Here is a 66,140-nt window from a genome sequence, read left to right on the forward strand (position 1 = left end):
AATGCTATGCTATTGTGCGCCATTGTATAGAAGCCAGCCATGGCGCACCTTCCTCCATGTGCTTTGTAGCCATAGAACACATCCAAATTTCACCAAGAGGAGGTGACATCGTACGTAAACTAAAACAATGAGAGGCATTCTGGCAGTACTCCTTAGACACTGGATCCTAAGGGGCTAAACAATGATTTTTCACTGTCCTTGTTTATATAATGTTGTTGCCTTGATTTTTTGGGGGGTCTCAGTGTCTCCAGATTCACAGACACCCAAATATCACCTATGTATATTTTGACACCCAGCTTTCTGACCACACACCTGAAGAACGTCTCCAGGATGGACGCGCTCGGCTTGCCCTTCCATTGTCACGCCCTGCATAACCAAAACAGGATGACCTCATCACCAGGCCTCCACTCATGGACACACTCACCCAGCATATCCAGCATGGCTGCTCGCAGGTGAGTTTATAGCAGGAGTCTTCAGTTCTGGTTCTGGAGCGCTACAGAGTGCAGGCTTTGAGTCAAATACCGAAATAGGATATGAATATGATATAAATAGGATATCTGCTGTTCCACAGGATTATACACAGTTTGAGTCAAACAGTTTGTCTCATTTACAACAACCACATTATGGACCATAACTAACCACCCTTCTGCTGTCTTCTGACCCATGTCTGTAGCCGGTCCCACTCCCCTAGCATGGCGGCACCCTCCTTCTCGGGCACGGTGCAGTTTAAAATGTCGTACCACTCATGTCCCCCAGAGGGCACAGCTTCCTGCCCTCTCCCAACAGCACGACCAACGAGTCTGTGCTGGTCCCAGAGATTACGCCCATGGTGCCTGATCTATGCATTGAGCAGCTGTGGAGTGAGACGGCCTCCTCCCACAGGTCAGTGTATGACATTCACCTCTGCACAGCTGGCTACAGTGGTTGTCATGGATTCTGCTCTGTGGTCTAGTTGGCTGAACCACTCAGTTACATGTTACTGTAGGCAGGTTTCCATTGACCCAGGTTTATTAGACAAAAGCAATGTCGCATTTATTTATTTATTGCGACATGTTTAATGGAAACGGCAGATATAGGCAATATTTTCTGAAGATCGACAATTTTTATGGATTTTTCTTTTGCGACAAATCATGATGGAAACGGTGTTTTTCGATTAAATGATGATTGACGAATAATGTTGAAGGTACGCGGGCACGTGATGTCATGGCCCCAGTTGCATTTGCAAATAAATTATATTTCTGTACGTTTTCTTGGGGGTGGGTTGGGTGTGATGTCACTATGTTCAGCTGTTTTTATCGACACAAGATAGTTAAATGGAAACGCACCGCAGTAGGCAATTGTCCCATTCTGTTCCCCCTCTGCTTATCTTTGCATCTGTTTTCACGATCCCTGCTAAAGACACACCATTTAAAGCCAACCAGACTAATTGCTTTAGTGATTACGTAAAAATAGATGTATAATTTGAAAGTATCACGCACGCTGAATCAATAAAAAAACACCAACGTACATTCCTCACATATCCATGTAATCCAAAATTCACAGAAGAGAAGCTGTGAATGATGTTGTTACATTGACACAGATTACGTTCTCAAATACACTTCCATACTGATCAATGAGATAGGCGTCAGTGTATATTTTTGTACATTAACTAGATTCTACTACTTCTCTCTGGACCTAATTGAGGATTTTCTATATATTTTTTATTTTTGGTACTTTTTACCCCTTTTTTCTCCCTAATTTTGTGATATCCAATTTGTAGTTTCAGTCTTGTCCCATCGCTGAAACTCCCGTACGGACTCGGGAGAGGCGAAGGTCGAGAGCATGCGTCCTTCGAAACACGACCCTGCCAAGCCACACTGCTTCTTGACGCACTGTTTCATCCCAAATCAGTTATTTTATTCTCAGGATATAGATGCCTTGCTAGTTCTGAAAGCCAATGGAAGCTTGGTTCTATACACTGGAGTGACACGGGTAACAAGAAAGGAGTGTTCACACTGTTTTTAAATATATATGTGTTTATCGGTGATGCAAGGTCAAATGGTCAAATCTATTTCTGTCCAAAGGTGAGCAAGGTGTTTGTCCCTGGCCTCCTGTCTCCGACCTTCAACCTGTCTCCGACCTTCAGCCTGTCCAACCACGTAACCCACCTGGGCACTCCCATGGAGAGTGTGAGCACTCCCGCCAAGGCCACAGGGAGACACATGAGAAGAATAGAGGAGGTACCACTGAGATGGAACGGAGGTGTATATGTATTGGGTTGGTTATTAGAACGATAAGCGTAATTGAAATGAATGCATCCAAATAATTATGCTGCCCTCATAGAAATTAAGTCAGATTTCTATGAGCGAGTATTACCACCAAACTGACAGCAGGCAGTAACTGTTAAAGGGATAGACCTATTTACCCAGTCAGATGAACTCATGGATACCATTTAAATATCTCTGCGTGCAGTTTGAAGGAAGTTGAAGATAATTTCTGGAGCCATTGTTAACTAGCGTTAGCGCAATGACTGCTCTGAGTTCATCTGACTCTGGATAAGTAGAAAATAATAGCTTAATTGCCAACATGTCGAACTATCCCTTTAATGCAAATGTTGTAATTTCAATCTGAATTACAGTGAAGAACCCCTCCATTTAAGCTGCAGTATTAGTATTAGTCTGCATTAGAGAAGCCAATGACTGATGGAGACTATTTATAGTCCTGATCAATACTCTAATTATATTTAAAGTCCAGACTGTGTTACATGTCTGTTTTTAAGGATATAGATTGGTACAAATGAATAAACTAACAGTAGGTTAATAAATTAAATACACTGAGTGGACAAAATATTAGGAACACCATCCCTTTTGCCCTCAGAACAGCCTCAATTAGTCGGGACATGAACTCTACAAGGTATTGAAAGTGTTCCACAGTTGTGTCAAGGTGTCTGGATGTCCTTTGGGTGGTGGACCATTCTTGATACACACGGGAAACTTGAGCGTGAAAAACCCATCAGCATTGCAGTTTTTGACACAGACCAGTGCGCCTGGCACCTACTATCATACCCCATTCAAAGGCACTTCAATATTTTGTCTTGCCCATTCACCCTCTTAATGGCACACATATACAATCCATGTCTCAATTGTCCCGAGGCCTACAAATCCTTCTTTTACTTGTCTCCTCCCCTTCATCTACACTGATTTGAAGTGGATTTAACTAGTGACATCAATAAGGGATCATAGCTTTCACCTGGTTAGTCTGTGTCATGGAAAGAGCAGGTGTTCCTAATGTTTTGTACAATCTGTATCTGTTTCATTCATTATGTAATTGCTGTAGAATGTAGAGCTGAAATGGATTAGTTCCCCCCAACTTGGCACTAATCATCTTGATTGTGTACATACATCCTGGGTAGGTGTGTCGCCCTGGTGTGTGTGTGTGTGTGTGTATTGATAGGAGTGAAAGTGGGAGGGTATAATGAGTGTGTGTGTGTGTGTGTGTGTCTGGCTGGTTGGGGCGTGAGTACTTGGACCTCAAGGGTTGAATGTTTCTTGAATGGATGCAAATTAATCCTTTTTATGAATTAGAGAGAGAAAAGCTCAGCCTGTGTATAGAACAGAACAGAACTGAGCAACAGAGGCCTGTCGGTATGTTTACTGGGTCCAATAAGGTTACAGCTCTCTGGGTCGACATTTCTACCTGCAAGGGGTAGTTTTGTCAAGACCGGTAAAGACGTGCCGTTCAGCCAAGGGATCTTCTCTCCCAGACCTGTCAGTCATTTCCATGCCCTTCTGAGCGAACCACTTTTGACAGATGTTTTTGAAAATATTTGTAAATGTCAAAGTCCAACTAAATAGGTTATACTGATTTAGATTTCTATCCCTTGATATCTTAATGTATGTCAAATTATTAAGCAATATGTAACTTTCAGGAGCGTTGAATGACATGTAGGATGATCCATATCTCTGATGTATTTTATTTGTAGGAGCTAAGCAACGGCACAATGCTGAGTAGAACTATCCCTGACATTTCTACCTCGGAGCTCAGTAAGGTTAACACGACAATGTGCAAAACCATTGTGTGTGACGAGATTGTACGTTGGATTCGATGTCACACAGCTGAGTCATCCAGTGTTGATGGCCTGAAAATTGGGTTTAAGTGCTGCCAACCTCCCGCTGTCACATTGACATAAACCTAAGGGGATCCCACCGTTCCTCGCTCATACCTACACACCCACCTTTCCCCTGAACACACTCAGAACCCCTCATTTTTGTAATCCACTCTGTTATTTAGCCCCCCCCCCCCTCCCCAAATGTCTATTGACATTTCCTAACCTACCCACTCTCATATCTCCTGGCTCACCACATGACACACAAAGCATCCACACACAAAGCATGCACACACACACACTCTACTCTCTCTGGATAAGCCATTATGAGGACGTCAACACAGCAGCTACTCCACGCCAGGCAGTTCTAGGTGCTGTTTGTTATTGTGGCATTTCCGTGCCTTAATTCAGCCCAAAACCTCTGATTGGGCCCTGGAGCGTGGTTATCCAGCTCGGTTGGGGGGACAGGGGATGCCCTGGAACATGATGTTGATGAGGGTGGAAAGGAGGCACTGGGGAATAGATGATGGAGAGATGATTCTGCTGTGTTTAATAATGACTGTAGTGTTGGTATATAATGGAAGTCTGTGTTCAGGTACATTATTGCTAGAACATAAGACCATTTCTGTCAGTAGGTGGTATATTAACCTTGGTTCCTTCCTGGCTGACGTCTTTACTCCATCTAGTAATGCCGTTAAATACACCCTTTTGTCACCCTTTTAGTGTATCTGAAGATGGGGCACTTTTTTTTGGTAATTAACTTTGTGTCTATGGCGACCTATACTGAAACCATGCATGGTTCACACAGTTTTCCGCTGGTGACTTCTGAGCATCTGCTGATGCAGCGTTATCCACCAGAACATGCATGTACTGTATAACATGCTATGGGTAGTCTTTCTACCCAGCTGTAGTCAAGCATAATAGCGTATCATTCTACACTGTAATTGAGGAAATGGAGCACTCGGGGTGTACTGGTATTTGCCTTACAACCCTAATTGGCTTGTTGTGCGTTTTTTAAGGTCTTTGGCTTTGTTTAGACCGTGAACCTCCTAGTCTTTGATCCCCTCATCTTTTGTGTTGTGAAACCATTACCAATTACCACATAGTGTTGTTCATTAGTGCCTAATTGATCCCAAAGCCGGGACTTCTCAGTCTAATTAAGTGGCATTTCTCCTTCTCTGCCTTGACCTTTTGGAGTTTGTTGTCCAATTAGAGATTGTGGGTGGAGTTAATTACCTGTCTGATTGGGTGGACCTGGGAGACATCACGGACCCTGATCATTGTGGGGTCTGGAGCCCTTGAATCCTATATGTGTAAATTCTGTAAGAAGTTGGCCCGAATCCTAACTTGAGATTCTCATGCTTAACTGTGCAGACTTTTGTGTAATTTGATGCCAATGGAATTTCAATTACGCACAATAAATATAGATATATTATTTTAACCACTCCACTGTTAAAAGAACCAACCAAAATAACACAATTATACAAATGTACATTTGCTGTGTGATAACCCTATTGATGTCATTGTGCACCATCTTCCATATGCTTCCTCATCCCCCTGGTGTGCTTCATCCTGCCCAAGGACACGGCCATGAAGGTGCTGGTGAAGTGGTACAACATCTACAACGCCCCCGGGGGGCCCCAGCGCACAGCTGGAGTGGAACCTTTTTGTCACCTGCTTCATGACTCTCATGGGCTACAACACGGAGTGGCTGGGCTGAACACGCAATGTGAGTCGCCACGGTAACGGTGCTATCATTCACAGGAGAGGGAGTGACACAAAGTAGACAGTGCAGAGCCTGTTAGGAGGATAAGTCTTACTGAATGTACAGTATATACCCAAGTACAGTTGAAGTCAGAAGTTTACATACACTTAGGTTGGAGTCATTAAAACTCGTTTTTCAACCACTCCACAAATTTCTTTTTAACAAACTATAGTTTTGGCAAGTCGGTTAGGACATCTACTTTGTGCATGACACAAGTAATTTTTCCAACAATTGTTTACAGACAGATTATTTCACTTATAATTCACTGTATCACAATTCCAGTTGGTCAGAAGTTTACATACACTAAGTTGACTGTGCCTTTTAAACAGCTTGGAACATTTCAGAAAATGATGTCATGGCTTTAGAAGCTTCTGATAGGCTAATTGACATTATTTGAGTAAATTGGAGGTGTACCTGTGGATGTATTTCAAGGTCTACCTTCAAACTCAGTGTCTCTTTGTTTGACATCATGGGAAAATCAAAAGAAATCAGCCAAGACCTCAGAGAAATAATTGTAGACCTCAACAAGTCTGGTTCATCCTTAGGAGCAATTTCCAAACGCCTTAAGGTACCACGTTCATCTGTACAAACAATAGTATGGAAGTATAAATAACATGGGACCACGCTGCCGTCATACTGCTCAGGAAGGAGACACGTTCTGTCTCCTAGAGATGAACATACTTTGGTGAGAAAAGTGGAAATCAATCCCAGAGCAACAGCAAAGGACCTTGTGAAGATGCTGGAGGAAACAGGTACAAAAGTATCTATATCCACAGTAAAACAAGTCCTATAACGACATAGCCTGAAAGGCCGCTCAGCAAGGAAGAAGCCACTGCTCCAAAACCGCCATTAAAAAGACAGACTACGGTTTGCAACTGCACATGGGGACCAAGATCGTACTTTTTGGAGAAATGTCTTCTGGTCAGATGAAACAAAAATAGAACTGTTTGGCCATAATGACCATCGTTATGTTTGGAGGAAAAAATGGGGGCTTGCAAGCCGAAGAACACCATCCCAACGTGAAGCACGGGGGTGGCAGCATCATGCTGTGGGGGTGCTTTGCTGCAGGAGGGACTGGTGCACTTCACAAAATAGATGGCATCATGAGGAAGGAAAATGATGTGGATATATTGAAGCAACATCTCAAGACATCAGTCAGGAAGTTAAAGCTTGGTCGCAAATGGGTCTTCCAAATGGACAATGACCCCAAGCATACTTCCAAAGTTGTGGCAAAATGGCTTAAGAACAACAAAGTCAAGGTATTGGAGTGGCCATCACAAAGCCCTGACCTCAATCCTATAGAAAATTTGTGGGCAGAACTGAAAAAGCGTGTGTGAGCAAGGAGGCCTACATACCTGACTCAGTTACACCAGCTCTGTCAGGAGGAATGGGCCAAAATGCACCCAACTTATTGTGGGAAGCTTGTGGGCGGCTACCCGAAACGTTTGACCCAAGTTAAACAATTTAAAGGCAATGCTACCAAATACTAATTGAGTGTATGTAAACTTCTGACCCACTGGGAATGTGATGAAAGAAATAAAAGCTGAAAGAAATAATTATCTCTATTATTATTCGGACATTTCACATTCTTAAAATAAAGTGGTGATCATAACTGACCTAAAACAGGGAATTTTTACTAGGATTAAATGTCAGGAATTGTGAAAAACTGAGTTTAAATGTATTTGGCTAAGGTGTATGTAAACTTCCGACTTCAACTGTACATAGAAGGGCCTCAGTCTAGGTCACACCAGTGTCACCAAAGCTGGCGCATCTCTGAAATAGATACATAGCTTATGCCACAGATGGTATGTTGCCAAGGCAACACAGGAAAGACCTATGCTGTTAATCACATGGTTAATGGGTCTGTAGCTCCACCATGCTCTTGACCTTTGTGTTCCCCCTCCACAGCTCCATTTTGAAGTGCCCCTCTCTCCTGTGATTGCACCAAAGAAGGCCCGGCCGTCTGACACGGTGTCTGATGAGGTAGGTATGGGTTACCACAAAAGCTGAGGAACATATGCACATCCAGCTACTTTATGCAGGTGATGGAGATGTAGGTGAACTCGTGAAAAATGTAAAGGAAAATGTGCCATAGGCCATGCTGTACGTGGAAGTCGTTAGATGTCACCAGTTCCTGTGACTTTCAAGCTCTGAATCCAGACGGGTTAAAAGGAGGTAGCGATGAGGGCAACTTCTGAGTGAATTTGTTTTTCTGTAATGCTTAATAGGAATACAGTAATATGTTGAGTGCATACATACAGGTAACTGACAAAATAAAGGAAACACTTCAGTAAACGAGGGATATAAAGTATATTGAAAGCAGGTGCTTCCACACAGGTGTGGTTCCTGAGTTAATTAAGCAATTAACATCCCATCATGCTTAGGGTCATGTATAAAAATGCCCAGTTGCCCATTATTTTGGCTGCCATGGCTAGAAGAAGATATCTCAGTGACTTTGAAAGAGGGCTCAAAGGAGCATAGGGGTTTTAAAGGGTGTGTCTCTCAGTCACCAGATCTCAACCCAACTGAACACTTATGGGAGATTCTGGAGCAGCGCCTGAGACAGCGTTTTCCACCACCATCAACAAAACACCAAATTATGGAATTTCTCATGGAAGAATGGTGTCCCATCTGTCCAATAGAGTTCCAGACACTTGTAGAAACTATGCCAAGGCGCATTGAAGCTGTTCTGGTGGCTCGTGGTGGCCCAACACCCTATTAAGACACTTTATGTTGGTGTTTCCTTTATTTTGGCAGTTAACTGTAGTTCACTACTTTGAAATGATTAAAACCCAAGTTGCTTAATTTTTTTTTTTAATTCTGTTCCAAGTGCAGTATAATACAGTGGGGGAAAAAAGTATTTAGTCAGCCACCAATTGTGCAAGTTCTCCCACTTAAAAAGATGAGAGAGGCCTGTAATTTTCATCATAGGTACACGTCAACTATGACAGACAAATTGAGGGAAAAAAGTCCAGAAAATCATATTGTAGGATTTTTAATGAATTTATTTGCAAATTATGGTGGAAAATAAGTATTTGGTCACCTACAAACAAGCAAGATTTCTGGCTCTCACAGACCTGTAACTTCTTCTTTAAGAGGCTCCTCTGTCCTCCACTCGTTACCTGTATTAATGGCACCTGTTTGAACTTGTTATCAGTATAAAAGACACCTGTCCACAACCTCAAACAGTCACACTCCAAACTCCACTATGGCCAAGACCAAAGAGCTGTCAAAGGACACCAGAAACACAATTGTAGACCTGCACCAGGCTGGGAAGACTGAATCTGCAATAGGTAAGCAGCTTGGTTTGAAGAAATCAACTGTGGGAGCAATTATTAGGAAATGGAAGACATACAAGACCACTGATAATCTCCCTCGATCTGGGGCTCCACGCAAGATCTCACCCCGTGGGGTCAAAATGATCACAAGAACGGTGAGCAAAAATCCCAGAACCACACGGGGGGGACCTAGTGAATGACCTGCAGAGAGCTGGGACCAAAGTAACAAAGCCTACCATCAGTAACACACTACGCCGCCAGGGACTCAAATCCTGCAGTGCCAGACGTGTCCCCCTGCTTAAGCCAGTACATGTCCAGGCCCGTCTGAAGTTTGCTAGAGTGCATTTGGATGATCCAGAAGAGGATTGGGAGAATGTCATATGGTCAGATGAAACCAAAATAGAACTTTTTGGTAAAAACTCAACTCGTCGTGTTTGGAGGACAAAGAATGCTGAGTTGCATCCAAAGAACACCATACCTACTGTGAAGCATGGGGGTGGAAACATCATGCTTTGGGGCTGTTTTTCTGCAAAGGGACCAGGACGACTGATCCGTGCAAAGGAAAGAATGAATGGGGCCATGTATCGTGAGATTTTGAGTGAAAACCTCCTTCCATCAGCAAGGGCATTGAAGATTAAACGTGGCTGGGTCTTTCAGCATGACAATGATCCCAAACACACCGCCCGGGCAACGAAGGAGTGGCTTCGTAAGAAGCATTTCAAGGTCCTGGAGTGGCCTAGCCAGTCTCCAGATCTCAGCCCCATAGAAAATCTTTGGATGGAGTTGAAAGTCTGTGTTGCCCAGCGACAGCCCCAAAACAGCACTGCTCTAGAGGAGATCTGCATGGAGGAATGGGCCAAAATACCAGCAACAGTGTGTGAAAACCTTGTGAAGACTTACAGAAAACGTTTGACCTGTGTCATTGCCAACAAAGGGTATATAACAAAGTATTGAGAAACTTTTGTTATTGACCAAATACTTATTTTCCACCATAATTTGCAAATAAATTCATAAAAAATCCTACAATGTGATTTTCTGGAGAAAAAAAATCTCATTTTGTCTGTCGTAGTTGACGTGTACCTATGATGAAAATTACAGGCCTCGCTCATCTTTTTAAGTGGGAGAACTTGCACAATTGGTGGCTGACTAAATACTTTTTTTCCCCACTGTATTTATAGATGTATAAAAAAAAAGCAAATGACGAAGTGAAGTTGACTGTAAGGTAACCTGTAGTGCATTCATGTGGAATGTGAGTGGTGTTAAGAAAGCCATGGGCTGAAGTGACGTGACGCTGCACTGTAGCATGGAATCCTGGCAGGGGTCATGGCCCAGGGTCGGGAGTGCGCAGTTGAGATCGGGAGGAGTCGTGTAGAGTTCACCCTCTGTTACTTAAGAAAGGAAGTGCATGTAGAGGTCCTCAGGAAATGGATGATTCAGACCAGGCAAAAATATTGGTCCTTAGGAATTTAATTTAACACTGGGTGTCTGTGTGTGTCTTTGGATGTGTGTCTGTGTGTGTGTGTGTGTGTGTGTCTGTGTATATACAGTGAGGGAAAAAAGTATTTGATCCCCTGCTGATTTTGTACGTTTGCCCACTGACAAAGACATGATCAGTCTATAATTTTAATGGTAGGTTTATTTGAACAGTGAGAGACAGAATATCAACAAAAAAATCCAGAAAAACGCATGTCAAAAATGTTATAAATAGATTTGCATTTTAATGAGGGAAATAAGTATTTGACCCCTCTGCAAAACATGACCTAGTACTTGTTGGCAAAACCCTTGTTGGCAATCACAGAAGTCAGACGTTTCTTGTAGTTGGCCACCAGGTTTGCACACATCTCAGGAGGGATTTTGTTCCACTCCTCTTTGCAGATCTTCTCCAAGTCATTAAGGTTTCGAGGCTGACGTTTGGCAATTCGAACCTTCAGCTCCCTCCATAGATTTTCTATGGGATTAAGGTCTGGAGACTGGCTAGGCCACACCAGGACCTTAATGTGCTTCTTCTTGAGCCACTCCTTTGTTGCCTTGGCCGTGTATTTTGGGTCATTGTCATGCTGGAATACCCATCCACAACCCATTTTCAATGCCCTGGCTAAGGGAAGGAGGTTCTCACCCAAGATTTGACGGTACATGGCCCCGTCCATCGTCCCTTTGATGCGGTGAATTGTCCTGTCCCCTTAGCAGAAAACCCCCCCCAAAGCATAATGTTTCCACCTCTATGTTTGAAGTTGGGGATGGTGTTCTTGGGGTCATAGGCAGCATTCCTCCTCCTCCAAACACGGCGAGTTGAGTTGATGCCAAAGAGCTCAATTTTGGTCTCATCTGACCACAACACTTTCACCCAGTTCTCCTCTGAATCATTCAGATGTTCATTTGAAAACTTCAGACGGGCCTGTATATGTGCTTTCTTGAGCAGGGGGACCTTGCGGGCGCTGCAGGATTTCAGTCCTTCACGGCGTAGTGTGTTACCAATTGTTTTCTTGGTGACTATGGTCCCAGCTGCCTTGAGATCATTGACAAGATCCTCCCGTGTAGTTCTGGGCTGATTCCTCACCGTTCTCATGATCATTGCAACTCCACGAGGTGAAATCTTGCATGGAGCCCCAGGCCGAGGGAGATTGACAGGTATTTTGTGTTTCTTCCATTTGCGAATAATCGCACCAACTGTTGTCACCTTCTCACCAAGCTGCTTGGCGATGGTCTTGTAGCCCATTCCAGCCTTGTGTAGGTCTACAATCTTGTCCCTGACATCCTTGGAGAGCTCTTTGGTCTTGGCCATGGTGGAGAGTTTGGAATCTGATTGATTGATTGCTTCTGTGGACAGGTGTCTTTTTATACAGGTAACAAACTGAGATTAGGAGCTCTCCCTTTAAGAGTGTGCTCCTAATCTCAGCTCGTTACATGTATAAAAGACACTTGGCAGCCATAAATCTTTCTGATTGAGAGGGGGTCAAATACTTATTTCCCTCATTAAAATGCAAATCAATTTATAACATTTTTGACATGCGTTTTTCTGGAATTCTTTGTTGTTATTCTGTCTCTCACTGTTCAAATAAACCTACCATTAAAATTATAGACTGATCATTTCTTTGTCAGTGGGCAAACTTACAAAATCAGCAGGGGATCAAATAATTTTTTCCCTCACTGTAATCCACCAGGACTGGGACTACAGTGCTCAGACTACCACAGACAGATGGTGTTAGGACATGTGTGTGGTGCTGTGAGTCTGAAGTCTACCGAAACCTCTGGTTGTGAACAGTCTCTGTCTTCCTGCCCTGCGTCTGGACCCCTCTGCCCCGCTCTTCCCCCCACATCCCAGCCCCTGTATGTGCTGCACCTGCTCTATGAGGAGCTGAAGATGGACGAGGAGCGGGGGAGCGGGGCGGCGATCACTGGTGGGCCTCCTGCAACAGCTGGCCAGGTACTGGATGTTCTGTGTCTTGACAATCGGAAACCCAGAAATCTTGCTTAATTGCGTCAGATGCTTGATTAGGTTCTGGGGGGAGATGTATGAGAAAAGCTACTAACCAGTCTAGTGAAGTCTCCACCCCCCTAAACGAAACTCTCAGTCAAAGAATGGGCCACTCTCCTTCCGGAATTCGAAAGCTGCGAAAACCTGCAAAATCGTGATTTGTCCAAATGATCAGTGACTAATAATCGGTGTTAGTCGTCGCATCCCACAGTCTGTTGACAGACGTTACGATACCATCCTATTGTTACGTGCGTCTGTCCACGAGTGATAAACTCTCAAATGACCTCTGAATGGCTGACGCAAACTAAAGCAGGTCGCAGGTGCATCTTTTTAATTAATCTATTCAATTCAGAACAAACACAACAATTTTCATGACGCTCTTAAACATTTAAATTAAAAAGTATGCCTGATGAAGCACTGCTCAATGAAACCAGATGAATATGATCTTGTAAAACGTGTATATTAACAGGATTAGAAAATGGCATTAAAAGGTTTCAAGTAAGTCAAGTGGCCTTTTCAGCAGTCCCATTGACATTTTAAAAGAAGAGCTGAAGTGGTAGAATCAACTGGCACTTGAATTGCTTAGCCGTTATTTGGGCCTTGTTTAGTGTCCAGGTCATTTAGTGTTACCAGGCTGGTAGACACAACAGTTAGTGCTTCAGCCAATAGAGTACAACAGTATGATTCATAATACCCATAACAGGGAAACAGTTCCAATCGTTTTTCCTCCATTCATTCTTCCCATAGGGGATTTTAGAAACACTTAAAATAAGGGCTGTGTTTTGTGTAGGCTTACCCTGGCGTGACGTTTTGATAACCGTGCAAACCTTTCTAAGACAAGGTGACTTATCAATATATTCACCTTTTTTTCATTGTCATTGCTATACATACTGTATAAAGAGTTACAGTAGCTAAACTAAAGCACAAACCAATCTGGCAACCCGGCTAGGCCTGTGTGGCAATGACCTCACTACAGCTAACCCAGCCTGAAACCCCCACATTACAAGCAGAAGTATTAGTGGGTCTTAAATAGGGTTGTTACGGTTACCGTATTACCGCCACACTGGCGGTCACGAGCCATGACCGCAGTCAAATTCCGCGTGACCGTTTATTCATGGTAACTAGGCTTCTCCAAGCTCTGATGCTGATCATTAGTAGCCTACCAAACATGATAACTGCCGTGTACTCAGCACTCTATTGTCCCTCTAATCACTCTGACATCAATGCAAATGTATTTGAAAATCAAATCAAGCACTTCATGAGAGCCCATGGGCTCATGTTGCGCAATATTTTTATAGGCAATGCAATTGCATGAGAAAACAGAGTTTTGATGGCCTCTATTAAAAAGAGGATCCCATCTGCTTTCTATAGGCTAGGCCTACTATATTTATTTATCAACTTTCCTAATATTAAGCACATTGCTTCACTTTACAACAGGAGTATAGCCTACCTGGCTGGTATGAAAATGAACCACGGGAAAAGCTCCTCCATTCGCTATTTAAGTGCATATATGACATATTTTTTCCCCCATGCCCCTGTTCCGAGACAGGTGCATGGTAATGGTCCATTCTAAATAAAAACGAATTTAACACATGTATTATTTAGTCTGATGGGTGAAAATATTAGCCTATCACTTGTGAATGATGTATTATCACTTGTAAATGATGCCCAGCGTGTGCAGCAAGGCAAGAAACAGCGCATGCCTTTTTTTGGCTACTTTCTCAAATCATAGTTGCACACCACACAGTGCATTCGGAAAGTAGTCAGACCCCTTGACTTTTTCCACATTTTGTTATGTTACAGCGTTATTCTAAAATGGATTAAACATTTTTTTCTCATCAATCTACACACAATACCCCATAATGACAAAGTGAAAACAGGTTTTTAGAAATGTTTGCAATTCTATAAAAAATGTAAAACAGAAATACCTTATTTACATAAGTATTCAGACCCTTTGCTATGAGTCTCAATTGAGCTCAGGTGCATCCTGTTTCCATTGATCATCCTTGAGATGTTTCTACAACTTGATTGGAGTCCACCTGTGGTAAATTCAATTGATTGGACATGATTTGGAAAGGCACACACCTGTTTATATAAGGTCCCACAGTTGACAGTGCATGTCAGAGCAAAAACCAAGCCATGATTTCAAAGGAATTGTCCGTAGAGCTCCGAGACAGGATTGTGTCGAGGCACAGATCTGGGGAAGGGTACCAAAACATTTCTGCAGCATTGAAGGTCCCCAAGAACACATTGGCCTCCATCATTCTTAAATGGAAGAAGTTTTGAACCACCAAGGCTCTTCTTAGAGCTGGCAGCCCGGACAAACTGAGCAATCAGGGGAGAAGGGCCTTTGTCAGGGAGATGACCAAGAACCCGATGGTCACTCTGACAGAGATCCAGAGTTCCTCTGTGGAGATGGGAGAACCTTCCAGAAGGACAACCATCTCTGCAGCACTCCACCAATCAGGCCTTTATGGTAGAGTGGCCAGACGGAAGCCACTCCTCAGTAAAAGGCACATGACAGCCCGCTTGGAGATTGACAAAAGGCACCTAAAGACTCTGACAATGAGAAACAAGATTCTCTGGTCTGATGAAACCAAGATTGAACTCTTTGGCCTGAATGCCAAGCGTCATGTCTGGAGGAAACCTGGCACCATCCCTAGGGTGAAGCATGGTGGTGGCAGCATCATGCTGTGGGGATGTTTTTCAGCGACAGGGACTGTGAGACTAGTCAGGATCGAGGGAAAGATGAACGGAGCAAAGTAGAGAGAGATACTTGATGAAAACCTGCTCAAGAGCTCTCAGGACCTCAGACTGGGGCGAAGGTTCACCTTCCAACAGGACAACGACCCTAAGCACACAGCCAAGACAACGAAGGAGAGGCTTCGGGACAAGTCTCTGAATGTCCTTGAGTGGCCCAGCCAGAGCACGGACTTGAACCCAATCGAACATCTCTGGAGAGACCTGAAAATAGCTATGCAGCGACGCTTCCCATCTAACCTGACAGAGTTTGAGAGGATCTGCAGAGAAGAATGAGAGAAACTCCCCAAATACAGGTGTGCCAAGCTTGTAGCGTCATACCCAAGAAGACTCAAGTCTGTAATCGCTGCCAAAGGTGTTTCAACTAAGTACTGAGCATATAGATTGCAAAATAGTTGGGAAGAGATTTTTGACGTACCGATCCCATGGCATAGTGTTTATGAACTGACACGCAAAATGACACCGGATTCAAAAATTAGAATCTTTCAATTTAAATTAATATATAAAATTCTTGCTACCAATAGAATGTTATTTATATGGGGGATACAGTCTTCCCAGCACTGCAGATTTTGCTGTGAGGAGACAGAATCATTGGATCATTTGTTTTGGTTCTGTCCATTTGTAGCTTGTTTTTGGACACAGGTCCAGGAATGGCTAAAGGATTGCAATATTTACCTGGAGCTAACCTTGCAGATAGCATTACTGGGTGATCTGAAAAGTCATAGTCAATCGATCAATTATATAATAATACTTTTAGCAAAGATGTTTATTTTCAATTCACAATCTGTAGAAGCAATGATAATAGAAAGGTTCAGAACTTTTGTAAAACATCACAGTACGGTTGAAATATATATGGCAAATAGAAATCCTATATGGATGGTGTTAAGAGATAGATGGGAGGTATTGAATGGAGTTGAAGGATGGGACTAATAACAAATAACAACAAATAATAACAAGATAACTAATAATGTAAGCATACTGTGTCCATAATAAGTATATAGGTTGTATGTTGTGAGCTTTTGGGAAAGAGCACAGTTAGAAAGATATGGCATATAGAAGCAAACCGGATGGACATCATGAAAATGATCGGAGAGGTTGAGAGTAGAAGAAGTTCAGGAGCAAAAACAAATAAAATATAATTATTGTAAAATGAACTGTGTCCATAAGATGTAGATAGTAAGTATAGGCTGGAAGTAGAGGGCATTGTTGTTCACAAATTTACCCCAAGTAGGGAAAGGATGGCGGGGTTGAAAAGGAATAAAGGGGAGTATATATATAAAAAACAAGGGGGATTGGAAGTGATGCAGAAAATTACATTGATGGAAGTTACAATCTATCTGCAATATTAAGCTGATCTACCCCCCCCAAAAAAAAATGGATTTATTGTGATGGTGTAGGCTATATTAAATAGATTTATTAGACTTTTTAAAATGTAGATGTTCCAGAGTTCTGCATCAGTGGCTTGTAGGCTATGCGTGGAAGCCAGGAGATGCTAAACGTGTTTATGTTAATTAATAGTAAATTACCGTGAGACCTGCTTTACAATCACCGGCTGACAAAATGTCATGACCGCGACAGCCCTAGTCTTAAACAAATCAGAACAGCTATCTGCTTGGCTTGCTGTGTTGTTGAGCTGGCTGTGTATAGTGGTTCATGATGAGGGTAGAGCTACTCGGGTATCAAAAGTGTTGATTAAATTACTCTTATGGCACACTGCTAATTGTTGTACTGTTTATTAATAGGGATCTGCAGCTGGAGAAGTGTATCAATCTGTACTGGCGAGATTACCCCTCATTCAACACCATGTTCAAGGGGACCTGCATCATAAATCACGGCAAGAGGCAAATCAACTCCTCTACAGGGTGTGTAGTCCCCTTTGCACACGGAGAAGAGAGGGCAAGGCTACTACTTTTGTTCTCCCTGATGGACACAGAAAAAAACCAGATTGCTCGTTGTGATTGAAATGATGGTCTGACTCCGAGTGATAAGGACAGATGTCTGTTGTCATGGTCACAGTCTGTAGTCACGGAGCCTGTTGTGACCGTTTGACTGATGGCCCCCGTGGCCCCACTCTCCTGCAGCCCAGATGATGCGTCCAAGCTTCCTGAGGGTGGAGCCTCCCTGTGTTCAGCAGGCTCAGCAGCTTTCTGAGGGGAGAGGAGGCAGCACCCTTCCCCCTTCCTGCCCAGCATCTGTGAGAGGACCAAAGTACTCGTGCTGGTATGCTATCATCATCATCGTTGTTTATTATCATACACTGTTTCTACCTTTGCCTCATGATGACAAGGGAAGGAAATATACAGAGCCATATACAGTGGGGAAAAAAAGTATTTAGTCAGCCACCAATTGTGCAAGTTCTCCCACTTAAAAAGATGAGGCCTGTAATTTTAATCATAGGTACATGTCAACTATGACAGTCAAATTGAGGAAAAAACAATCCAGAAAATCACATTGTAGGATTTTTAATGAATTTATTTGCAAATTATGGTGGAAAATAAGTATTTGGTCACCTACAAACAAGCAATATTTCTGGCTCTCACAGACCTGTAACTTCTTCTTTAAGAGGCTCCTCTGTCCTCCATTCGTTACCTGTATTAATGGCACCTGTTTGAACTTGTTATCAGTATAAAAGACACCTGTCCACAACCTCAAACAGTCACACTCCAAACTCCACTATGGCCAAGACCAAAGAGCTGTCAAAGGACACCAGAAACACAATTGTAGACCTGCACCAGGCTGGGAAGACTGAATCTGCAATAGGTAAGCAGCTTGGTTTGAAGAAATCAACTGTGGGAGCAATTATTAGGAAATGGAAGACCTACAAGACCACTGATAATCTCCCTCGATCTGGGGCTCCACGCAAGATCTCACCCCGTGGGGTCAAAATGATCACAAGAACGGTGAGCAAAAATCCCAGAACCACACAGGGGGACCTAGTGAATGACCTGCAGAGAGCTGGGACCAAAGTAACAAAGCCTACCATCAGTAACACACTACGCCGCCAGGGACTCAAATCCTGCAGTGCCAGACGTGTCCCCCTGCTTAAGCCAGTACATGTCCAGGCCCGTCTGAAGTTTGCTAGAGTGCATTTGGATGATCCAGAAGAGGATTGGGAGAATGTCATATGGTCAGATGAAACCAAAATAGAACTTTTTGGTAAAAACTCAACTCGTCGTGTTTGGAGGACAAAGAATGCTGAGTTGCATCCAAAGAACACCATACCTACTGTGAAGCATGGGGGGTGGAAACATCATGCTTTGGGGCTGTTTTTCTGCAAAGGGACCAGGACGACTGATCCGTGTAAAGGAAAGAATGAATGGGGCCATGTATCGTGAGATTTTGAGTGAAAACCTCCTTCCATCAGCAAGGGCATTGAAGATGAAACGTGGCTGGGTCTTTCAGCATGACAATGATCCCAAACACACCGCCCGGGCAACGAAGGTGTGGCTTCGTAAGAAGCATTTCAAGGTCCTGGAGTGGCCTAGCCAGTCTCCAGATCTCAACCCCATAGAAAATCTTTGGAGGGAGTTGAAAGTCTGTGTTGCCCAGCGACAGCCCCAAAACATCACTGCTCTAGAGGAGATCTGCATGTAGGAATGGCCAAAATACCAGCAACAGTGTGTGAAAACCTTGTGAAGACTTACAGAAAACGTTTGACCTGTGTCATTGCCAACAAAGGGTATATAACAAAGTATTGAGAAACTTTTGTTATTGACCAAATACTTATTTTCCACCAAAATTTGCAAATAAATTCATTAAAAATCCTACAATGTGATTTTCTGGAATTTTTTTCTCATTTTGTCTGTCGTAGTTGACGTGTACCTATGATGAAAATTACAGGCCTCTCTCATCTTTTTAAGTGGGAGAACTTGCACAATTGGTGGCTGACTAAATACTTTTTTTCCCCACTGTATATCGCTCTGGAAATATATACAATACACTTTTTTTCCCAAGAGATAATGGCCATGTATGGGGGAGTTTAGAGTTGGCTTGCGATATCAACATCTCCAGTAGGGGGTGCCACTGACAACTGAAAACCCTGCAAAGGAATTTGCATTTACAGTGAGGGGAAAAAGTATCCCCTGCTGATTTTGTATGTTTGCCCACTGACAAAGAAATGATCAGTCTATAATGTTAATGGTAGGTTTATTTGAACAGTGAGAGACAGAATAACAACAAAAAAATCCAGAAAAACGCATGTCAAAAATGTTAAATTCATTTGCATTTTAATGAGAGAAATAAGTATTTGACCCCCTCTCAATCAGAAAGATTTCTGGCTCCCAGGCGTCTTTTATACAGGTAACGAGCTGAGATTAGGAGCACACTCTTAAAGGGAGTGTCTCCTGAGTGGCGCAGTGGTCTAAGGCGCTGCATCGCAGTGCTAACTGTGCCACTAGAGATCCTGGTTCGAATCCAGGCTCTGTCGCAGCCGGCCGCGACCGGGAGACTCATGGGCGGCGCACAATTGGCCCAGCGTCGTCCAGGGTAGGGGAGGGAATGGCTGGCAGGGATGTAGCTCAGTTGATAGAACATGGCGTTTGCAACGCCAGGGTTGTGGGTTTGATTCCCACGGGGGGCCAGTATAAAAAAATATGTATTCACTAACTGTAAGTCGCTCTGGATAAGAGCGTCTGCTAAATGACTAAAATGTAAATGTATAAAAGACACCTGTCCACAGAAGCAATCAATCAATCAGATTCCAAACTCTCCACCATGGCCAAGACCAAAGAGCTCTCCAAGGATGTCAGGGACAAGATTGTAGACCTACACAAGGCTGGAATGGGCTACAAGACCATCGCGAAGCAGCTTGGTGAGAAGGTGACAACAGTTGGTGCGATTATTCGCCAAATGGAAGAAACAGAAAATAACTGTCAATCTCCCTCGGCCTGGTGCTCCATGCAAGATCTCACCTCGTGGAGTTGCAATGATCATGAGAACGGTGAGGAATCAGCCCAGAACTACACGGGAGGATCTTGTCAATGATCTCAAGGCAGCTGGGACCATAGTCACCAAGAAAACAATTGGTAACGCACTACGCCGTGAAGGACTGAAATCCTGCAGCGCCCACAAGGTACCCCTGCTCAAGAAAGCACATATACAAGGCCGTCTGAAGTTTGCCAATGAACATCTGAATGATTCAGAGGAGAACTCAGTGAAAGTGTTGTGGTCAGATGAGACCAAAATCGAGCTCTTTGGCATCAACTCAACTCGCCGTGTTTGGATGAGGAGGAATGCTGCCTATGACCCCAAGAACACCATCCTCACCTTCAAACATGGAGATGGAAACATTATGCTTTGAGGGTGTTTTTCTGCTAAGGGGACTGGACAACTTCACCGCATCAAAGGGACGATGGACGGGGCCATGTACCGTCAAATCTTGGGTGAGAACCTCCTTCCCTCAGCCAGGGCATTGAAAATGGGTCGTGGATGGGTATTCCAGCATGACAATGACCCAAAACACACGGCCAAGGCAACAAAGGAGTGGCTCAAGAAGAAGCACATTAAGGTCCTGGAGTGGCCTAGCCAGTCTCCAGACCTTAATCCCATAGAAAATCTGTGGAGGGAGCTGAAGGTTTGAGTTGCCAAACGTCAGCCTCAAAACCTTAATGACTTGGAGAAGATCTGCAAAGAGGAGTGGGACAAAATCCCTCCTGAGATGTGTGCAAACCTGGTGGCCAACTACAAGAAACGTCTGACCTCTGTGATTGCCAACAAGGGTTTTGCCACCAAGTACTAAGTCATGTTTTGCAGAGGGGTCAAATACTTATTTCCCTCATTAAAATGCAAATCAATTTATAAAATTTTTGACATGCATTTTTCTGGATTTATTTGTTGTTATTCTGTCTCTCACTGTTCAAATAAACCTACCATTAAAATTATAGACTGATCATGTCTTTGTCAGTGGGCAAACGTACAAAATCAGCAGGGGATCAAATACTTTTTTCCCTCACTGTACATCAGGGATCATCAACTAGATTCAGCTGTGGGACAAATTATTTTCTTTTTTCTTGAGCGAATGGTCAGGGGGCCAAAACATAAATGCAAATAATTTGTAGAATGCAAATTGACTCAATAAGCCCAAACAGATATATTTGACTAAAACAATCATTTCAAACCTTACTTACATTTGTATACAATCATATATCTCTGCATTATGCGTGGGAATACGTTCTAACAGATTTCCTAAATTAAAATCACTTGGAGCTGATATGCTGTTTTTTTTTAACATTCTTATTGCTGCCAGTTGGGGAACCCTGATTTCCATTGTCCTTGGTGTGAGGTAAGTAGACATAACCTTTGGCTTGGTTAGCTACAGCACAGCTAGATGACCTCACGACATGACTGACATGGTACATAAATTCTGTTTTGACAATAAATGGTTTCTGGATATTTTGAGTGACCAATGTCAACACATAGTCATCCGTGTTCTAAATAAACATGCTACTCCCTGGGTTGATTGGAAGTCCCCTAGCACCCGTGGAGCCAATGGCAGGTCGTGCTCTAATAGGATTTCCTTTTTAAAAGGGGTCATCAAGCATTAACACGCATGCTCTGTTTAAATGTCAAATAGCTATGATATAAAGCTTCATGCCAATCAGAGAGGGAGAGACGGAAGCATTTTTGCTGTGTGTAAAGACAGAGGGAATGTATGTGTGAGAGTAAGAGACTGTGTGTGTGTTTGACACAGCGAGTGTGTGTCTGTGTACTCTACTATAATTAAGCCCTGGTCGGATGTAGGGCTGAATTACAGGTGGGTGGGGTGGAGGAGGCTGTTCTGTGCTGATGACCAGGCCTTGTGCGTCTCCTCCCGTCAGGCTAAGTGAGGTGACTCATGTCACTGCTGAGAGACTGACAGCCTGTCATACAATTACAGAATCTATTTACCTCATCACTGTCTCTCTCTCGCTTACGCCTTCAATCTCTATCTCGCTTACTCTGTGTCTCTCACTCCCTCTCTCTCTCTCACTCCCTCTCTCTCTCTCACTCCCTCGCTCTCTCTCACTCCCCAACTCTCTGTCTGTCTCTCTCAACAGACCAGACGCTGACGTTTGTTTCTCTGTCTTCTTCTGCCTCTTTCGCTCCCTCCCCCTCTCAAAGCTACGCCCTGTACATCATTGGAGATGGCAATGCCACTTCAGTTGGATGTTTCAAAGTATTTGGCTAAGCTCTCTGCAGGTGGGTTTCTGTGTGTGTGTGTGTGATTAATGAACAGTATGCCCCAAGATTCCCTGTGACATGCCTTACACATGCCCACATGTCTCCGACATGCTTGTCACAGCGGTCAGTCACTGACAAGGTTGAAAGGCGTTTGTACCATGTCCATCCTGTTTTTTTTTAATGTAAAGAGTTCATTTGGCCATTGTTATGATGCAAAATGCATCATACGACGATGATTTCTGTATTTAAAAATTATAAATCTTGAAAACTTCATTGCTAACAAGCTGAACATTTTGGGACTATATCAACAATGGACTAATGAAACAATTACCAAAATATCATTTTTGGGTGGAACTTCCCTTTAAGTCTCCAAATAAATATTATTTGGCATTTTGGAAAGAAGTATGCATTCTGGTGACGATTGTGAGGCTGAAAGGCCTCTTGGCTTCTTTTGTCGTTCCCCTGTTTTCTCTGATGACCCATTTCACACTTCCTGTTCTGTGACAACTGACCTACAGCCCTCACATGGCATCTCTCATCTCTCTCTCACAGGCCAGAAAACTGTAATTGCAGCAGCTTTGAGGAGGTGAAAACCTACCTGGAACACATTTAGCCTGAATCAGTTCATTCTTACAGACTCTTGATTCCCCTATAAAGCCACAAGAAGAGTTCACTCACTTTATGTCCCTCTAGTAATAGTAACAACTACGAACTAGACTCTTGTGCTAAGGTTTTAACCATGCTTTTCCAACGTAAGACTTCATTTTCACTGTCAACTCTACACGTTTGTAATACCTGTTTCTTTTCCAGACATAGCCGTATGAAGCCTGACGCTCCAAATAAGTTTGTCTGAAAAGCTTGTTGTTTGGCTAACATCAGCAGGTAAGACTCTACATTAGGCCTAGAAACATCTCCACAGCCTGTCTAATGTTGCTTTGTTATAGAGACTTTGCTAGTGTGAGACTCTTACATTCATGTGTTGTGTTTAGGTTTCACATTGAAAGACCTGGAATCCGCGCTCTTTGGTGTGGCTCTGCTCATCAGATGCGATCTACCAGTGTCGAGAGTAACTCTGCTCTGACTGGTCAGAGGATGTCTGCCTGTTGATTGGGTGAAAGGACCTCACCAAGAAAGCACACAAAGTGACCGTGGCCAAATGCAAAGCTGTAAGTTTGAGTTTTGGGGGTTATTGGACAGTTTGGGCTTCATCCTTTACAACCTTGTGGATTTGGAGTTAATGTTTGTCTGTTTTGTGTGTGTGCGCATTCAGACGGTGGGTCCGGTGCTTATGCTGGAGGCTCCAGCCACCACAGACGCAGACAAGGAGGTTGTTATGACTGATCTGAACCAGGATGTGATTGGTCTCATCTGGAGCCAGGACCTGCATGTCCAGGAGGCCAGATGTCTCCTCCAGAGCTCCCGACCAGTCCGGCTCAGCGTGGTCCACCTGGCTGAGGTCAGCGACCACGAGGACGTAGAGGAGAAGGAGAACAAGTGAGTATCATTCAAGTGATGGCAGCTATCCTAGATTATCTCATTCAAAAGCAGACTGGCCCAGGTTATAGACAATATCCATTAATAATCTGAATAGTTTCAAGCATGTACTGTAGGTGTGCTCTGTAGTTAGCATTTGGTCTGTAGTTGTGCTGACTGTTGTTCTGATGTCCCTCCCTCCTTCCTTCCCTCCCTCCCTCCCGGCAGAGACCTGTTCACCATCTTCTCCTACCACCCTGTGTCAGCAGAGCCCCTACCAGTGTTCAAACTCAACCTTACTGGTACTGTATCCCTCAGGCTTTTCTCATACCTGTGTGTGCGTGTCAGTCTGAGAGGAGGTGTCTGTGTAGGGTGTCCAATCAAAAATGCATATTTTGACCAATGGGTAAAATAAAGTTAATTGTGTAAATAATCCTCTATGAAAACCAACGGTCCAAACCTCAAGTCTCTATCATAATCTGTTCAAAACTTATTGGAGTTTTTACCCTGTCACGCCCTGGCCGTGAGAGGCCGGTTGTCTTTAGTTGGTTTGGTCAGGGCGTGAGGATCTATGTTAGTATTTCTATGTTTAGGATCTAGATGTGTATTTCTATGTTTGGCCGGGTGTGATTCCCAATCAGAGGCAGCTGTCACTCGTTGTCTCTGATTGGGAATCATCCTTAGGTAGCCCATTGCCTACTGTGTATTGTGGGATCTTGTTCCTGTTAGGCTGGTGTGTGTTTAGCCCTTTGGACTTCACGTTACGTTGTTTCTTGTTTTGTTTATTGAGTTTAATAAACATGTACGCTTTTCATGCTGCACCTTGGTCTGACCCGTCTCTCAACGATCGTGACAGAAGATCCCACCAAACGAGGACCAAGCAGCGTGGCCAGGAGCGGACATCCTGGACATGGGAGGAGATCCTGGATGGTAAGGGATCTTGGACATGGGAGGAGATCCAGGCTGGGATGGATCGCCGTCCTTGGGAACAGACAGAGGAGGCCCGGGTTAGAGAGGAGCAACGGCAACACAGAAGGTGCCGGCCGAGGAGGAAGCCCGAGAGACAGCCCCAATAAATTTATTTTGGGTGGGGGGCTAAAAGGGTGGTCGGGGATCGATAGAGAAGAGCCCCGACCACTGCACTCGTGGGGGCTCAAGGAGGAGTCCTCACTGGAGGAGGACTGGGCGCGGAGAGTAAAAGACTGGTACAGTCAGAGATCTCTAATGACAGTTCCCAGTCCAGTACGGCCCGTCCCTGCTCCTCGCACCAAACCAGTGGTGCGTGTTCCCAGTCCAGTCCGGTACGGCCCGTGCCTGCTCCCCGCACCAAACCAGTGGTGCGTGTCGCCAGCCCGGTACGCCCCATTCCTGTTCCTCGCACCAAACCAGTGGTGCGTGTATCCAGTCCAGTACGGCCCGTACCTACTCTCGCACCAAACCGGCGGTGTTTGTCGCCAGCCCGGTACGCCCCGTACCTGCTCCCCGCACCAAGCCAGTGGTGCGTGTTCCCAGTCCGACCCGGCCCGTTCCTGCTCCTCGCACCAGACCTGTGGTGCGTGTTTCCAGTCCGGCCCGGCCTGTTCCACCGGTGCCTGGTCCAGCAACGGTCAGCGGCTTCATTCCGGAGTCAGAGCATTTCGCTCCACCGGGGTCCAGTCCAGCTCCGGTCAGCGGCTCCACTCCGGAGCCAGAGCAGTCCGCTCCACCGGTGCCCAGTCCAGCTCCGGTCAGCGGATCCATTCCGGAGACAGAGCAGTCCGCTCCACCGGTTTCTAGTCCAGCTCCGGTCAGCGGTTCCACTCCGGAGCCAGAGCAGTCCGCTCCACCGGGGTCCAGTTCAGCTCCGGTCAGCGACTCCACTTCAGACCCAGAAGTCAGCCCCTCTCCAGCGTCGGGGCCTCCCACACCAGGGTCCAGACAGGGCTTGGTGCATCGTGGGGGGGATTGCTGATCCAGGCCCAGACGTCAGCCCCTCTCCAGGGTCGGGGTCTCCCACACCAGGGTCCAGACAGGGCTTGGTGCATCGTGGGAGGAAAGAGAGTGGAAGCATCGCGCCTAGTTAGTTAGTTGGTTTGGTCAGGGCGTGAGGATCTATGTTAGTATTTCTATGTTTAGGATCTAGATGTGTATTTCTATGTTTGGCCGGGTGTGATTCCCAATCAGAGGCAGCTGTCGCTCGTTGTCTCTGATTGGGAATCATACTTAGGTAGCCTGTTTGCCTACCTTAGTTGTGGGATCTTGTTCCTGTTAGGCTGGTGTGTGTTTAGCCCTTTGGACTTCACGTTACGTTGTTTCTTGTTTTGTTTATTGAGTTTAATAAACATGTGCGCTTTTCATGCTGCACCTTGGTCTGACCGGTCTCTCAACGATCGTGACATACCTGTGTAGGATGGCCAGAATTAGGGTGACTAAATCAATGAAGTGTTTTCATATTTTAGTATATGCTTTTCATATTAATTCGAAATCGCTGTTCTTTTTCAAAGATTTCTCACAAAACGAGCGTATCGCTGTGAAATGTCAACGGAGCACTGAGTGTATACCAAGCTTTTAATTTTCAAAGCCTTTTAAATTTAATTTCACGGCAATTTAGCTTTTTGTGACCCCCGGAAACAACTTTATAGAAGACCACCTCAACATGTAAAATCCTCAAGTCACTGCCAGAAAGCGATACCGCTCCGTCAACAGCTTGGTGCTTATTATAGGATGTATTAGGGAACGAAATCCGACTTTTTGGATATAATATTAATGATATGTTAGAGAAAGACCCCACTGAATGATTCAGAACATGAAGAAAATCATATTTGTCTTGGTAAAATGTATTTTTATAAAATAAGAAAGTGAAATTTCGTCACCAAAGTGTGTTTTCACCCACTCCGGGCAGAGTGGGTGGACACCTAGTCTGTGTCTTCAAACACGTTTACAGAACTAGTTATGTCAAAGCATCAAATACAGGAGTATGTTGTTTTTCCTTTGAAGGGCTTTGAAGATCTGAGTAAAAAGGCTCTATATAAGTTCCATTTCTGGATGCGTTTGAACAGCAGCCCACAAGAAGCCACACAAAAGGCTCACTTCAGTAAGTCTGGAGCCATCATTCCAGCTGGTTTTTCAGTGTGTTGTGTTTTAGGGCAAGGGAAATATTGCAATGTGTGTGATCACTGTCCTGAGAAGCAGAAATGTATTTAGAGCCCGGCAGGCCATGTTTACATTGGTCTTTGGTGGCAATGTGATTGTGGTCTAAATGTAAGTCGAGAATGCATGCGTGTAGGATTGGTCACAACCTGATATGGAGTCTTGTGGTAGATCTGAACAGTGGGAACATTGACCTTCCTCCCAAAAAGACGAGCTGGTCCAGCTTTCACAACGGGGTGGCTGCAGGCCTGAAGATCGCCTCAGCCTCCCAGGTAGACTCTGCCTGGATGGCCTACAACAAACCCAAGAGCCTCGATCAGGCCAACGAGTACACAGGCTTCCTCATGGCTCTGGGCCTCAACAGGCACCTCAGCAAGCTGGCCACACTCAACATACATGTCTACTTCACCAAGGTGAGTGTGCATGCAAACACATACAGTCACACACAATTACAGTATCTCACATACACACACAGTCACACACACACGTTTTCGCTAACCACAAACCAAGTCACTTCTGCAGCCCTCATTCTGAGAAAAGCCAGTGAAGCCACCAGCTGCTCTGGGGTTGAGTAAAGTTTTTCTCATTAAATGTTTTTAAGCTTCACTAGATTGCATTGGTTTTAGAAGAATTCGTCTCTCAGCATCCTGTTATTTTTCTCACATGAAAGTGGGAAGGCCTCCGTGCGCTCAGAGGAGAGTTTCACTTTGACTTATCCCTGGCAGTGACGCATAGCAACTTTCTCATTTCTACTAAAGAAGGCCACGTGGTCATATCTAACACATCTGTCAGCTCAGGAAATATCAGCGGTTATTTACTAGAATATATAGTAGTATGTTTTACTACTATTCTCGTTCTTGCTAGCATGTCATCTGTGCCAGGAAAGATAAGCTGATATTTGACCACAGCAACGTGTTAACTTTTTAAAAGTCTGCTGCTGGTACTGTTATGGTCTAATACAGCAGCCCTTGATAGGTCAAAATGAATGTTGAATGATTTAAGTATGAAAGGGGTCAGCTGATTTATGCAAAATGAGTACTTTGAAATGTTCTCATTAGTTTCCTTTATGTCATTGTGTGATGATGGAGAAAACAACTACTTTGATGCAGTGTAGTTTGGATCCTCCAAAAAGAGGAATAGGGCGAAAAATTGTCCTCACTCAGCATATGTTGAGCAAAGAGCTGTGATCTGTTATAACCTTGTTGTTTTATACCCGCTCCACATTCAGCCCTACACAGTCACTCATTCAACTCATAATCTCTCTATTAAACAAGTGAACCCCGCTAAGTAGGAAGTCCATGGGGGACTAATGAAAATGGCTGCCAGTGTGTCCTCAGGGCCATGAGATGACCAGCATCGGGCTGATACTGGGTGTGTCTGGAGCCAAGCTGAGCACCATGGACATGTCAATCACCCGCCTGTTGAGTATCCACATCCCCGCACTGCTCCCACCCACCTCCACTGACCTGGACGTACCGCACAACGTGCAGGTGGCGGCCATGCTGGGCATCGGCCTGGTCAACCAGGACACGGGCCACCGCCACAACGCAGAGGTGTGCTCGCCTGAGATCGGTTAGTAAGAGCTACGTCATGAATGATTTACGTTGTTTTGTTGTCCCATAGGGATATTTAATTTGCGGGGAGGATGACCTACAATACAATACAAACTGTTTTGACATGGAACAGCTGGTCCCACTTTTAAACAAACTACAACTTATAAAGGCTTTATAATAGCATACATAGTCTTCATTAGTACAACAAATCCTCTATAAGCTTATATTATGTTGCATAAGATGACATAACAGCTCCCCATTCCCACAAAAAACACCTCAATGCAGTTTCACACTGTTTAGAATGTCAGGTGGAATCTCATGTCATATCACCATCAGCATCTTAATTAGCATGTGTTACGGCAGCCCTTTATAAAGCACATTCTTTTGGGGGAATAGATAGCCTATAGCGTTTGTCACATTTAGAAATGTACCCTACATAAGGAACTGTTATGTCACCCTTTACACCCTTTAGGGCTTTATAAAATACATTTGATTGACATTTGACTTTAGTATGACATTAACTGATTGTTTACGTCTCATTGCTCCGCCCTCAACTTCTGGACTTGTCACCGTGCTGTTGTGCAGTTTGTTGCTACTTGGCTATCTGCCAAACGTTTCGGGTTTTACCAACGTCTTAGTTTTTTCCTCGCTCAACTTTTTTCATTCAACTTTTTCACCCCAGACGCTTTATCTGGACATGGTTCTACAGGACCTCCACCAGTCGAAAAGCTAAGTAGTAACATTAACACTATGCCATCTAATTGCAGTCGCTGTACTCATAGTATACAGGAGAACTATTGCCATATGGTGAGGATAGCCGTGTTGCAAGCACAGCTTCAGATGCAATCGTTAGGCAAGGGCAATGTAAGTGTAGGAAAGGATGAAACAGCATCTGTGCCACCAGTAAGTACAGATAGTAGTATAAATCCCCTCGCATAGTCCCCGCAGCCGGACAATTTTCTCATGGCTTCTGGAAAGAAATGCTGTCGGCATGCTCAACCGGTGTCGCTCATTCAGCCGACAGAAACTTTCAACCGGTACTCCCCATTAAGTAACGAGTCAGAGGCCGAGCCTTCTCAGGTCTCTCCTCCATCGGTTACGGGGTCTGAGCCACCGAAGCCTCCCACCATTAGCTCTCACAAATTGAAAACCCTAGTCATTGGCGACTCATTACCCACAACATTAGACTGAAAAATAATAATCCAGCGATCATACACTGTTTACTAGGGGGCAGGGCTACCGACGTAAAGGCTAATCTGAAGATGGTGCTGGCTAAGGCTCAAACTGGTGAGTGTAGAGAGTATAGGGATATTGTTATCTACGTCGGCACCAACGATGTTAGGATGAAACCGTCAGAGGTCACCAAGCGCAACATAGCTTCAGCGAGTAAATCAGCTAGAAAGATGTCGGCATCGAGTAATTGTCTCTGGCCCCCTCCCAGTTATGGAGAGTGATGAGCTCTACAGCAGAGTCTCACAACTCAATCGCTGGTTGAAAACTGTTTTCTGCCCCTCCCTAAAGATAGAATTTGTAGATAATTGGCCCTCTTTCTGGGACTCACCCACAAACAGGACCAAGCCTGGCCTGCTGAGGAGTGACGGACTCCATCCTAGCTGGAGGGGTGCTCTCATCTTATCCATGAACATAGACAGGGCTCTAACTCCTCAACTCCACAATGAGACAGGGTGCAGGCCAGGCAGCAGGCTGTTAGCCAGCCTGCCAGCTTAGTGGAGTCTGCCACTAGCACAGTCAGTGTAGTCAGCTCAGCTATCCCCATTGAAACTGTGTCTGTGCCTCGATCTAGGTTGAGCAAAACAAAACATGGTGGTGTTCGCCTTAGCAATCTCATTGGAATAAAGACCTCCTCCAATCCTGCCATTATTGAACAGAGATTGTGATATCTAACATCTCAAAATAGGGTTACTTAATGTTAGATCCCTCACTTCCAAGGCAGTCCTAGTCAATGAACTAATCACTGATCATAATCTTGATGTGATTGGCCTGACTGAAACATGGCTCAAGCCTGATGAATTTACTGTGTTAAATGAGGCCTCTCCTCCTGGTTACACTAGTGACCATATCCCCCGAGCATCCCGCAAAGGCGGAAGTGTTGATAACATTTATGACAGCAAATTTCATTTTAAAAAACAAAAAAAGACTGCGTTTGCGTCTTTTGAGCTTCTAGTCATGAAATCTATGCAGCCTACTCAATCACTTTTTATAGCTACTGTTTTCAGGCCTCCTGGGCCGTATACAGAGTTCCTCACTGAGTTTCCTGAATTCCTATCGGACCTTGTAGTCATGGCAGATAATATTCTTATTTTTGGTGACTTTAATATTCACATGGAAAAGTCCACAGACCCACTCCAAAAGGCTTTCGGAGCCATCATCGACTCAGTGGGTTTTGTCCAACATGTCTCCGGACTTACTCATTGCCACAGTCATACCCTGGATCTAGTTTTGTCCCGTGGAATAAATATTGTGGATCTAAATGTTTTTCCTCATAATCCTGGACTATCTGACCACCATTTTATTACATTTGCAGTCACAACAAATAATCTGCTCAGACCCCAACCAAGGATCATCAAAAGCCATGCTATAAATTCTCAGACAACCCAAAGATTCCTAGATGCACTTCCAGACTCAACTCCACCTACCCAAGGACGTCGGAGTACAAAAATCGGTTAACCACCTAACTGAGGATCTTAATTTAACCTTGCGTAATACCCTAGATGCAGTCGCACCTCTAAAAACAAAACATTTGTCACAAGAAATGTGCTGCCTGGTATACAGAATATACCCGAGCCCTGAAGCAAGCTTCCAGAAATTTGGAACGGAAATGGAGCTCCACCAAACTGGAAGTCTTGGAAAGACAGTACCGTGCAATATCAAAGAGCCCTCATTGCTACTCGATCATTCTATTTTTCCAACCTAATTGAGGAGAATAAGAACAATCCAACATTTATTTTTGAGACTGTCGCAAAGCTAGCTTAAAAGCAGCATTCAACAAGAGAGGATAGCTTTCACTTCAGCAGTGATAAATTCATTAACTTTTTCGATTGAAAAGATCATGATCATTAGAAAGCAAATTACGGACTCCACCTTGAATCTGCGTATTTCTCCAAAGCTCAGTTGTCCTGAGTCTGCACAGAACTGCCAGGACCTAGGATCAATGGAGACACACGTTTTTTAATCCTGTATCTCTTGACACATTCATGAAAATAGTCATGGCATCTAAACTGTCAAGCTGCATACTGGACCCTATTCCAACTAAACTACTGAAAGAGCTACTTCCTGTGCTTGGCCCTCCTATGTTGAACATAATAAATGGCTCCCTATCCACCGGATTTGACCAAACTCACTAAAAGTGGCAGTAATAAAGCCTCTCTTGAAAAAGCCAAACCTTGACCCAGAAAATGTAAAGAAACTATCGGCCTATATTGAATCTCCCATTCCTCTCAACATTTTTAGAAAAGGCTGTTGCGCTACAACTCACTGCCTTCCTGAAGACAAATAATGTATACGAAATGCTTCAGTCTGGTTTTAGAACTCATCATAGCACTGAGACTGCACTCGTGAAGGTGGTAAATAACCTTTTAATGGCATCAGACCAAGACTCTGCATCTGTCCTTGTGCTCCTAGACCTTAGTGCTGCTTTTGACACCATCGAGCACCACATTATTTTGGAGAGATTAGAAACCCTAATTGGTCTACACGGACAAGTTCTTGCCTGGTTTAGATCTTATCTGTCGGAAAGATATCAGTTCATCTCTGTGTATTTTTTGTCCTCTGAAAAATCTATTCCTCAAGGTTCCGTTATAGGACCACTATTGTTTTCATTATATAGTCTACCTCTTGGTGATGTCATTCGGAAACAGAATGTCAACTTTCACTGCTATCCGGACGACACATAGCTGTACATTTCGATGAAACGTGGTGAAACCCCAAAATTGCCTACAATGGAAGCCTGTGTTTCAGACATAAGGAAGTGGATTTACTTTTAAACTCGGACAAAACAGAGATGCTAGTTCTAGGTCCCAAGAAACAAAGAGATCTGCTGTTGGATCTGACAACTTTATCTTGATGGTTGTACAGTCGTCTCAAATAAAACTGTGAAGGACCTCAGCGTTACTCTGGACCCTGATCTCTCTTTTGACGAACATATCAAGATTATTTCGATGACAGCTTTTTTCCATCTTCTTAACATTGCAAAAATCGGAAACTTTATATGTCCAGAAATGATTCAGAAAAGCTCATCCATGCTTTTGTCACTTCTAGATTAGACTACTGCAATGCGCTACTCTCCGGCTACCCGGATAAAGCACTAAATAAACTTCAGTTAGTGCTAAACACAGCTGCTAGAATCCTGACTGATAACATTTATGACAGCAAATACTCCAGTGCTAGCCACCCTACATTGGCTTCCTGTTAAGGCTAGGGCTGATTTCAAGGTTTTACTGCTAACCTACAAAGCATTACATGGGCTTGCTCCTACGTATCTCTCCGATTTGGTCCTGCCATACATACCTACACGTACGCTACGGTCACAAGACGCAAGCCTCCTTATTGTCCCTAGAATTTCTAAGCAAACAGCTGGAGGCAGGGCTTTCTCCTATAGAGCTAAATTTTTATGGAATGGTCTGCCAATCCATGTGAGATACGCAGACTTGGTCTTGACCTTTTTAAGTCTTTACTGAAGACTCATCTCTTCAATAGGTCCTATGATTGAGTGTAGTGTGGCCCAGGGGTGCGAAGGTGAACGGCAAGGCACTGGAGCGACGAACTGCCCTTGCTGTCTCTGCCTGGCCGGCTCCCCTTTCTCCACTGGGATTCTCTGCCTCTGACCCTATTACGGAGGCTGAGTCACTGGCTTACTAGTGCTCTTCCATGCCGTCCCTAGGAGGAGTGCGTCACTTGAGTGGGTTGAGTCACAGACCTGTTCACCGGACGTGCTACCTTGTCCCGGACCTGCTGTTTTTGACTCTCTCTCTCTACCGCACATGCTGACTCGACCTATGAATGCTCGGCTATGAAAATTCAACTGACATTTACTCCTGAGGTACTGACCTGTTGCACCCTCTACAACCACTGTGCTGGTCATCTATGAACGTTTGAACATATTGAAGAACAATCTGGCCTTAAATTGCTATGTACTCCTATAATCTCCACCCAGCACAGCCAGAAGAGGACTGGCTGCTCCTCAGAGCCTGGTTCCTCTCTAGGTTTCTTCCTAGGTTCCTGCCTTTCTATGGAGTTTTTCCTAACCACTGTGCTTCTACATCTGCATTGCTTGCTGTTTGGGGTTTTAGGCTGGGTTTCTGTATAGCACTTTGTGACATCTGCTGATGTAAAAAGGGCTTTATAAATACATTTGATTGATTGAAATAGATTTGATTGATAAGCTAACAAATATTTTTTTTTATGTCTGGACCGCTGAAGGGATGCTCAGTCCTAGGAATGTACAACTGAAATTTCAAAAATCTTTCAGGACTGCAGCTTAATTACCTGCAACTGTTTTTTTTGCTGACACGTTTCGGAGCAAGTTACATCCAAGCTGAATTTGCTCAAGAAAAAATATATAAATATAATTGTAGTAAAACAAATATGGTGCTTATTCCGAAACGCGGCAGCAATAAATATAATTGAAGTGAATAGATGATGTTGTGTCTTCCTGCAGGTCGACTCCCCCTGGTCCTGAGATGGAGTACTGCACAGACAGAGAGCCATACTCCCTGGGCTGGCCCTGGGGATGGTCTGGCTGGGGGTAAGTCTAGTAGATCACACTGCACTCACCTTACTGGATCAGCACTGCTGCAGGAAGTTACTAACTGTACTGCTGTTTATGGTGAGAGAAGAAGAAACAGTCTTCCATTGAAAGTACTCTTCATACTTCAAAAGGCTGAGAAATAGTGTGCATATACAATGTATTACTAGCCTTCCCTCAGGACTTGGATCATCTAAAAGACCATCATAATGTATGCTTTATGCATATTGGGAAAATGGAAGAGGAGAATTCCTCAGTCACTGAATAACCTCTCTCTCTCAATTCAATTTCAATTTCAATTTAAGGGCTTTATTGGCATGGGAAACGTATGTTAACATTGCCAAAGCAAGTGAAGTAGATGGTAAACAAAAGTGAAATAAACAATAAAAATTAACAGTAAACATTACACTCAGAAGTTCCAAAAGAATAAAGACATTTCAAATGTCATATGTCTATACAGAGTTGTAACAATGTGCAAATAGTTAAAGTACAAATGGGAAAATAAATCAACATAAATATGGGTTGTATTTACAATGGTGTTTGTTCTTCACTGGTTGCCCTTTTCTTGTGGCAACAGGTCACAAATCTTGCTGCTGTGATGGCACACTGTGGTTTTTCACCCAATAGATATGGGAGTTTATCAAAATTGGGTTTGTTTTCGAATTCTTTGTGGATCTGTGTAATCTGAGGGAAATATGTGTCTCTAATATGGTCATACCTTTGGCAGGAGGTTAGGAAGTGCAGCTCAGTTTCCACAACATTTTGTGGGCAGTGTGCACATAGCCTGTCTTCTCCTGAGAGCCAGGTCAGGTATTCTGCCACTGTGTACTCTCTGTTTAGGGCCAAATAGCATTGTAGTTTGCTCTGTTTTTTTGTTAATTACTTCACACATTGGAAAGAATTATCTTTTTGTTTTCTCATGATTTGGTTGGGTCTAATTGTGTTGTTGTCCTGGGGCTCTGTGGGGTCTGTTTGTGTTTGTGAACATAGGACCAGCTTGCTTAGGGGACTCTTTGCTTTGTCGATGCCCCCCCCCCACACACACACACACACACACACACACACATAGCATGGCAGTAACCTGATAGGTATGACGGACTGAATGTACCTGAACAGCTGTACATGGTGGGAGGGCATCGACGCACCCACACCAGCATCAACAGAGAAAAACACAAGTCCCCCAGCTACCAGATCAAGGTAAAGAACTAAAAGCAACCAGCAAGACAACTTTCCTTACTTGTAGGCCTGCTGTCCGTCAGTTGATCCCCATCTAACATATGTGAGTTTTTCCTGAAGGCACAAAAACCATGGTCTGACCGAATAAACTGACCAGAGACTTGAGAATGTCCCAAGTCTCAGGGTTTCTGGTCATTGGCACACCATCAATGTGGACGTCACCAGTCCTGGAGCGACCCTGGCCATGATCTACCTGAAGACCAACAACAGGTGATAATAGATTCCACCACTCTGTCTCATCTTAGATACCCTTCAACGAGAAGTAATGTCCTGTTTTACTAGATTTGATTCAGACTCTTCCATCTCTGACTCATCCATCTCCCATCTAATCTTGCATGGTGCCTTACAGCACATCTTGACCCCAGCGCTCCGGCACATAGCTTATAACTGGGGGGGAAAAGTAATTTTGTATCATCTTGGGTCTTTCCTGGTTCTGTTCCCCTATTGGACAATAGGCTCAGGCTTCCCCATTAACACCTCTTTCTCACCCTCTCACAGGTCTATCGTTGGGTGGCTGAAAGCTCCAGACACCATGTTCCTCCTGGACTGTACTATGGGTCAGTACAGACCTGCCTTATCTCAGTATACTCTGGGTCACTACAGACCTGCCTTATCTGAGTGTACTCTGGGTCACTACAGACCTGCTTTATCTCAGTGTACTCTGGGTCACTACAGACCTGCCTTATCTCAATGTACTCTGGGTCACTACAGACCTGCCTTATCTCAATGTACTCTGGGTCACTACAGACCTAACTTTTTCACTGAGCCAGACCCCCGGAGCTCTCCATCAGTGGTTCTCAACATTGGTGGGGGGGCGCCAAATTTTCCTTGGGGGTTGCGGGCCTTACTTGATTTGAGGGGTACATAAAAATTAAGTGAAATAGGATCCCTGGGGGAAAGGGTTGGGAACCCCTGCTCTATGTAGATGTGACCTGGCCCATACAGAAAGTATTCACACCCCTTGACTTATTCCACATTTTGTTGTTACAAAGTGGGATTGAAATTGATTTGTCTATTTTTTTTTGTCAACGATCTACACAAAATACTCTGTGAAAGTTGATGGAAAATGTGAACATTTAAAACACTAATATATCTTGATTAGATAAGTATTCAAACCCCTGAGTCAATACATGGTAGAATCACCTTTGGCAGCGATTAAAGCTGTGAGTATTTCTGTGTCTCTTAAGAGTTTTGCACACCTGTATTGTACAATATTTGCCCATTATTCTTTAAAAAAGCTCTGTCAAGTTGGTTGTTAATCATTGCTAAACAGCCATTTTTCAAGTCTTCAAGACACACGGTCTGCGGTTGTGAGGCCGGTTGGATATACTGCCAAATTCTCTAAGACAAAGTTTGAGGCGACTTATGGTAGATAAATGAACATTACATTCTCTGGCAACAGCTCTGGTGGACATTCCTGCAGTCAGCATGCCAATTGCAAGCTCCCTCAAAATATGAGGCATCCTTGGCATTGTGTTGTGTGACAAAACTGATTTTCTTTTTGTGGCCTTTTATTGTCCCCTGCACAAGGTGCACCTGTGTAATTATCATACTGTTTAATCAGCTTCTTGATATGCCACAACTGTCAGGTGGATGGATGATATTGCCAAAGGATAAATGTTCACTAACAGGGATGTAAACAAAAATACGCTTTTTGTGCGTATGGAACATTTCTGGGATCTTTTATTTCAGCTCATGAAACATGAGACCAACCCTTTACATGTTGCGTTCATATTTTTGTTCAGTAAAATGGTTGATCCAGTACACTCACACATTGTCGGTCGTCACGAGCTTCTATGCCAACAAAGTCATAAACCCCGCCCATTTCTACAATTTATCTTATTAAAATGTGATTTTAAACCTAACCTTAACCACACTGCTAACCTTATGCCTAACCTTAAATTAAGACCAAAAAGCACATTTCTGTTACCAATTTTGACTTTGTGGCTGTGGAATATGACTTTGTGGCTGTGGAATGTGACTTTGTGGCTGTGGAATGTGACTTTGTAGATATAGAAGCTTGGCACTGTCTCCTCTTGTCACAGTCTCTTCTCCCTCCTCAGACACTGGCCAGGTATATCATCATGTGGGATGAGATTCTGCCCAACTCTGAGTTGGTGAGCAGCAATGTGCCTCAGGTAACTGCCCTCCATATGCACACAAACACCTCAGCTCATTAGACACAAGTCGCTGCCAACACAAACCTCTATTCAGGACCTGTGGTAATAATATTATGAGTTCTGCCTCGGGTTCTTAGGGCCAACAGTGCAGATGTCCATAGACATTAGAGGTTTGTTCCAAGGCTCTTAATGTTAGTTAGTCATACTATGTGATGAACTTGTTAATGAATGACATCAGCGCTAATAAGGAAACACGTTTCAGTCCTAAAATGAGGCTTTAGTGCCAAAGCTATTTGCTGCTCTGGCACCCCAATGGTGGAACAAGCTCCCCCATGACGCCAGGACAGCGGAGTCACTGACCACCTTCCGGAGACACTTGAAACCCTACCTCTTTAAGGAATACCTGGAATAGTATAAAGTAATCCTTCTACCCCCCCCACCCCCCCCATAAAAATAAAAAAAAGAATAAAAAAAGTGGTTGTCCCACTGGCTATCATAAGTTGAATGCACCAATTTCTAAGTCGCTCTGGATAAGAGCGTCTGCTAAATGACGTAAATGTAAGAGGATATTACTGGCAACAAGGCTCAAAGACATTTCCTGCATCTGAACCCATGTACACATCAACAGTATTAAATTAGTTTTTTACAAAGATAACACAATATATTTTCTTTGTTTTGCATCCAGATAATCCAAGAGAAGATTGGGAATCCAGTGATTTTGTAGGATTTGAACATGGAAACCTTAGTTTCTTAGCTCTCTCAGCAAGGCTGGATATACTGTAAGATGACTCCTGTCCTCAGCCAAGCCCATGACTACATAATCGCTGGAACCTGCATGACTGTGGGAGAGATGAACTATGGCCCACCACATGGCCCTGGACATGCTCGTCCTGGGAAGAGAGAGGTGAGACATGTTTCAACAACAGGTTTCAACCAGCCTCTCCAATGGTCATAGCCTACACAAATATTGCTTGTACTGTCTTTTGACTAGATGTTTTACCTTTCACATGTCATCTGTATCGATGTAGATTGTATGTTTTGCTACAGACTTAGATAATGGAACAACACATGTATAATGAGATGATGTGGGAGAGGACTCCTGTTATGTTAGTGTTCTTCATAACAAATGCAATTCAAATATCCCAGGGCTACGCAAACAGTGACTAAGGTGTGTCTGTTTGTATGTAACAATACTCATTACTGATGCTAAATCTGTCTCCTTCTCAACATTTACTGTACAAACCCTTTGATTTTAGACTTGCCTTCTTATTTTAGGGCTAACAATTTCAGGCCCACATAACTTCAAGGTCGCAATTTGAATGGCCTTATTGTAGTACTCTCAGCCTATTCCTGCTTTCAACACACACCTGCATAAGGAAAGATTGTAGAGGGGAGCAGACACATGGTCTCTCTCTGTCTCTCTCTGTCTCTCTGTCTCTCTCTGTCTGTCTCTGTCTGTCTCTGTCTGTCTCTGTCTCTGTGAGCGCTTTCATTCTGCATAGTAACCAATCACCATACGGCCCTGCCAGTCTGGCTCTCATCATGAAACCTGAAGTGAAACACTTCTCTTCTCATTTTGTGTAGCTACGAAGTTCAACAGTGAGCCTAGTCTCAGCATAGGGAATAGGGCAATTCAAACATAGTAATATTGCTCAGGGACAGGTTTCTGAAAATGAGTTTGAGAAGAGCTAGATATACGGCTGTTCTCAGTCATTGTTACTCTACAGTTCAAGATGAGATCAGTGTTGAGTTGACTGTTGCTCTGTATGTTTGTGGGTTTTGTTATCAAGCTGACTCATGTAGTAAATAGTGCTATTTTCTTCACCTCTACCTATAATACCCATAGTAAAAACAGGAACATCCCACCCAGCCAGTTCGCTTTATCCGTTGCCATGGAGACTGGATGAGTGTTTTAAGAAGAGGTGAGGCAACCTCTCACCCACACTAATCTAAACAACTGATTTCTCTCTCCAAGCCGACACAATGGTTTGAACCAGCCTAAGCACACACTTAACCGCAGCCTTTATTTTTTAAGTAGGGCTTTTATGAGCACAAAGGACGTCAGGTAGATAACAATTCTAAACTGTTTTTCCCAGGGCAAATTCCTAATTTGTTCAAGGGACCTATTCACAAAAAAGGGACTCTTATTATAATATGTGGCAACATCAACACTGTGATGTTGATTTATTGTTACAGTGGGGGAAAAAAGTATTTAGTCAGCCACCAATTGTGCAAGTTCTCCCACTTAAAAAGATGAGAGAGGCCTGTAATTTTCATCATAGGTACACGTCAACTATGACAGACAAATTGAGAATATTTTTTCCAGAAAATCACATTGTAGGATTTTTAATGAATTTATTTGCAAATTATGGTGGAAAATAAGTATTTGGTCACCTACAAACAAGCAAGATTTCTGGCTCTCACAGACCTGTAACTTCTTCTTTAAGAGGCTCCTCTGTCCTCCACTCGTTACCTGTATTAATGGCACCTGTTTGAACTTGTTATCAATATAAAAGACACCTGTCCACAACCTCAAACAGTCACACTCCAAACTCCACTATAGCCAAGACCAAAGAGCTGTCAAAGGACACCAGAAACAAAATTGTAGACCTGCACCAGGCTGGGAAGACTGAATCTGCAATAGGTAAGCAGCTTGGTTTGAAGAAATCAACTGTGGGAGCAATTATTAGGAAATGGAAGACATACAAGACCACTGATAATCTCCCTCGATCTGGCGCTCCACGCAAGATCTCACCCCGTGGGGTCAAAATGATCACAAGAACGGTGAGCAAAAATCCCAGAACCACACGGGGGGACCTAGTGAATGACCTGCAGAGAGCTGGGACCAAAGTAACAAAGCCTACCATCAGTAACACACTACGCTGCCAGGGACTCAAATCCTGCAGTGCCAGACGTGTCCCCCTGCTTAAGCCAGTACATGTCCAGGCCCGTCTGAAGTTTGCTAGAGTGCATTTGGATGATCCAGAAGAGGATTGGGAGAATGTCATATGGTCAGATGAAACCAAAATATAACTTTTTGGTAAAAACTCAACTCGTCGTGTTTGGAGGACAAAGAATGCTGAGTTGCATCCAAAGAACACCATACCTACTGTGAAGCATGGGGGTGGAAACATCATGCTTTGGGGCTGTTTTTCTGCAAAGGGACCAGGACGACTGATCCATGTAAAGGAAAGAATGAATGGGGCCATGTATCGTGAGATTTTTAGTGAAAACCTCCTTCCATCAGCAAGGGCATTGAAGATGAAACGTGGCTGGGTCTTTCAGCATGACAATGATCCCAATCACACTGCCCGGGCAACGAAGGTGTGGCTTCGTAAGAAGCATTTCAAGGTCCTGGAGTGGCCTAGCCAGTCTCCAGATCTCAACCCCATAGAAAATCTTTGGAGGGAGTTGAAAGTCTGTGTTGCCCAGTGACAGCCCCAAAACATCACTGCTCTAGAGGAGATCTGCATGGAGGAATGGGCCAAAATACCAGCAACAGTGTGTGAAAACCTTGTGAAGACTTACAGAAAACGTTTGACCTGTGTCATTGCCAACAAAGGGTATATAACAAAGTATTGAGAAACTTTTGTTATTGACCAAATACTTATTTTCCACCATAATTAGCAAATAAATTCATTAAAAATCCTACGTGATTTTCAGGAAAAAAAAATTCCTCATTTTGTCTGTCATAGTTGACGTGTACCTATGATGAAAATTACAGGCCTCTCTCATCTTTTTAAGTGGGAGAACTTGCACAATTGGTGGCTGACTAAATACTTTTTTTCCCCACTGTATGTCTGAGTTTATGATGTAGAGCTCTGTTATCCTATGCTTGTCCTCTCTCAGCACCTCCAACTCGGCCATCGCTGCCTTGCTCTGAGCGCTCTACCCCCATTTTTCCTGCCCACAGCACAGATAACCGGCAAGACGCACAATCTCTGGAAATACCAAAAATAGGTACAGCTTACCAGAGCTCTAAAATAGCATGACTGACAGACCGAGCCCTACACTAAAGCATCTAACATTCAATCACCATAATGACTTGGGTGCGGACTGTTTGAAGGTGTTGCTATTTTGAGCTGTGGATTCTAAGAATAACAAGATGGGTGGGTGAGACAGGGAGGAAGTGTTACATGAGGAGAGATAAGTTCATCAGAGTTTCTACTGACAGCTGTAAAAGTCAATAGTTCTGTAAGCCAATAACCGTAACGAGTGGGATGATGACTGGTCTAGAGTAGTGAGAGAACAGCATATAGACCAGGGCTATTCAACTCTGGCCCTCACGGGCTGAAGTATTGCTGATTTTCTTTTCTACCTGATAGTTCATTTATCAATTGATCGTAATTGATTAGCCAATGTTCACTTGTCTGGTCAGTTCCGGCCGGGTCTGACTCCGTTATTGATTTAGAAGGAAAGGGTGAAAATCAGCGACGCTGTGGCCCTCCAGGACATTACTTGGGTGTCCCTGATGTAAAGTGTGTGTATGTGACCTCCGTTCTCCCCGTGCTCCAGGTAACACCTACAGGCCCTGCGTCACCTGAGTGTCCTGGCGGCGGCGCCTCGTCTGCTGGTTGCAGTCGCTGTGGACACACTGAAATCCTGCTACACTCTGCTGGACGTCACAAACAAGGTATTCAACTCAATGAATTAGTCCCCAGTCAAAATAAGCTGCTGGGGTGGTCCTGAGTGGCGCAGCGGTCTAAGGCACTGCGTCACAGTGCTGAGGCGCCACTGCAGCCTGGGGTTCGATCCCAGGCTGTGACACCGCTGGCCGTGACCGGGAGACCCATAGGGAGACCCATGAACTTGAAAACTTAAACAGGTGTTAATAGAGGGGAAGTTCCCATGTTGGGATTCAGTTTTGCATGTACACATCAGATCCCTCACTATGGAGTTGATCGGTACAGTACCTTTGTATTAGTAAGAGGCAATAGCAGAAGTGTAGGCTACGTGCAATACCTCTGAATTTGGCCCTGCTAATAGTAGTGACAAGCAAGTGTTACAACTGTTGACTTCCCTGTATCGAATAGTGATCTTGTTGCACAGGAGAATGGAAGTTCAACCTTTTTTTTTTCGTTTACTGAAAGTGTCATAGGTGTCTGACTGTCCTTTCTTCTGTGTCATAAATGTTCCTGTGAACATGGCCGTAGTTTTCACTTCACCTCTGCACGTACGTACACACACATGTACACACACACACAATGCATATTTAGACTTCTTTGTTCACAATGATGTTGCATGCAGCACACATATGTACGTGATTATAAGGTGGTGCAATGAGTCAGTGATGTTTTGAGTAGGAGGATGTGGTTACAATGTCTAAATGTTATGGTGAATTTACATGATTTTCTTTCCTTGTGTGCAAAGATTAAGTTCCATTCCTGAGGATGGCTCACCCCTCACAGTTCTGGGTGACTTTAACCTCCCTACGTCTACCTTTGACTCATTTCTCTCTGCCTCCTTCTTTCCACTCCTCTCCTCTTTTGACCTCACCCTCTCACCGTCCCCCCCTACTCACAAGGCAGGCAATACGCTTGACCTCATCTTTACTAGATGCTGTTCTTCTACTAATCTCACTGCAACTCCCCTCCAAGTCTCCGACCACTACTTTGTATCCTTTTCTCTCTCGCTCTCCTCCAACACTACTCACTCTGCCCCTACTCAGATGGTAATGCGCCGTCGCAACCTTCGCTCTCTCTCTCCCGCTACTCTCTCCTCTTCCATCCTATCATCTCTTCCCTCTGCTCAATCCTTCTCCCTCCAATCTCCTGATTCTGCCTCCTCAACCCTCCTCTCCTCCTTTTCTGCATCCTTTGACTCTCTATGTCCCCTATCCTCCCGGCCGGCTCGGTCCTCCCCTCCTGCTCCGTGGCTTGACGACTCATTGCGAGCTCACAGAACAGGGCTCCGGGCAGCCGAGCGGAAATGAAGGAAAACTAGACTCCCTGCGGACCTGGCATCTTTTCACTCCCTCCTCTCTACATTTTCTTCCTCTGTTTCTGCTGCTAAAGCCACTTTCTACCACTCTAAATTCCAAGCATCTGCCTCTAACCCATCTGCCTCTAACCCCCCCTCCTCCCTCTCTGTGGATTACTTCGTCAACCATTTTGAAAAGAAGGTTGACGACATCCGATCCTCGTTTGTTAAGTCAAATGACACTGCTGGTCCTGCTCACACTGCCCTACCCTATGCTTTGACTTCTTTCTCCCCTCTCTCTCCAGATGAAATCTTGCGACTTGTGACGGCCGGCCGTCCAACAACCTGCCCGCTTGACCCTATCCCCTCCTCTCTTCTCCGGTGACCTTCTCCCTTACCTCACCTCGCTCATCAACTCATCCTTGACCACTGGCTATGTCCCTTCCGTTTTCAAGAGAGCACCCCTTCTCAAAAAACCTACACTCGATCCCTCCGATGTCAACAACTACAGACCAGTATCCCTTCTTTCTTTTCTCTCCAAAACTATTGAGCGTGCCGTCTTTAGCCAACTCTCTTGCTATCTCTCTCAGAATGACCTTCTTGATCCAAACCAGTCAGGTTTCAAGACTGGTCATTCAACTGAGACTGCTCTTCTCTGTGTCACGGAGGCTCTCCGCACTGCTAAAGCTAACTCTCTCTCCTCTGCTCTTGTCCTTCTAGACCTGTCCTGCCTTTGATACTGTGAACCATCAGATCCTCCTCTCCACCCTCTCCGAGTTGGGCATCTCCGGCGCGGCTCACTCTTGGATTGCGTCCTACCTGACAGGTCGCTCCTACCAAGTGGCGTGGCAAGAATCTGTCTCCGCACCACGTGCTCTCACCACTGGTGTCCCCCAGGGCTCAGTTCTAGGCCCTCTCCTATTCTCGCTATACACCAAGTCACTTGGCTCTGTCATATCCTCACATGGCCTCTCCTATCATTGCTACGCAGACGACACACAACTAATCTTCTCCTTTCCCCCTTCTGATAACCAGGTGGCGAATCGCATCTCTGCATGTCTGGCAGACATATCAGTGTGGATGACGGATCACCACCTCAAGCTGAACCTCGGCAAGACGGAGCTGCTCTTCCTCCCGGGGAAGGACTGCCCGTTCCATGATCTCGCCATCACTGTTGACAACGCCGTTGTGTCCTCCTCCCAGAGTGCAAAGAGCCTTGGCGTGACCCTGGACAACACCCTGTCGTTCTCCGCTAACATCAAGGCGGTGACCCGATCCTGTAGGTTCATGCTCTACAACATTCGGAGAGTACGACCCTGCCTTACACAGGAAGCGGCACAGGTCCTAATCCAGGCACTGGTCATCTCCCGTCTGGATTACTGTAACTCGCTGTTGGCTGGGCTCCCTGCCTGTGCCATTAAACCCCTACAACTCATCCAGAATGCTGCAGCCCGTCTGGTGTTCAACCTTCCCAAGTTCTCTCACGTCACCCCGCTCCTCCGCACACTCCACTGGCTTCCAGTTGAAGCTCGCATCTGCTACAAGACCATGGTGCTTGCCTACGGAGCTGTGAGGGAAACGGCACCTCCGTACCTTCAGGCTCTGATCAGTTCCTACACCCAAACGAGGGCATTGCGTTCATCCACCTCTGGCCTGCTGGCCTCCCTACCTCTGCGGAAGCACAGTTCCCGCTCAGCCCAGTCAAAACTGTTCGCTGCTCTGGCACCCCAATGGTGGAACAAGCTCCCTCACGACGCCAGGACAGCAGTCACTCACCACCTTCCGGAGACACTTGAAACCCCACCTCTTTAAGGAATACCTGGGATAGGATAAAGTAATCCTTCTACCCCCCCTTACCCCACCCCAAAGAAAGAAAGAAAAAAACATATTGTAAAGTGGTTATCCCACTGGCTATAAGGTGAATGCACCAATTTGTAAGTCGCTCTTGATAAGAGCGTCTGCTAAATGACGTAAATGTAAATGTAATGCTTCAGTCCATCGAATGTCCATCGTACACAAAAGTATGTGGACGCCTGCTCGTCGCACATCTCATTCCAAAATAATGGACATTAATATGCAGTTGCTGCTATCACAGCCTCCATTCTTCTGGGAAGGCTTTCCTCTAGATGTTGGAACTTTGCTGCTGGGCTTGCTTCCATTCAGCCGCAAGAGCATTAGTGAGGTCGGGCACTGATGTTGGGCGATTAGGCCTGGCTTGCAGTCGGCGTTCCAATTCATCCCAAAGGTGTTTGATGGGGTTGAGATCAGGGCTCTGTGCAGGCCAGTCAAGTTCTTCCACACCGATCTCGACAAACCATTTCTATATGGACCTCGCTTTGTGCACAGGGGCATTGTCATACTGAAACAGGAAAGGGCCTTCCCCAAACTGTTGCCACAAATCTGGAAGCACAGAATCTTCTAGAATGTCATTGTATGCTGTAGCGTTAAGATTTCCCTTCACTGGAACTAAGGGGCCTAGCCCGAACCATAAAAAACAGCCCCAGACCATTATTCCTCCACCAAACTTTACAGTTGGCACTATGCATTGGGGCAGGTAGCGTTCTCCTGGCATCCGCCAAACCCAGATTTGTCCGTCGGACTGCCAGATGGTGAAGCGTGATTCATCGCTCCAGAGAACGCTTTTCCACTGCTCCAGAGTCCAATGGCGGCGAGCTGTCACCACTCCAGCTGACGCTTGGCAATGCCCATTGTGATCTTAGGCTTGTGTGCAGCTGCTCAGCCATGGAAACCCATTTCATGAAGCTCCTGACGAACAGTTATTGTGCTGAAGTTGCTTCCAGAGGCAGTTTGGAACTCGGTAGTGAGTGTTGCAACAGAGGACAGACAATTATTACGCGCTTCAGCACTCGGCGGCCCCGTTCTGTGAGCTTGTGTGGCCTACCACTTCGCGGCTGAGCCTGTTGTTTCTCCTAGATGTTTCCATTTCTCAAATAACACAGTTGACCGGGGCAGCTCTAGCAGGGCAGAAGTTTGAGGAACTGACTTGTTGGAAAGGTGGCATCCTATGACGGTGCCACGTTGAAAGTCACTGAGCTCTTCAGTAAGGCCATTCTACTGCCAATGTTTGTCTATGGAGATTGCATGGCTGTGTATAATGGCTGTGTGATTCTGTGTTCATTTCTTCTTCAATGTCTTCAGAGCATATTTGTTTTTCTTCATTTCAGGGGACTCTGTGTTATGAGGAGACTACAGCAGAACTGATGGCCACCACCATGTTGCCTGAGCTGCAGCTTCTCAACGTGGTCAAAGGAAATGTAGCCATGCTGCAAAGTCATTCTGCTAAGCAGGATGGTCAATGTTAAAATGTGAGATTTCAACATTTTTGTTAGAAAGTGAGTAATGCAATGTGTCCGTGTATGCAATTGATACACATTTCTCGCTTCCTCTTTACAATACAGTACAGGGAAAAGTCAGTTAGGAGGATCAAACTCCGCTATTACAGGAAAGTCATAGGATCTTTTTCACATTGTTTTCAAAATAAAGTTTCAAAGATTAATGGCTGACCTACTTACAGTGGGGAAAATAAGTATTTAGTCAGCCACCCATTGTGCAAGTTCTCCCACTTAAAAAGATGAGAGAGGCCTGTAATTTTCATCATAGGTACACGTCATCTATGACAGACAAATTGAGGAAAAAAAATCCAGAAAATCACATTGTAGGATTTTTAATGAATTTATTTGCAAATTATGGTGGAAAATAAGTATTTGGTCACCTACAAACAAGCAAGATTTCTGGCTCTCACAGACCTGTAACTTCTTCTTTAAGAGGCTCCTCTGTCCTCCACTCGTTACCTGTATTAATGGCACCTGTTTCAACTTGTTATCAGTATAAAAGACGCCTGTCCACAACCTCAAACAGTCACACTCCAAACTCCACTATGGCCAAGACCAAAGAGCTGTCAAAGGACACCAGAAACTAAATTGTAGACCTGCACCAGGCTGGGAAGACTGAATCTGCAATAGGTAAGCAGCTTGGTTTGAAGAAATCAACTGTGGGAGCAATTATTAGGAAATGGAAGACATACAAGACCACTGATAATCTCCCTCGATCTGGGGCTCCATGCAAGATCTCACCCCGTGGGGTCAAAATGATCACAAGAACGGTGAGCAAAAATCCCAGAACCACACGGGGGGACCTAGTGAATGACCTGCAGAGAGCTGGGACCAAAATAACAAAGCCTACCATCAGTAACACACTACGCCGCCAGGGACTCAAATCCTGCAGTGCAAGACGTGTCCCCCTGCTTAAGCCAGTACATGTCCAGGCCCGTCTGAAGTTTCCTAGAGTGCATTTGGATGATCCAGAAGAGGATTGGGAGAATGTCATATGGTCAAAATATAACTTTTTGGTAAAAACTCAACTCGTCGTGTTTGGAGGACAAAGAATGCTGAGTTGCATCCAAAGAACACCATACCTACTGTGAAGCATGGGGGTGGAAACATCATGCTTTGGGGCTGTTTTTCTGCAAAGGGACCAGGACGACTGATCCGTGTAAAGGAAATAATTAATGGGGCCATGTATCGTGAGATTTTGAGTGAAAACCTCCTTCCATCAGCAAGGGCATTGAAGATGAAACGTGGCTGGGTCTTTCAGCATGACAATGATCCCAAACACACCGCCCGGGCAACGAAGGAGTGGCTTCGGAAGAAGCATTTCAAGGTCCTGGAGTGGCCTAGCCAGTCTCCAGATCTTAACCCCATAGAAAATCTTTGGAGGGAGTTGAAAGTCTGTGTTGCCCAGCGACAGCCCCAAAACATCACTGCTCTAGAGGAGATCTGCATGGAGGAATGGGCCAAAATACCAGCAACAGTGTGTGAAAACCTTGTGAAGACTTACAGAAAACGTTTGACCTGTGTCATTGCTAACAAAGGGTATATAACAAAGTATTGAGAAACTTTTGTTATTGACCAAATACTTATTTTCCACCATAATTTGCAAATAAATTCATAAAAAATCCTACAATGTGATTTTCTGGATTTTTTTTTCTCATTTTGTCTGTCATAGTTGATGTGTACCTATGATGAAAATTACAGGCCTCTCTCATCTTTTTAAGCGGGAGAACTTGCACAATTGGTGGCTGACTAAATACTTTTTTTCCCCACTGTATTTGAATGGGGTTACAGATTCAAGTAAAATAACCATTGATACTGGAAGCTGTCGATAGACCTGAATAAAGGAACTCCACATCTAGAGTAAGTCCACCACTTGAATGTTTGTGAACGTTTCTGGTCCAATGTACAGATTCATATCATGAAATCTCAGTTGGTGATGACTTATCAGGGCCATACCCTTTGATGTGAGTTTGTGCTGTTCTGCAATAATGGTTGATAATGGCAGCACATATTGTTTTGTAGGGTTGGGAATTGCCTGGGAACTCACAATACGATATTATTACAATACTTAGGTGCCGATTAAAATATGTATTGCGATTCTCACGATTCTATATGTATTGTGATTTGATACTGTGATTTTATTGTGATTTGATGTTCCAAACATATTGCTCACTATATGTCTGCTGCAGAGACACAAGAGAGAGCATGAGAAAAATAGTTGTGATCAGTCAGGGAAATAAAAGTACTGAAAACATGTTGGCTCACTATTTAAAAAGCAATATGATGAAAAATACCAGAGTTTTGGTGCAGGTACAGCTGACTAGCGCTAGCTAATGCTACCTAGCAATATAAAAATACAAATCCATACTTGGAGTCAGTTTCAATATAATATCGTTCAAAATAATTGTGATATGTAACTATAGATTTTTCCACCGTCACTATTGTTTTGTCCATCCTAACATGATCTAAAATGTGTGTCTGTGTATTCCTGTGTATTTGACTCATTTCTCCTATATGTGTGTTGTAGGTCGATTCTGTCCAGAGATGGGTTTCTGTATCTGAAGCTGCATGCCCTATAAGGACGACCCATCGGGACTGGAAGAGTCTATTATCCCCCAACGTCATCAACAGGAACTCAGAAGTCCACACATTCAAGGTACAAACATCCTGGTCCTCTGTTTACACAAAACTGGACTGTCTGGACAACTAGTTAATACCTTTTTACTAGTTACATGTCATCATGTACTTCATCAGTACTACATGTTAGATATTGGCTACATAGGAGATTCAATGGTACTTTAGCATACAGGTACTAGCATAACTTTGTCAACATGGCATGCAGCATATACCAGTACACATTTATTTCATTAGTATGTCAAGGTTGCAAGGTTGTGAAACTTGAACCGCTGAAAATGAAATCAATACTAAAGTATCAACACATAGCTAGCATAATGAGTCTCACCAAACATCTGTGTTGGCCAGTCAGAAAGAAGCTTGAATGAGACATTAATAGCAGCCAGGGTATAGAAATAGATATTGATACTGATATAATCTCAGTACAGCACATAGTAGTGCATGCAAAACAACCAATATGTCTTGACACTATTGTCCAATAGCCTTTCAGTCAACATGTCCCCTGTCCCAGGAGATGCAATAGCTCATTGGAAACCTTCAAGTGCCTCCCACAGGCACGACAGCAGACCTTGTTGTTGTAGCAGTTTTATTTTTTTCCTCCCACAGCCCGAGGCCATCTCGACCTTCACCTCCGACACTGCCTTGGTCTCCTTCGCTGATTACTTCCGTAAAGCTTCGGAGAGCATGAAATAGTGTATGCTATATGACGCAGCTGCAGGCACCTTGCAGCTACAACTTAACGTTCTAACACAGAGCCTACACCGAGGGTTTAAATTAGACTTAAATACTGCCTATGTCTCTCCCCTTGTGAATCTGTTTGTTAATCACTTGATTCCCATTTCCACCAGGTACATGTCAGTATATATAATTGGAGATGTAGGATATTTATTTCTGAATACACTGAAATTGAAGGAGATTGGTTCTAACCTTTGGCTCATGATTTTATTTAAGTTATTGAAACACCCCTCACTGTCCTATTTTATAATTCCACAGTTACTGTTTCTTCAATTGATAAGCTCTCACTGACTGGAGCTTCTATTTACTGTTGTTGCTCTGAATGGAGCTTCTATTTGTGGTCCTCTGTAGCTCAGCTGGTAGAGCACGGCGCTTGTAACGCCAAGGTAGTGGGTTCGATCCCCGGGACCACCCATACACAAAAATGTATGCACGCATGACTGTAAGTCGCTTTGGATAAAAGCGTCTGCTAAATGGCATATTATATTATTATTATTATATTTACTGTTGTTGCTCTGAATGGAGCTTCTATTTACTGTTGTTGCACTGAATGGAGCTTATATTTACTGTTGTTGCACTGAATGGAGCTTCTATTTACTGTTGTTGCTCTGAATGGAGCTTCTATTTACTGTTGTTGCACTGAATGGAGCTTCTATTTTGTTGTCTTTGTTCAGAAACACGACACTTTGGCCTTAATCTCTGCCATTCGATCTGAGTGTGTCACTCAGGAGAACCCTGAGATGCTGCCCAACTACATTGCTATTGATCAGGTATGAAACATAGAAGTCACCCCATACAATAGTAACAGTGGTCTGTGCATGTTCATCAGGGCTCTCCAACTCTGTTCCTGTTAGGTTTTCACTCCAACCCCAGTTGTAACTAACCTGATTCAGCTTATCAAACACTTAATTATTAGAATCAGGTGCGCTAGATTAGGGTTGGCGTGAAAACCTACAGGACGTTAGTGCTTCAGGAACAGGGTTGGAGAGCCCTGATGTACATGCTCCCACTCATAGAATGCAGCTGTATTACTATTAAATAAAAGTTTTCATAGATTGACTTTTCCCCAATACAAACTGATGTGCTCTCGGTTGTATGTCTCCAATGTCGTCTCTTAGTGTGTGTTGACTGTGTTTTCTCCCCCAGGTGGTGTGGACCCTGGAATAGACGGAGATGTGAGATGTTTGCTCTGTGACAGATGAGACTGTTGTTGGAGCTGTGTGAGAACAGGGTCCTGCTGTTCAGACTGAGGGAGGGGCACAGGGCAGGGTCCTGCTGTTCAGACTGAGGGAGGGGCACAGGGCAGGGTCCTGCTGTTCAGACTGAGGGAGGGGCCACAGGGCAGGGTCCTGCTGTTCAGACTGAGGGAGGGGCCACAGGGCAGGGTCCTGCTGTTCAGACTGAGGGAGGGGCCACAGGGCAGGTGGCTGCCTGTCATGAAGAACTCAGCCGATTGCACCCTGGACTCACTGGTGAGAGGTCTCAACACAGTGGGAGGGGCAGTTACACTGGAGGATGGACTGTTAACAGATCCATTTGAATGAACTGGACAATAATATACACTGCTCAAAAAAATTAAGGGAACACAAAAATAACACATCCTAGATCTGAATGAATGAAATAATCTTATTAAACACTTTTTTCTTTACATAGTTGAATGTGCTGACAACAAAATCACACAAAAATTATCAATGGAAATCAAATGTATCAACCCATGGAGGTCTGGATTTGGAGTCACACTCAAAATTAAAGTGGAAAACCACACTACAGGCTGATCCAACTTTGATGTAATGTCCTTAAAACAAGTCAAAATGAGGCTCAGTAGTGTGTGTGGCCTCCACGTGCCTGTATGACCTCCCTACAACGCCTGGGCATGCTCCTGATGAGGTGGCGGATGGTCTCCTGAGGGATCTCCTCCCAGACCTGGACTAAAGCATCCGCCAACTCCTGGACAGTCTGTTGCAACGTGGCGTTGGTGGATGGAGCGAGACATGATGTCCCAGATGTGCTCAATTGGATTCAGGTCTGGGGAACGGGCGGGCCAGTCCATAGCATCAATGCCTTCCTCTTGCAGGAACTGCTGACACACTCCAGCCACATGAGGTCTAGCATTGTCTTGCATTAGGAGGAACCCAGGGCCAACCGCACCAGCATATGGTCTCACAAGGGGTCTGAGGATCTCATCTCGGTACCTAATGGCAGTCAGGCTACCTCTGGCGAGCACATGGAGGGCTGTGCGGCCCCCAAAGAAATGCCACCCCACACCATGACTGACCCACCGCCAAACCGGTCATGCTGGAGGATGTTGCAGGCAGCAGAACGTTCTCCACGGCGTCTCCAGACTCTGTCACGTCTGTCACGTGCTCAGTGTGAACCTGCTTTCATCTGTGAAGAGCACAGGGCGCCAGTGGCGAATTTGCCAATCTTGGTGTTCTCTGGCAAATGCCAAACGTCCTGCACGGTGTTGGGCTGTAAGCACAACCCCCACCTGTGGACATCGGGCCCACATACCACCCTCATGGAGTCTATTTCTGACCGTTTGAGCAGATACATGCACATTTGTGGAGGTCATTTTGCAGGGCTCTGGCAGTGCTCCTCCTGCTCCTCCTTGCACAAAGGCGGAGGTAGCGGTCCTGCTGTTGGGTTGTTGCCCTCCCACGGCCTCCTCCACGTCTCCTGATGTACTGGCCTGTCTCCTGGTAGCGCCTCCATGCTCTGGACACTACGCTGACAGACACAGCAAACCTTCTTGCCACAGCTCGCATTGATCTGCCATCCTGGATGAGCTGCACTACCTGAGCCACTTGTGTGGGTTGTAGACTCCGTCTCATGCTACCACTGAAGTGAAAGCACCGCCAGCATTCAAAAGTGACCAAAACATCAGCCAGTAAGCATAGGAACTGAGAAGTGGTCTGTGGTCACCACCTGCAGAACCACTCCTTTATTGGGGGTGTCTTGCTAATTGCCTATAATTTCCACCTGTTGTCTATTCCATTTGCACAACAGCATGTGAAATGTATTGTCAATCAGTGTTGCTTCCTAAGTGGACAGTTTGATTTCACAGAAGTGTGATTGACTTGGAGTTACATTGTGTTGTTTAAGTGTTCCCTTTATTTTTTTGAGCAGTGTATTATTACAGTTTGTATCAGTGTGTACCTGTGACACACAGTTCCCGTCAGTGGGACTGGACGTGTCAGAACATGTCTTTGGGTGTGAACAGTAACGACTTGGGAAACATGGAACGTTATGACATGCTTTCTTTCTCACTAAATATTGGCAAGTGGCAACAATCGGTAGCAAACGGATTATGTGATAGTGTTACATGAAGAATACTCATAGATCTGCCATGTGTTGAGGACATACATGTGGCCCAACATTCTGGCCTGCTTCCTGGTCTACCACTCCATCCCCTGCCTCAGGAAGATGTCTGCTACACAACTGTTAGCTAAATGTTGTGGTTAGATGTACTTTTAGTTTAATCCTAACGTGTGTGACTTTGGTGGTCTGTCTTATGGCTGAATGTTATGTCTGACTGTTGGTCTCATTCATTTCTTAACTCTGCTCTTAACTCTGCTGGTCTCTCGTGTCGCTCCTCTGCTCATCTCTCATTTCCACAGGAAGTACATCGTTCCCTGAGCTCATGTTGATGTTCAGTCAGCTAGGCATCCCTGTAAAAGCCTTGCTGTGCCTGGGTCCTCTGCTCCTGTGGACTGCAAGCTTCAGGACGGGACAACAGGCCTGTTGAAATTTCCTGACCTCTAACCTTGGTCTCTGACTTTGCCCTGCCCTTGACCCAGAAAGGTCACGCTTCACTGCTTGTTGCAGCTCACAAGAAATGGACCTGATATTATATGAAATATCATTGTAAAGGCTTTCTTTATACAGATTGTATGTAAAATGTTTCTAATGTATTCCATATATAATAATGCAGTAAATAATGTGATTTGAGACTAGTGTAAGTGACTAGCTAGAATTTAAAGGTAAAGTATTAGCGAACATGGTGGATGTGGATGACCAATAACTTTCAGCATTGCACATGATCACTAGGACCCACTTCCATCTATGTGTTATATTGGCCAGCTTTCTGTGTTATTTATTTTGGCCAACCATGCGGTCTAGGCTGCCATCTCCTTTATCATTATCTCCGAAAGTATGTTCTGCTCTCTCACATATTAACTCCGTCTCTGCGGTATGTGTTGGGAGGTACTGTGTGGGCTGTGGCACAATGGAATGCATTGGCCTGAGCTGTGATCTAACACCTCCTCTGGGAACATTCTACAGCAAAATGGAAAACATCCTGCAACAAATACCACACCCACCTCACCCCATACCAAGCATAGTTGACTTCTATTGGCCTTGTATACCCAAATAGCTCTGTGTCCTCAACATGACCATGAATGGTTATACAGGCCTTTATCTGTGTCCCCCATTGTATACTGTCAGGCCCTAAAAGAACTGTCTTTAAGTTAACATAGCTTTTTTTTGTGGCATCTTTAGGATCAACTGACATGAAAGGCACACACAGATGTGGCAGATTGATTGCATACATACCACATTCACTGGAATGCTGTCATGTGGTTCAGTGAGATTAGAGGTGCACACACAGAAAAGTATTTGATTATGCGAAGAGGGAAACGTGTCAAAGTTAACTTAGGGAGGGGGAGTGGTGCAATTCTAATGTGTCTAACTAACTAATTATCTCTGGTTGTTTCTATACAATATAATTGAATAGTGTTTTGGAACATGCCTCCAGCCAAGTGAAGTGAGTAACAGTGCAAGTTCTCTGGGGAGGAAGCAACAAGTTCCCATGCTGGCACAAAGAGGCAGTAATACATTTATTTTTTTCTGAAGGAAGCATGACACTGCCATTTGGTTTGTTCTTCTATGGACATCCAGGAAATGTGTGCAGGATCCAGAACTTCACATTCCAAAACTTCCATTCATGATATTTTACAGATCAATGGCCAACCGGAACTGTAGAGAGAGTGGGTGTATTCATAAGTTTATGACCTTCAAAGCCAATTCCTTTAATAAGCTTGTGGGAACAAGCGCCCTGGGGACCAGGCTGTTTCCGCAATAAAACATTCTATGTATGTCATACTGGTACACACCCTCTGGTCCTGGAGGTTCCCACGTCCTAAGTCAACATTGAAACAAGACCAGTATGTACATTGAAATAACACAAAACAAACAAATCAAAAATGCTTCTTGATCCTTAATGTTTTTTTTATTTTTATTTTCATTAAAACAATTATTGTATGCAGAAAGAGAACAAATGTCCTGTTTATAAATACATGTTTATTGATTAAAGTTGTCTTAGTGCATACATATGTATATATCCTTACATCTGTGCACAAACAGACATATTTGTCATTGAAATGATGTGTGAATGAGTTGGATGATCAGGCAAAATTTGAATGTCAAAAGTTGTTAGTTCGTGGTGTGAGGTGGGTGTGACCAGCTACGAAAGAAAGTGTCACAGTTCAACTCCAAAGCTATGAATGACTGCAGAACTGCAAACGCCTAGTGTTCATGTACATGAAGAGGCAGGACTGAGATAAATTAGGGACACTGCTTAGTCCGTTTTAGGACTTTTGCCAACGTCGAAATAACTTTGGTCAACAATAATTCAACCAACTCGTTCCTGAACTAACGCAAATCAGAAATCTTCTGCACTACTTATAATATTGGGTAAGTAGTAATTACATACGAAATAACCTATTTGATATGTTTTAGTTAGTGGCTAGACATAAAAAATAAAGACAGAACGAATATTTGACAGAGTTTGAGGAAGCCGTACAGTAATACTTGAATGGAAATGGAAGTACTCATAAGGGCCTACTAGGGTGCAATGAAATGGGTGCAATAAGACTTAATTGTGTACATATATTTATGGATACATTTTAACGATAACTTCCCTCTGAAATGGACATTTCGGTAAGTGAAGCAAGTTTGAAGCTGGCTGATACATTTGAAAAAAAATTGAGACTACAAAGCACTCATGCGTAAAGGACGGTTTACAGAGATAAAGGGAAGTATGCGGTGTCAGCATGAGATAGAAGGCTTGCTTCCTGTTCCTTTTTGTATAAAAAAAAGTGTGAAACTTTTCAAAATCCTGTAGTCTTTGAACCGTTGGCAATCTTACGACGCCATTTGGAGAACTGTCTTATTACGCACGTTACGCACATTTCATACTTCCCATCCAAATAGGAACGGAATGCGTACTCTTTATCTACATTTATATGGGGCCCATGTTTGTGCTGAGACTAGAGTGCCGAGTCACATACTTTCATTGCGGAGTGACAAGAAGATAGGGGGCGTGAGCTATCTAGAATGCAGCACTTGTTTTACTGTATTTACTGTTCATTACCACTGTACCCTATATCCCAAGTTTACTGTAGATGGACAGATGTGGTTCATTACCACTGTACCCTATATCCCAAGTTTACTGTAGATGGACAGATATGGTTCATTACCACTGTACCCTATATCCCAAGTTTACTGTAGATGGACAGATATGGTTCATTACCACATATATAAAACGACTGGAAGAGGTGAATGCAAACCCCCATCTAACCCATTCAGCCCATTCACCTCTGCTCCGATGGGACAGGAGATGAGGACAGTTTGCCACTAGTTAAAACATTTCCAGGAGGTTTAAGCCCTTCAGTGTTACATTTACTCTACAACTCAAAACTGTCTTTTCCCTAGCCTGAAAGAACCAATTTTCTGTCTCAGAATGAGTACTCTGGGACTTCCCTCCCTCTCTCTCATATCCATTCATGTGGTTTAAGTCTGGCTCAGTTAGCTTGCTACGTTCATCCGATAAACTGTGAATAGAACAGTAATTTCCATATTGCTCCTCAGAAACCACAAAGGTGACCTTAATCTGTGATTGTCATTTAGAATGAACTCCCCCTCCCTCTGGTTAGCTTCATCAACAGGAGCTACAGTCTGCTGTCACGGGATAGAGGTCATGGTCCAGAAGACTGTCTGTCTTTCTGTACTTGTGGAGATCTGGTCACTGCATACTGAAAACACTCAACAGAGAGAGTTGGTGGGGATTGGAGCTTGTGGCACTACACTGAGTGTACAAAACATTAGGAACACCTGCTCTTTCCATGATATAAACTGACCAGGTCAAATCTATGATCTCTTATTGATGTCACATGTTAAATCCACTTCAATCAGTGTAGATGAAGGGGAGGAGACAGGTTAAAGAAGGATTTTTAGCCTTGACACAATCGAGACATGGATTGTGTATGTGTGCCATTCAGAGGGTGAATGGGCAAGACAAAAAATAGAAGTGCCTTTGAACGGGGTATGATAGTAGGTGCCAGGCTCACCGGTTTGAGTGTGACAAGGACATCCAGCCAACTTGACACAACTGTGGGAAGCATTGGAGTCAACATGGGCCAGCATCCCTTTGGAACGCTTTCGACACCTTGTAGAGTCCATGTGCCGACAAATTGAGGCTATTCGGAGGGCAAAAGGGGGTTCAACTCAATATTAAGAAGGCGAACCTAATGTTTTGTACACTCAGTGTATATAGTTAACAGTGAAGGCTCACAACTAAAACCTAGTTTTGTAATGGTAAGTCAGTTTACAACGGCATCCCAGTCAGTTTTTAGTCAGTGGGACTGGTTTCCAGTAAAAACCTGACATTGTAGGGTAGAAGAGAAGAGGAAGTGGTGGCCTTGACACTTGCATTCATTAAAACTACATGTGTAGTGTTGAAATGGCAGTTGGAGTCTGAACTTGTTTGGTTTTAAACTGGTATCAAGACTGGTGGTGCAATAGAGATTCTAATATTCACAACTTGAATAAAGATAATGTTGAGTATAGTTAGTTTAATGTGTCTACAGTTATGGAGAAGAGCAATAAAAGAGGTATTGTCCAACAGGTAATCTGAAAAGTTGATGAAGTGATAGCAAAGTGAAATCCTTAAAATCATACTTCGGAAAGAACTGAAATCTATTTGATTTTAATGAAAATCTATTCACCTCTATAAAGCCGTGAAGACCTCATATCCTCCTCGTGATGCAATATCGGCCACATTAGGTTTTAGTGCCATCTATTGAACATTTTGAGAGACGTTAGCTTTTCCTTTCCACAATTTTGTAGGGTTATGTCTCTGTCTCAAGGTGGCACTGTTTTCACAAAAACCATGGAAGAGGTTTTCCAAATATGACGTGAGAGCGCCTCACAATGGCAAATCATAATGGACAATGACGTACATTGTTGTTCCCACTAACACAAACTTTTTGTCACTCGCTAACTATACTTTAGTCCTTTATTAAAACTGTCGATACAATGTAGATGAAAATGTAACTGCCTTGATAACATGTTATCGCCTAGTCTATTTTATATGTACTGAGCCCTGTGACATTGTGTTGCAAATCTAGTAACTGGTATACAAGTATCAACATGGTAGAAACACTACAGTATGTTCAGAAGGGGTTCTTTGGTGTAGGTCAAAGGTCATCATCAGATGTATTTTTTTTTTTTAGGGGGTAGATCAGCTTTAATATTGCAGATAGATTGTAACTTCCATCAGTGTAATTGTCTGCATCACTTCCAATCCCCCATATGTTTTTTTCACACAAAAAATAATAATATATATAATATATATATATATATATATATATATACATACACACATACATACATATAATTACATATACATACATATATTTATTTCCCTTTATTACTTTCCAACCCTACCACCCCTTCCCTAATTGGAGTAAACTAGTGAACAACAATGCTTAGGCCTCTACTTCTAGCTTATACATACTATTTAGATTTTATGGACACAGTCAATTTTACAATAATTCTATTTTGTTTGTTTTTACTCCTGAACTTCCTCTACCCTCAACCTCTCCGATCATTTTCATGATGTCCATCCAGTTAGCTTCTATATGCCATATCTTTCTAACTGTGCTCTTTCACAAAAGCTCTCAACCTATAACCTATATACTTATTATGGACACAGTATGCTTTACATTAGTTATCTTGTTGTTATTTGTTATTAGTCCCATCCTTCGACTCCATTCAATACCTCCCATCTAGCTCTTAACACCATCCATATTGGATTTCTATTTGCCATATTTTTCAACTATACTGTGATGTTTCACAAAAGTTCTGAACCCTTCTATTCTCATTGTTTCTACAGATTGTAAATTGAAAATAAACATTTTTGCTAAAAGTATTATATTATTGATCGATTGACTATGACTTTTCAGATCACCCAGTAGTGCTATCTCCAGGGTTAGCTCCAGGTAAATATTGCAATCCTTCAGCCATTCCTGGACCTGTGTCCAAAAACAAGCTGCAAAACAGGCGCCCTGGGACAAACATGCACACGGGGAAAATACCCCGGCAATACAAAATACTGAGCTCAACCGAGCTACTAATCCTCACAATGAAAGACAAATGGAATGATGAGATATGGAGCGGCAGTGGCTAGAAGGCCGGTGACGACGAACGCCGAAGCCTGCCCGAACAAGGAGGGGAGGCAGTTTCGGAGGAAGTCGTGACAGTACATTCATCAAACCGTAGGGCATCACCAGGTATTCATAATGCCCCATGGTTGTGCTGAATGCCGTCTTCCACTCATCCCCCTCTCGGTCACGAACCAGGTTGTACGCACTCCGGAGATCTAATTTGGTGAAGAAGCGCGCCCCATGCATTGACTCGATCACTGAAGGAATGAGGGGGAGAGGATAACTCAATCGTATTGTCTCCTTGTTCAGTGATCGATAATCAATGCAAGGGCGCAGACCGCAGTCTTTCTTCTTCACAAAAAAGAAACTTGAGGAGGCGGGTGAAGTGGAGGGACGTATATACCCCTGGCATAGGGACTCGGTGACGTATGTTTCCATAGCCTCCGTTTCAGCCTGTGACAGGGGATACACATGATTCCTGGGAGGTACAGCGTCTACCCGGAGGTTTATCACACAATCCCCCGCCCGATGAGGTGGTAACTTGGTCGCCTGCATTTTGGAAAACGTGTGCGCCAAATCGAGATATTCTAAGGGAATGCACAAGGTGGAGGTACTGTCTGGACTTTCCACCGTGGTTGCACCAACGGAAACACCGAGACACCCACCCTGACACTCTCGCGACCACCCTGTGAGAACCCTCTGCGGCCATGAGAATGTGGAGTTGTGGAGTGCTAACCAAGGGATACCTAGTACCACAGGGAATGCAGGAGACTCAATGATAAGAAACGTGACTTGCTCACAATGAGTCTTGTGGGTAACCATGGTGATTGGTGTGGTAACTTCCCTAACAAACCCGGACCCTAATGGTCGACAGTCAAGTGCTCTGATGGGGAGTGGAATGGATAGGGGAACCAATGAAATGCCTAGACTGTGTGAGAATGCCCTGTCTATAAAGTTCCCAGCTGCGCCTGAATCGACTAGCGCCTTACACTGGGGAACTACAATGTGATAAGGAAAGTGGATGGGTAGGGTACAGTGCGCAGCAGAGGGCTCTGAACGAGTGTGGGTGTTGGATACCTGGGGTGATGTGAGAGTGCCCTGCCTGCCGCCTCCAGACCCAAAAGAACGCTGACGACATCGTGCCACCAGAGTGACACTGGTGCTGTCGTCCTCCGCTCTCTCAGATTGCGGCTCCACCCAGCTCGTGATCCGAGTCGGCCGGGGTTGGAATGGGCAGACCCCCTCCAGGACGTCCTCTGGCTGCCAGCAGGTTGTCCAAACGGATGGCCATGTCCACCAGTTGCGTGAAGGACAACATGGTGTCCATGCAGGCTAGCTCCCTTCAGACGTCCTCCCGCAGATGGCACCGGAAGTGGTCGATAAGGGCCCGCTCGTTCCACCCAGACCCAGCTGCTAGAGTCCGAAACTCCAAGGCGCAGTCCTCGTCCCCTGCCTCAGGTGGACCAGCCACTCGCCCGCCTCTCAACCTTTGGGCGAGTGATCGAAGACAGCCCAAAAGAGGCGAGTGAACTCCCCGTAGTTATCCAACGCGTCTCCTCCTTCGTTTCAGACCGCGTTGGCCCACTCCAGGGGTTTCCCCGAGAGGCAGGAGACGAGGGCGGACACCTTCTCCTGCTCCGATGGGGCCAGCCTGATGCTGGAGAAGTAGAGCTCCAGTTTGAGGAATCCCTGGTAGAGGAGCAGCTGTCCCGTCGAACTCCCGTGGTCGGGATATATGGATCCCTCTGGGTGCTGGGGTGTGGGTGGCTGGATCCGGTTGCCCAGCTGGTCTAGACAGATCGGGTCCTCTCCTCTCCAGGCGTTGGACGACCTGGAGAGCCCGATCCATCACTTCTCCCAAGCTGGCTAGCATTGTTGAATGCTCCTGGACCCATGCCACGACTCCAGGCATGCGCTCCTCTCCTGCTGACTCCATAGCAGGTAGGTGATTCTGTGAAGCGTGATTTGAAGGAGTCAGGCGCAGGAGGGTACATCACAGTATACAGAGTTTATTCCGTAATCCAGCGTAACCAGTCCAGTGCGCAAAACAGGCACACTGGAACAAACATGCAAAAGGGGAAAATACCCCGGCAATACAAAATACTGAGCTCAACCGAGCTACTAATCCTCACAATGAACAATCACCCACAAGGACAAGGGGGCAGAGGGAACACTTAAACACATACTAATGGGGGGAATATGAACCAGGTGTGTGTAATTGACAAGACAAGACAAATGGAATGATGAGATATGGAGCGGCACAAGGAGGGGAGGCAGCTTCGGAGGAAGTCGTGACAGCTTGTTTTAGAAATAGTGATATTTGGGAGATGATTTCCTTTTCAAATAACTGAAAGTGAGAGGTTGTAATCTGAATAAAGGGAAAAAGGCCATTCTTGAACATTGGTTGAGACAATCTTACTAATTTGCTAGAGAACCAGTTCGGATTTAAGTATAACTTTTGTATGACTGAAGCTTTTAGTGATAGGTCTAATGCTTTAATATTTAATAATTTCTGTCTTCCGAATTCATATTCATTATATAAATAGGCCCGTTTAATTTTGTCTGGCTTGCCGTTACAAATAAAATGGAATATTTTTTTCTCATATAATTTTAAAAACTGTTCGCTAGGCGTAGGCAAGACCATAAGCAAATAGGTAAACTGGAATAATACTAAAGAGGTAATCAGGGATAATCATCATCAGATGTTGGCTGGCTCTCATTCAGGGGAATATGGGAAGTGTGTTATCATTTTAGGCTAGTCCTCTGAATATTGACGTCCCCATGAAGTCACACCCAACATCCTTGTCTGTCTGAATGCTTCCTGCCTGCCGAGCGGGCTGGGATGGGCTGGGCTAGTGAGCTGCTCTATTCTCTCAGGAAGGGATGACCAGTGAGAAAGTGTACCGGTTATTATAGATTATTATAATGAGGACATGGAGACAGCTCTTGGCCTACGCTGGCCTTATTGTCCTGAGAAGGACATTGTGTGTGGGGTGTGTGTGTGGGGTGTGTGTGTGTGGGGGGTATGTGTGTGGGGTGTGTGTGTGTGTATTCAGTATGCACCTGAGGGATTTCAGTTCTCACTTACTGTGTGAAACGGATTGACCTAACACATATTAGACATACAATTCTTATTGGCCAGTAATGCTGTTGGCAGGTGCGTAGTTTTACTTTTAGCTACAGACTATAGTGATGTAGAATGTGTTATGGGAGACTAATGTAGACACATGGTAGACTAGGGCTGTGACCATTATGGAATTTTGGGTAACAATTAATTGTCATAGAATTGACCACGGTCATTGTCAAAATTGTCTTTTTTTTTTTTTTTATACAAAAACTAATGCATCTGAAAATTAGTCACAATATGCTTAATGAATACAACACAGCTTTGGTGACACCCCTGTCTCAAAAACGAATGGTTTTGACCAGTTGGAACTTTTGGAAAGTAAACTTTTCCTCCCGACCGTGCCATTCTACTCATAAAATAATTACTAATTTTAACCTATTCATGTTAAAATGAAAAACTTCCTTTGTGGAAATGATATTCTTGAAAAAAATATAGCTGAGAGGTATAGTGGAGGAGACCCTCAAAGTTGTTCTAGCACAGGGAGTGATGTCGACCATAGGGCTGGCACAATAACCGTGGGGGGGTATTCAGCCCTATGGTCGACATCACTCCCTGTGCTAGGATAACACTAACACCCTGTTATGAACAACTTTAAGGGTCTCAGAAGGGCTTGACTCCCCTACTATACCTCCCAGAGACTAATATTAGTCCCGCCTGTGGTGTCTCATCGTTGGTGGTCAGACACTGAATCACCCAAACAGTACAGTAGGGTTTTTTCTGTCTGGACTTGGAAGTTAGGGGTTGGAGGGAAAATGTAATGCATGAAGTCTCGCCCCCACATGTCCGACATTGAGTAATTAAGCACACAATGAGGAATCGGTCTGTGACCTGGCTGAGAACCAACTCTGTTTAGACTAGAATACTACTAATCTTGACTCAGTTCATCTCCTGACTCACAACTTAACCCACAACTCCTGCAGGGCTGTAGAATGGTCCTCGGCTCTGCATTTGATATGTCTCCACATTTTATGTAGTTGCCAAGTGGGCAAACATAATCCATTCATTCATAGTTGCCACTCTCAGTCTTCCTGTAATTCCAGTGTTTTCTGTTTCCCGTGATGGATTGGCTCAATGGCTGTGTGGGTGTGTGACAGAGTATATCTGGAAATATATCTGCTTCCGTAGCAACATGATCGACTCATCTAGGATTGTCTCATCTCAGTTGCAAAAAGCCCTTCCTGTGTACCAGACGACAAGCATGTGTACAGAAATATCTCCTTCTCAAGCCACGAAAATGAGTTTTTACATCATCATAAGGAAGCTTTTACAAATAGCATGCCTGTGTAATTGGACTGTTTATATATATATATATATATATATATATATATATATATACATATATATATATATATATATATACACTGCTAAAAAAAAATTAAGGGAACACTTAAACAACACAATGTAACTCCAAGTCAATCACACTTCTGTGAAATCAAACTGTCCACTTAGGAAGCAACACTGATTGACAATAAATTTCACATGCTGTTGTGCAAATGGAATAGACAACAGGTGGAAATTATAGGCAATTAGCAAGACACCCCCAATAAAGGACTGGTTTTGCAGGTGGTGACCACAGACCACTTCTCAGTTCCTATGCTTCCTGGCTGATGTTTTGGTCACTTTTGAATGCTGCCGGTGCTTTCACTCTAGTGGTAGCATGAGACGGAGTCTACAACCCACACAAGTGGCTCAGGTAGTGCAGCTCATCCAGGATGGCACATCAATGCGAGCTGTGGCAAGAAGGTTTGCTGTGTCTGTCAGCGTAGTGTCCAGAGCATGGAGGCGCTACCAGGAAACAGGCCAGTACATCAGGAGACGTGGATGAGGCCGTAGGAGGGCAACAACCCAGCAGCAGGACCGCTACCTCCGCATTTGTGCAAGGAGGAGCAGGAGGAGCACTGCCAGAGCCCTGCAAAATGACCTCCAGCAGGCCACAAACGTGCATGTGTCTGCTCAAACGGTCAGAAACAGACTCCATGAGGGTGGTATGAGGGCCCGCCGTCCACAGATGGGGGTTGTGCTTACAGCCCAACACCGTGCAGGACGTTTGGCATTTGCCAGAGAACACCAAGATTGGCAAATTCGCCACTGGCACCCTGTGCTCTTCACAGATGAAAGCAGGTTCACACTGAGCACGTGACAGACGTGACAGAGTCTGGAGACGCCGTGGAGAACGTTCTGCTGCCTGCAACATCCTCCAGCATGACCGGTTTGGCGGTGGGTCAGTCATGGTGTGGGGTGGCATTTCTTTTGGGGGCCGCACAGCCCTCCATGTGCTCGCCAGAGGTAGCCTGACTGCCATTAGGTACCGAGATGAGATCCTCAGACCCCTTGTGAGACCATATGCTGGTGCGGTTGGCCCTGGGTTCCTCCTAATGCAAGACAATGCTAGACCTCATGTGGCTGGAGTGTGTCAGCAGTTCCTGCAAGAGGAAGGCATTGATGCTATGGACTGGCCCGCCCGTTCCCCAGACCTGAATCCAATTGAGCACATCTGGGACATCATGTCTCGCTCCATCCACCAACGCCACGTTGCACCACAGACTGTCCAGGAGTTGGCGGATGCTTTAGTCCAGGTCTGGGAGGAGATCCCTCAGGAGACCATCCGCCACCTCATCAGGAGCATGCCCAGGCATTGTAGGGAGGTCATACAGGCACGTGGAGGCCACACACACTACTGAGCCTCATTTTGACTTGTTTTAAGGACATTACATCAAAGTTGGATCAGCCTGTAGTGTGGTTTTCCACTTTAATTTTGAGTGTGACTCCAAATCCAGACCTCCATGGGTTGATACATTTGATTTCCATTGATAATTTTTGTGTGATTTTGTTGTCAGCACATTCAACTATGTAAAGGAAAAGTATTTTTAAAAGTATTATTTCATTCATTCAGATCTAGGATGTGTTATTTTAGTGTTCCCTTTATTTTTTTGAGCAGTGTATATATACACTGCTCAAAAAAATAAAGGGAACACTTAAACAACACATCCTAGATCTGAATGAATGAAATAATCTTATTAAATACTTTTTTCTTTACATAGTTGAATGTGCTGTCAACAAAATCACACCAACATTATCAATGGAAATCAAATGTATAAACCCATGGAGGTCTGGATTTGGAGTCACCCTCAAAA

At 44.3% G+C, this 66,140-nt stretch overlaps 1 protein-coding gene and 1 long non-coding RNA gene across 5 annotated transcripts; both read left to right on the top strand.

The window, feature by feature from the left end:
- Nucleotides 1-276: 276 nt before the first annotated feature.
- anapc1 (anaphase promoting complex subunit 1) lies at nt 277-28,440 on the top strand. Its single transcript, XM_045211478.1, is given in 15 exon segments — nt 277-452; nt 674-744; nt 747-882; nt 2,126-2,219; nt 5,615-5,713; nt 5,715-5,813; nt 7,758-7,832; nt 12,450-12,551; nt 17,105-17,196; nt 23,365-23,402; nt 23,510-23,561; nt 23,563-23,686; nt 23,791-24,014; nt 24,222-24,295; nt 27,294-28,440. Coding segments are annotated over 15 exon segments (1,860 nt in total). The 3' UTR covers nt 27,698-28,440.
- Nucleotides 28,441-28,485: 45 nt separating this feature from the next.
- On the top strand, nt 28,486-55,798 carry LOC121553345. Of its 4 annotated transcripts, XR_005997518.2 has the most exons (15): nt 28,486-28,694; nt 34,353-34,439; nt 35,509-35,636; nt 35,736-35,885; nt 36,174-36,232; nt 37,739-37,813; nt 38,481-38,699; nt 39,642-39,717; nt 42,311-42,428; nt 46,900-47,040; nt 49,595-49,723; nt 50,308-50,395; nt 51,111-51,206; nt 51,583-51,908; nt 54,054-55,798. It is a non-coding gene; the product is annotated as an uncharacterized LOC121553345 (long non-coding RNA). The 4 variants fall into 4 exon arrangements; XR_005997519.2 differs by lacking the exon at nt 39,642-39,717 and having other exon boundaries at nt 46,900-47,067; XR_005997517.2 differs by lacking the exon at nt 39,642-39,717.
- Nucleotides 55,799-66,140: the final 10,342 nt, after the last annotated feature.

This window comes from Coregonus clupeaformis, chromosome 37, assembly GCF_020615455.1.
Source record: "Coregonus clupeaformis isolate EN_2021a chromosome 37, ASM2061545v1, whole genome shotgun sequence".
Taxonomy (NCBI): Eukaryota; Metazoa; Chordata; class Actinopteri; order Salmoniformes; family Salmonidae; genus Coregonus; species Coregonus clupeaformis.